The 72,089-nt window shown below is 32.6% G+C and overlaps 1 protein-coding gene and 1 long non-coding RNA gene across 2 annotated transcripts; one reads left to right on the top strand and one right to left on the bottom strand.

Moving 5' to 3' along the window:
* Window positions 1-19,421: 19,421 nt before the first annotated feature.
* Window positions 19,422-24,174, bottom strand: LOC127710614 (uncharacterized). Its single transcript, XM_052216567.1, has 4 exons — window positions 24,063-24,174; window positions 22,825-22,908; window positions 19,825-19,955; window positions 19,422-19,548 (listed from the first exon to the last, which is right to left on the bottom strand). Exons 1-4 carry the CDS (start codon window positions 24,154-24,156, stop codon window positions 19,522-19,524), a joined length of 336 nt encoding a protein of 111 aa, XP_052072527.1. The 5' UTR covers window positions 24,157-24,174; the 3' UTR covers window positions 19,422-19,521.
* Window positions 24,175-30,733: 6,559 nt separating this feature from the next.
* LOC127710627 (uncharacterized) lies at window positions 30,734-32,877 on the top strand. Its single transcript, XR_007986249.1, has 3 exons — window positions 30,734-31,304; window positions 31,685-31,806; window positions 32,792-32,877. It is a non-coding gene; the product is annotated as an uncharacterized LOC127710627 (long non-coding RNA).
* The last annotated feature ends 39,212 nt before the right edge of the window (window positions 32,878-72,089 follow it).

Here is a 72,089-nt window from a genome sequence, read left to right as displayed (position 1 = left end):
GCCGTACGGTTTCCCTTATTGTTTTAATCCACTTCATTCGTAATATGGTAGATAGTTATCTCATTGGCAATCATACCACAACTTATTGTTTTCATATATAAAAGAACAAGTGGGCAAGAAGAGAAAACAATACGTTTCAAAAGGTATGTCTTATGTATTTTAACAAAGCATGTCCCCTCAAATTTGTTCGTTCCTGTACCTTTTGTGGATATTATAAAATACAGCCCTTGTGTTGTGAGAGTTTCACAATCTCTGTACGCAATAACACCCTTGCACTTCTCTTTGAGTTGTATATATGTGGTCTGTTCATATGCAAGATTGATTTCTATCCAAGCACTTTTCTAAATTTACCTTCATCACAGAGCCTTAAATCAATGTATGTGAAATTAAATTGCACTCATACCACATCTTCTTATATCTATCTTGTATCATTCTGAAATCAAGCTTCATTTCAAAATGAAATGTAACATTCATGATGATACGAGTTTCAACGATAAAGTGCACAGGTAAATAAAAAAAAAAACTTGATAGAAAAGCAATTTCTCTATCTCATAGTAATTTTTTAAGATGAGTCATTCATGTCATTAGAATTTCCTATATTTCTAAAAGAATTAATAAGTAAACAATACATTATCAATAATCAAACAAATGTACCGATAAAATTCTTTCCTTCAACAGTAACCATGCAATGTCCTTGAAAGAAATATTTATTAAAATATATTTCTGACAATTACCTCGAACAGGTCAGAGATGAAACACTTATATCTGAATCCATCAAACTGTACTAGATTAAATTTTTATGCAAATAGATTTTTAGATATTTTCATTTTACATTGTTAAGTGTTTATATTGTATCCCAGTGAAAACGTTGGACGAAACTAATGATATTTGACGGTTATTACGACATAAAGACCTCATAAAAAGTCAGAGAAAAACATGATCTTGTGCAATGCCAAGATATAGGAGTCGACATATTGTAGATACACGAAATGGCTTATGTATATAACAATAATATTTAGTGTGCTTTTAATTTACTGATAACAAAATCAATAGTAATACCAATATATTTTAAAACAATATTCAAAGATATAATGACAGTGTTGAATTTGTAACCTTTTAGAAAAAATATCGTTGATATTGAAGCTAATTGTGGTCTTTTCAAACAAGCCGTTCGAATGATTAATTCTGTAATGTCTATTCCTTCAAAACATCAAAACAAGGAATATGTCATTGTCGTAATACCCGTCAAATGTCAATTATCGAAAGAAGTTGAAATAGGACTGGCTGATGATAACACATTTTCTACTTTAGAACAGTTTAGAAATTGTACTAATGTATACTATATATTTGTGTTATTTATCTAAATATATATAGCTAATTCTTTTATCAAATATTATATTTATCTATACAAAAGTGATGTATATCAAATTTATTGATAATTCATTGATTATGTCTTGATTTCTTGATTTTTCTTTTTTTTTCTTTCTTTCTTTTCATATGTTTAATTTTCATATCAATGTATTGGATCTTGTTATTTTGAGTAATTCTTTCAAACAAAATATTCTAGTATTTCATTGTTAGATTTCAGGATTATGTAATCGTGTTATTTAATCCCTTGATCTTACTGACTCATAATTTTCTTTTTCAGCACAGTACAGCCGGATTGTAAACCCTTAGGAACGACCGTAACTGCGTCTGTCTTAAGACAGCAATTGGACTGATATTAAAAAATGAATTGGCAGCAATTTGGAAAATTTTCGATTTTCTGTTTCTTCCTTGCCATTGGAATCAGAAATATATGTTTTTCTGTCTTATTATTAAAGAAAATAATACCTTAATTGTCCGGCTTTAACAAATACGTTCAACAGATAAACAGAGATCATTCTCATCTAATGGATTTTCGTGCTATTAAGAATGCATTGTGACTTCACAATTTCTATTAAATAAGCATGCATAGAACGAATCCATATGACGTACGAAAACATATGATCTGATCATAAATATATACCCTATAAAAAAGATAATACGTATCTCAAAGTTAAAAACATATTTCAAGTCGAACGTTCTGTCACCCCTTAAGAAACCCAGTTTGAACTAAATTCCGAAAGAAAGACATTTTTTGACATGGTAGTTTTTTGGTCTTACACATTGAAGTCAACATGCATCTGAACAAAATGTACATGTACACATTTTGTGTGTTTGTTTGAAAAAGCAATGGCGAGTTAAGATGTGAATTTGACTGGATTAATTATTCTCTTTAAGTGAAATGTTTGACGTTAAGGATGTTCGCTACTCTGTTTCAAAATAACAAGCTTTCAAAAAGAACAGCTTCCAATTGCTTTTGAGCATTTCCATATGCTCAAGTTAATATGTGTTTCGGATAAGCGAGATTTCTGAAATAAGAATGTTGGTAGGCAACACTTTTTTTTAAGATAAACTCAATACAATAAGGTATTTAGACATATTTCTTTCTTTTATAAAACAGTATGTGTTAAAATTGCAATAGTTATTTAATTATCTTAGTTTGGACAAGAAGAATAAATAATTGAATGGGGAGAAACTAATGTTATCCTAATTTAGATAGAATACATAATACACATTACCAAGGACTAATAACTGTTCTTATCCAAATTCGGATAAAAAGAATACATGACCTACATCACAGAGTTTAGTATGCAATGCCGATCCTTATCCAATTTCGGATAAGTATATCTATATTCAATATTAAGTCGTCTTGGTCGTTATCCGAATTCGGATAAAAAGGACAAATGAATTGTGCATAGGAGTACTTTTTATGATTTTCTTTTCCGAATTCGGATAAACGCAAATTAAAGGTACCAAAAAAAATATATCAAGCAGCCTTATTATGAAAAAGTATACATTAATTTTCTTATCTTAATTAGTTAATAATATGATTGATGATTTATTGTTGTTTGTTTTACGTCCAGTGGGAAATATCTCATGTACATGCAAATTTGAAAGCAAATTATTTACGGCACATTCGGTTCTATAAACAGCTTTCCTGGAAGAAATTGCGAGTATTTCGTTTGTCATTGGAAAATGCGAGTATGTTAGACTGCAGTAGAAAAAACCCTCCAACATGCCATCAAAAGGAACAATGAGGACCTCTACAAAGATTTTTGCTGTTTTTTTAATGCTTGGACAGTGCTATATTCTCACTAAACATCAGATTTTATCGTGACGCCAAACCGATGCGACTACTTAGGATATGGTTAGACACAGATGAAAGAAGTGAAGGAATGTTTTTTTTTCTTACAGATCGTTTGTCGTTTTATTTTTTTCGAGGTTTTACATGTCATCATAGTTTATGCTTTAAATTCATATAAAAATATAACAAAAAGAGAAACAAATATTCCGAAATACTGCATTTACACACATAAAAATTTCAAAAGAAAATAATATATCAATATGCAAGTTTTTGTTGTTTTTACTGATTCTCTTATAACTAATCAGTTGGAAGAATGTGTCTTATATATTTAGATAAAATTGTTTGTCTCCCTTCACTTTATCATTTTGGAGACCTTTTAACCATGAATCTGCATCGTTTGCCAGTTAATATTTTACCAGTAAACAAATTTTTGTTAAAGCTTGAATATGTTACCAAATATATAATATAGTTGCCCTCTACCTAGAAAAGTTTGGAGTTGAATAGGTAAAAAGTGTGGATTCAACAGTATATGTAGCATCTCAAGGTGGTGGCGGTGATGCTACCTCCCTTAAATCCGCCTCTGAGTGAAAAGAGTTCTTGAAATAGACATGAGTACGATTTATTCATTGAGTTTTGAATTTGCTTGTCTTTCTGCGTTTTTTCAAACATGACGATTCGACCGAATCTAGTATTGTAGTTAAGATACCCAGTACACACACGGTAAAGTGTCGACACTTTTTTATTGATTTTTATTTTTATGATTATATGTAAAAAGTGTCAAAATTTACCATGTCAAAAAATAATTCTGTAACTTGACTGTTTAAGCTATAATATGATAAATAGTGTCGTCAACTAATTGAAGCAGCTCGTTGTTGTATACATTTAACATCTGCCTCCTTTTATACCGTATTTCATTGTATGTTGTTACTCAAATCTTGTTTATATATATATAATTTACACTTTATATACTTGTATATAAAAAATATATATATAAACAAATACTTTACCTTTTGTAAACGAAAAAAAATATATATTAGTTTCCAAAAGTCAAGAACTAGTTAGACAAGAACAAGACTCGATCACAAACTTTTTCCTGATTCATATACGCGTGTACAGATTAAGTAATCTGACGTAGCTTTCCTTGTTTTTCGGTGACCAAAGGTTGAATGACTTGTTATCGTAACAGGCACACCTGTTTAGTATTCATGCTAATCGTTACTGACGCTGCACCTTTACTAGAGTGAAAAGCGGGAAAGGGTATACATCTGTACATAAAAATTATTCATATGGACAAATCCCTTTATTTAATTTAGTATTAGAACAAAAATCGAGAATCATTTTTACAAAAGATTTCAACAAAAGAAATCTGACTGTTTACGTAGCGGAGGGGTATTAAGTTTCACCCTTGTGTCCGTCTGTACGTCCGTACGTCCCAGAATTGGTTACCGTTCTCTAACTTAAATTTGCCTCAACCAAATGTTATGAAACTTATACACAATGTTTATTACCACAAATCAATAATCAAGTGTGAATTTGTGAGGCGTAACTTTTACCGTTCTAGAGTTATGCATAAACAGTTCAAAATCCAACAACGACTTCTGGATAAAATTTGTTGTGTTGCATCGTTTTAATGGCTTCAATATCTAAATACGCTGCAATGTCTTTATTGTGTTAGACATGATGAGCTAATTTTGTTAAGTTCGAGCTGACAAAAGTGCTAGCAGATCGCAAAATCATTACATCCGGATGTTGACTTAGAGTTAGATTATAATATATGATAATATATAATATAATATAATGTTATTATTCTCTGAAACTGACATTATCAGGATGATTGATTTCTAGATTAATAACATATTTGTTAAGTTTGGAGGACATTTTTGTCATAAATTGGCAGTACCATGGAAACCAACTGTGTGCTTTTCTTGACGACTTGTTTCTTCATTCATATGAGTCTGACGTCGTACACGACCTTCTTATGACGATAAAAAAAGCTAACATTATCCGTTAACTTCACTTTTCGCTTAACAGACGATGTCCTCTTACTAAATAATTCTAAGTTTGGTGGCTTTTTTGAAAACATCTATCCTATCGAGCTTGAAATAAGGGATACAACAGATACAGTTAAGTCTGCCTTATATCTTGACTTACATCTAGAGATTAAAATTGCGGGTGGGTTGAAAACAAAACTTTACGACAACAGAGATGATTTCAGGCTCCCAATTGTGGACTTTCCATTTCTAGGTAGCACATTCCAGCAGCGGATATGTTCCAGTCGTCGTAACCACAGGTCCGTTCTCCTGTTCCCCTGAATGTGACCTACCAATCTAGACTTATCACCGGTTTTGTAATTACATGAGCAACACGACTGGTGCCACATTGTAGCATGGTCTACTTACCCTTCCGGAGCACCTGAGATCACCCCTGTTTGTTTTTTTTTGGTAGGGTTCGTGTTGCTCAGTGTTTAGTTTTCTATGTCGTGTTCTGTATATTATAACTGTTGTTTGTCTTTTTCTTTTTTTGGCCAAGGCTTTGTCAAGGCCGAGAAAATCGAATTATTACAGAAGAGTGTCCACCATGCACTTGCACTGCACTATTATTAGAATAGTAGAATAGAATGATATACAAATGGATGAAAATTATATACACATGTAACTGTTATATACAAATATTCATATAATATATAACAACAAACCAGAGTATACTGATTTGTATTACTACAATATAATAGTTATTACGGTGAGGTTGAATTCCTTGTCATTTATTCATCATCCACGCAAGAACTTGTCTCAGAAAAAAATATATCTTTGTACCTTAACCTCAGTTTCAGGTATAGAGATTAGGTTCAGTACTTCAGTACTTCGATTTTTCACGTTATATAACGCAAACGTTTGCGTTGTGCGTTATAATATAAAAAAAAAGAATATGTGGTACGATTGCCAATTAGACAATTTTTCACAAGAGACCAAATGACTCAGAAAGATAAAGTTATAAGTCCGTACGGAATTCAAAAATTGAGCAAAGCCCATACCACATAGTCGACTATAAAAGGCCCCGAAATGACAAATGTAAAACAATTCAAACGACCGAAGGTTTGCGTTATATCGCAAAGGTTTGCGTAATAACGCAAACATAGGAAGAAATATAAAAAAGGGCGCTAATATGCTTCCGTACAAGCACATATTTATATACAAATATACGTTTAAAAAAAACTAAAAAAAAAAAACGATGAGATGTTGTATGATTGCCAATATTAATAGAGCTTTCTTACAGTTTGACGAAAGGTACGTATACGCTTGACGAATCATACGTTAGACTCGTTTTAGGGATCCTTTATTTTGACATATTTATGTAATCTTAATCGAAGCGTCATGGAACTTCGATGGTGTTTCATCTTAATGTTTGCCTATAAAGGACTACTACACTGCATGTAATGACACGTGTTAAACTTGATTTTTCGTACGATAAAGGAATTTATTGACGTACGAAAGGTAAAGATATAATACCACCAGGGGGAAGGAGATGTATCACTCTACACAATTTCCTATAATATAAAGGCTCGTCAGGAGAAAAAAAAATAGATGATTAAAACAAATTAACGACGTGTAAAAAATGTTCTGATCAACTGAAGATAATGAATATTATTATTAAAATCTGTGGAAAAAGCAACGACCATTAACTTTAAAGGGGGAGAGGGTTGGGGGGAGGGGGGGTGGAGGGGGGCTAAAGTTTTTGTTCCGTTTTACCTTTGTTTTCTGCGATCGCAAGAGTCTCATTACTTTTTTTCATATGTAATAGTAATATTAATAGAAAAAAAAACTTCATCGCAAAATCTTTTTTCCCCAGATTTAGTTCACATTACTTTTTCAAAACATTTCAGCATCCTTGTATTGCAAATCACGATGATCCGCGTTGACAATTTGATGATGGCATACTCATTAAAAATAAAAATAATTGTGAATCTTGTCGTTAAATTTAGAGTATCATACTTCAATAATTTCATTAAAATGTTAATTGTGAAACCCATGCTTGAACAATTCCCGCGCAAATGTGTGAAATCGTGGTTAAAAATAGTAACGTATCGGACATAATGGAACGACCATTTAACTTCTAGGAGGGGAGGGGGGAGGGGGAGAGTGTCATTGTTTTTTCTAATATTCTGATCCCCAATTTGATGGAAAAAAATATTGTGATAAATTAGATGACAAAAAAAAATATTCTGAATGCTAATCCCCCATACCTTATAGAGTTAAATTTTGAAAAAAATAATCTAATTTATCGAGTCGAAAAACTAAGACTAAGAAAAAAAAACATAACCCCCCTTCCCTTCGAAGTTAAGGGATTGCTCCCTAAGTCTATTTGAAACATTTTTTCTTTATTTTCAGATATCAAAAGCGTGTTTTATTTGCATTAATCTTAAATTAAAATTTTTTAAAGATACGTTTTATTTAGAAAAGAATGCTGTTTTATCGGATAAAACATGAACTCTCAGCATTATCGTAGCAATGTGTTATATACATGCTCCCTTTAAAATAGGTTCACACTGCCGATCAGATCAACTCGATCAAGCCCGATCAAAACAGATTAAGTGAGCGGGAGACTGGTCAGACTGGTCTGACTCAATCGACAAGAATGCTGGGGGTTGTCTACCTTGCTCGTCGTCGATCTGACTTTCTACCAGAGAATTTTTGACTTGTCATCGAGAAGCCAGTTACTCGACAAGAGATCGGGAATTCGTCGAGTAACGGTCAAATTGATCGGAGAAGGATCGTGAAGAGATCGAGTTTGGTCGGAATACAAATATTTTACCGATCAGTACTCGATCATCCCGACCTTTGCTTGACTAATATCCGATCATTTCCCGATCAACGCCAACCTGTTTGATCAGTGGTCCAGATTAACTCTTCGATCTCTACCAGGTCATATACGAGTACACATGACTGCTACACGATTCTCTAAAACGGTGTGCAGATCTGATTAACTCTCATAATTTTGCTTCCGCAAAAATATATTGTCACTGTTTATTTTTGCAAGGAGGGTTAAAATTCTAAAAGAGAAGCAAAAGATACCAAAGGAACAATCAAACGCAAAGGTCGAAAACATACCGACACAGCCATGGCGAAAAACCAAAAACCGACGAGAAGACAAATAGCACTCCACTAACACAACATAGAAAACTAAAAACTTAGCAACACGAAATCCAACAAATCACTGAGATGATCTCATGTGCTCCGGAAGGGAAGAAGATTCTGTATTTTGGCCCCTGAGGATTCATCAAATATGAAAGTAATATTAATTGTGCAATAAAATTATTAATTTTTAGAAAGCTGATGGCTAGTTATGCCTTCAAAGTGGGTTTATAAGAACATCAAGATTATTTTTACCAGTTGTATGGGCTATTTTCTGTTTGGCAGCCCGTATTTTCCGTAAGTCCAGAAACTTTAGTTGTATCAAAATAAGAAGATGTGGTATAAATGGCAAGGAGACCACTCTCCACAACAACCAAATGATACAGAAATTAACAACTACAGGTCACCGTACGGCCAAATGTTCACAAACACTTTTTTTTTCAAACGAAATTTTTGACGCAATTTTACAAACAAAATGAGAAAAAAAAAAAGATTTTTATTTGATCTCTTGATAGATATATGTAAACTGTTTCAGAAAAGGTATCACTCCAAGGGATTGAAATTCTTATTTTGGCCAAATTGTGGGGAAATATGTGACATCTGTACTCCTTTTTTTTGCAATATGTTTTAGCAAATACATGCAGGTTGTTGCCATGGATACACCAAAAAAGAAATTATCTTTAACCCTTCAACTAATGAAATCAAATCTGGAAAATACTGATTACATACATATGCACATATATGAAACAAACAGTAAACTTAATTTGTAAGAAAGCAAGGAAAGGGGGGGGGGGGGTAAAATTTATGTATATTGCTATCTAACATAAGTACCAACGCAGTGACAAATCTCATTTGGTGGTGTCATTTTCAAGAAAAAGAGCAGTGAAAACTCCCATAACATATCAGCGTCCACTCTGAGGATTATTTTGTAACCATTTGGGTCCTCTTTGTTGGGCTCCTGCAAGGCTCTTATTCTGCCCATACAGTTGTCATCGTGTCAGCCGTTGCCTCACCTAGATTTCTCGACGCCTTGTTCGTCTTCTACGCTCTCTTCAATCTCCGTCACAGTTATTAACCTGTCTCTCTGGAGCTCTAACTACCTTGCCCACAAATCCAACTGCTTTAAATCCATATAGATATCTTAAATGTATGATTTTACTCAGACTTCTGTGAACTACTGAATCTAACCAAATAAATGGAGAATGTGTCCATAGGACACAGATAATGCCCCCGCTGGCATATAATGTTATACAGGGTCATTACTCAAGAACAAGTAAAATATACGTCATCCAAACTCGCACTTGATCTGTGTTGTATGGTACATTGTCGTTGATGCAATATAAAGTTAGAGAACGGAAACTAATTATTGGGACGTACGTACGTACGAACGGACAAGGGTAACACTAAAATGCCCCCTCCGCTGTGGCGGGGCATAAAAAATTCAGACGTTTTCTTATACTGAAATTGTACATACCCGACTAATTCCCAATTATCCCTACGACCCCTATACGATCAAGTCTATCTGGTCTGGTCGAGATCGGGCTGAGATCGAATATAATTGATTTGGTCTAGGTAGTCGAGTAAAGATCGTGTAGAGATCGAATATTGGTCGGATTAATTGAATATGCATTCAATTAGTGGTCGGTTTGGAGTCATTAAGAAGTCGTGAATGGTCCAGTTAAGTTAAAGTCGTGTACAGTCGAATAGCGGTCGGGTAGAAGTCGTAAACAGGCCCGATCAAGAATTTGGTTACGCTTGGTCATGTAAAATTTGGACAGTCGGGATCATCGAGTTGATCTGATTGGAAGTGTGAACTTAGCTTAACGTTTGTTCGTACCTTTCGTCAAAATGTAAGAAAGCTCTTATGAGACAACTATCAACTAGAGTCGTAAGGATGTGGTCAACAGTGATAAGCAAAACCTATACATCTTGTCTGGTCTGAGCACGCAATACTTTCACGATCAAGAATAACACGTTGTCTGAAAATCCTTCTTTTAATCTTACTATGTAATGAGTGGTAGGGATGTGGAATAGGTCACTATTTCATACTCCATGATATATGAAAAGGGTGAGAAATTCAGATTAAATATATCAATAGGTTTATATTATCACCTGCTTGATTATATCATAAGTACCAATATCTGAAACTAATCAGATGTCCGTGTTTATTTGTGATGCGGTTAAACCACAGTCGTAAATGCATAAGCTATTTGTCAAACCAATTAAACTCTATGTATTCCAATGTGGTATTTACATTGATGCTTGTTATAGATGTTATAAATCTGATCATTTTGACATTTGCACCTAATTTACATTCAAAGATTTGTATACAGGAAACTTGATAACAATTATTAAAAAAAGAAATTCCATAGTGTCAGCGTCTTTTAAGAGGGAACGGCAATTTAACTTTTTATCAGTTTTTTATTAATATTAAACCCAGTGAAAGTGTTAATCTCTGGGATGTTACTACATTTATCTGACCAAACATCTTTTATTGTCTTTTGAAATTGAAATTTCTTCCTAATGAGAGACATAAAAGGGGCAAACAGCGGAAGGTATACAAGATGTGACGAATTTATTGGAAAAGCAAAGTGTGATTTTTGCGACTGCGTTGCTTCTAAACAAGACAAGATGATGGGCGGGACCCCAAAAAAAATTCTATATACTAATGTATCAAAAGATGAAAAATATCCAAATATATCTATAGGTCTGTTTTTTTTTGTTAATTGATATATGACAAGGTATATATTTTTGATAAACAAAATGTATGAAAAGGGAGGGGTACTTGATGTCTCAGTTGCTCAACCCTACCAAAAAAAAGATTGAAGTGGCCCCTCCGAGAGTTTTTCATCAATTTAGTGCACATTATTTTTGAAGAAGTTAAACCATTTTGACAGACATATTTCTTTTTTTCCTATTGTTTCCTTCTATTGATAATACAACGGATATTTTCTCAGAATTTGCCGTTAAATTGAATTTGATCGCCGTAATACTTGACCGCTGTTACTTAATCTTTCTAGATCATTTGTGTCGATATACCGACCAATATAAGGAGAGCCGCGAAACGTTTCTGCATATTCATAGATCCAAAATTTCCCAAATATACACAAGTGTAGTAGTTTGTGTAAATACATACTAAATTATAGATATCAAACTTCTAATACTTCCAGTTGATGCCTTTTGGATGAAGTAATTGAGTTCCTTTATTCCCCAAGCTTTCGCTGGTCAACACCCCAGTGAATATTTTGTTAAACCAAATAATAGCTAACTGAATCCATTTCTAAAAGGGAAAATGCATTCTTTTCCTCTTTGATACATGTCAACCATTATATGTACTAAGACAGAATTCAGTTTAAATACCAGATCGACATGTTTAACTGACTTGATTGCAAAGTTTTAATAATTTTGAACATTCTACTACCCATACGATTGATATATCACTAGCAGTGACATTGACATTTCCCCAAATTATTTTAATTATTTTTTGCTAAATTAAAAGAGTTTCGTCTAACAGAATTGGAATAATTTTTAAATCGGTGTATAAATATTTTGGCTATTGGACCAGAATATAAAAATATCCTGTTAGTTCTCACATGGATAAAACTGGCATGGCTTAATCCATGCATGAACCCATCATTTGAAAACAATACATCAAACTGTTATTTGTATTTACTTGCTTAAAACTGTTCATGCTCGAAGAAGTCTGGTCTTTAGACCAAAAACAGAAACACTTTGGACATTAGGCGTCAGTGCTAAGTTGTTGATATTTAATTAGTTTAAACGTAAAAATCATGCAGATGATAGGTACTGTTGTCCAACAGATTTTGGTCTATAGACCAACTAAACGAATGATATCAAATAAGATGTTATCAATCTTTTTTTTTCTGGTTCTTAGACCAAGAACAAAATTGAATGTGAAATGTAATGCGTAAAGCTCTATTTGGTTCTTAGACCAAGAACAAAGCGAAAACATTACTCTAATCACTCGTGTTCATAGATTAGAAAGGTACATACATGTATATATACATATAATCAACCGGTAACATGTTGTTAATATTGTCAAATATTCAATAAAAAGATGTGGTATGATTGCGAATTAGAAAACTCTCCACAAGAGACCACATGATAACGAAATCCGCATCTTTGTCCCAATGACTGCTGTAAATTCCTTATACGCAGAGTAAAGCTATATGATACTTTCTATGACAATAATTAACAACTACGCATTATCTACAACATTTATAATATTTGTTTACATGGTATACGGACAACAATGATAATTAAAAAAAAACATGTTCGTCAAATATTTCTCCTCTTTGGATAGCAGATGCGTCATAGTATTCCTCCAACGATGGTCATTCTCCAATATCTTTCAGTTTTGTTTCAGCATACTTTAAAGTTTAAACCAAATATGTCTATTATGTAAAATTCTTTTCTGCTCTTACATATTTTAAAGGGAGATCTTTGACAAATCCATCAAGATCATAATTTACTTCATAGCCTGTAAATAATCAATTTATTCTTAAAAGATATGAGTCTTAATGAATAATAAATTATGGACTGTTTTACCTTGAATGTTGAAATTATAATGATACTAGTAAAGAGTAACTGACTTCGATCAATAAGATGTATTTTTGTCCGTTCAAAGTAGTACCCCCTGTCATATAATTTACTGATAAATACAGGAGTATTTGTGATTATATAGCATGTTATGTTTTATCGGTATTTTTTCCGATAGATTTAGTGTCCTAAATCCTGGTTTTAGAATACATGACTGCCAGTATCTTCTGCTCTGGTCCTTGTAAAATTAAATATAGTACAATGTAGATTTGTGACGTCAAATATGCTTGACCCGACCTTATTAACTTTGACCCTGACTTAATGTGACTTAATGTTTGAATGAATGTTTGACCCTATCTGATCAACTGATTAACCGGTTTACTGGTGCTACCACTGTTTCTTTTATAAAAAAAATATGATTTTCATCATATTGAGTCTGTGGAATATTATCTTTTCGACCATTATAAAGCTGTTTTTGAAAACTCATTCGCAATGAGCTCATTTAAAATAGGACATTTTAAAACGTAAAAAAATGTGACTAGCTTAAAAAAGATCTATAAAATTACGTCCAGCTGGAAATAGTACAAGCATGTTCAGGACGATGTAACACTTAAAAGTAGTACTTTTGAAAAGTTCTGTATTACAGTAAATTTAACATTGGGCGTTCGGTTGGAAAATGGATTTAAAACAGTTCATAACTAAAAAAGTTTAAAATAAATATATACCAAAACGATAGTTTCGTACAAGTATTCTTCTGTAAAAATAAACGTCATAACTTGTTTTGTTGAATTGCTTAATCAGGATTGCTACCATGATTTGAAAACTTTTACTAAAATGATTTTTTTTCAACTTTCATGTGTTGATTGAGTACAGAACATTTCCGCTTTTATTTCTTTATACGACAGAATTATCTTTGTACCGTCTGATATCAAATCTGATAACATTTGTCATCTAAATTTTGTTTTATTAAAACAATACTTACCTTTTCCTGTCTTCATTAGTATTTTTGCAGTATACCAACACTTGTCTGGATACTAAAATGCTTCAACAGACGTACATTTTGTACCAACTTCAAACTCCTATAACATAAATGAAAAATAAGCATCTTACAACTGCACAAAACATATGAAAGCGTTTATACCACACAGTGTATTTCTTCGTGTCTAGGCCCAAAAGATTGACAGGGTTTAAAGACATGGCCGACTGGTCTCACTTGTCCAGCCGTAAAACTCCTCGATAAAAGTAGGTTAAAAAAGTGTACTATTGTCGTAATCTGTAACTTTTTGGCAAATCTTCTCTGAAATTACTTTGCCAGATTTATCTAAATTTGACAATACGCATTATTGGAATATTATGTTTTAAAAATGTGTCTTATGATCCCGCCTGCCAACTAATATGGCTCACATGGCTAAAAAAAAGTTTGAAGTAAAGCACAAGTTTTGAGAATTTTTTTTCAAAATTGCTCTGGATAGAAAAAATCTTTGAGAGGCAGAAATGTCAAGAATGTTCAAATTTGCCCACTGTCTATTCACGCCAGTACTGTCCAGATTATTCTGTAATCGGAGATATTGTTATAGTTATTTGTACACTTTTTTTGTTTTTTTATTTACCTTTGAACTCATCCTCCTTTTCTTCTTGTTCAAGTTGTCACTACAGTCAGTTGTTAGTTTTTGTTTTGGAGTCAATAATCCACCAGATACCTGTAAATATATAAAAAAATATTCTGTGTACAAAGTGATATTATTAAAAGTTTTCTAATGACAATGGCACGACACAGTAACAGTAATATGTAGTCATTAACAGCAAACAAACTTAATATAAAAATCTATATTGAAAAATTTTACGTACACTTGACATAGAATAATATATATAATAGTCAACAAACGTAACGATACACAAGTTAGAACTAAAATTTATAATAAAATATAATAAATAGGAAAAACTGTTAAATTATCGAATGAAAAACTGACATTCATTTGTAAAGCAAATGCATATGATTAAAAGAATCTGACCAAATAAGAAAGTGAAAAAATATGAACACAGGGGTCAAAATTATTTTGTCACTTACACTGAAAGAAGAATTCCGTACACAACTCCAGATTTTAAGTCAATTACGTACAATCAGATCAACAAAGTTAATATCAAGGGTTCAACAAATGAAAAATAACACTGTCTAAATATAAAAAGAATTAGTAATATGATTGCCAATGAGACCAAATGACAAAGAAATAAACAGCTATAGGTCACCGTGCGCCCTTCAACAATGAGCAAAGCCCATACCGCATAGTCAGCTATACAAAGCCCCGAAATGACAAATGTAAAACAATTAACAAAAAAATAAAGGACATTTTGCATTTTAAGGTTAATATACGTAGGTAATAAAACTTACAATAGAGTCTATTTTTCTTTGTTGTCTCTCGTATTTATTCTAAGCTGATAAAGATGTTTGACTAATTATGTAATGCAATATAAAGATCAACAGACTGAATGGTCAATTGACTTCATATAAAATACAACTCTTCATGCATCATTATTGTGATCTGATAACTATCAGAAGTCTGATGCAGAATATTATTCCACATATTATCAACAAAATAACAAGCGTTTTGTCTGAGGGCTATTACAGCCCTATAAAAACTAAGTATTCAACTTACCAATTTATTGTACAATTCTTCCAGTGTTTGATATTTTGTTTTTTCAACTTGTAGCAGATTACTAGATTTTTCATTTTTATCAATCTGCTTATCCAAGACAACTTTGAGTTCATTCTCTGATCTCCTCAGTTGCTGTAATTTAATTTCAAGTGCACTGCATTTTTTCCTTTCTTGATTCAACAATGTCTCAAAGTCCTTTTTTTTCTTTTGTTCTTCTGTCAACTTTGATTTTAATGTGGATAAAGTAGTTGCCAATTTTTCATTATCTGCAGTCATCAGTTGTTTAATTTTAGACTCACTAGATAAATATAATGAAATGCTCAATTATTTAATAGGTTATATAGAATTAGCAAAGACACATTTTAAATGCTTGTTATGAAAGAGGTGTGACTGATTCCCTGATTAAAGTTAAACCTGCTGGCAATAGAAATTTAAGAGACTGGTATGTAATGTTTAAAATTTCATCAATAAATTACAACCATAAAATTTTTAAATTATCTCTTAACAATAATTAACAAAAAGCAGTTTTAAAATAATATCGTAAACGAAAATAAATCAAAATGGCAGTAGTGTGTCATCAGTAGGGATTTATAATTTAGATGCACGTTCGGAAATGCACCAAAATGAAGTTCAAACAATAAAGTACGCACTCATATACATCAATGACATTTGGAATTCCCGTGAAATGATGAAATTGAGAAAAAAAATTGTCATCAATGGATACATGCAACTTATTCTGTATGTTCGTTTAAAGTGCCAACATACTTATCATTGATCTTTCTGTCAACATCTGACGGATCTGCTTTCGTTTTCCCAATTGTTTTCTTCCGACCTGAACTTACACTACAAAATAAATCCAGTGATATTATCTAAGTCGGTAACTCATTACTGATATAAGTACAGTGCGAGCTATTTTCTGTTTTATTTCAATATACCGGGTTTTTTTTTAAATGAAAGGCGGGCTAATTACCATAAATATCGATGAGATCTTTGAAATTGCACTTGTATCTCAATAATACATTAAAACAACACAAGTTTACAAAATTACAAGGCTGCAGTCTACATCAACCACCAAATACCCGACCTATCGAAAAAGGTTGACGAGATGACTTTGCGATTGACATTTCACAAATAAACCGGCATTTTTTTAGTGATTTCGATAAAACGGTGTACATGAAAGATATTTGGTAGTTTCTGTTTAACTTATTCACCATGTTCACAACATGTATAGAATGGACAATTAAGAGCTTGACAAATTACATGGAGACCGTCTATATTTTTAAGGCTATTTGGTGTCTCTAGATAAATTTTGTTTATTTGTGTCGTTTGGTTGCTGTCTCATTGACATTGGCTGCACATTTCCTTTATTCTTGTCTAAGCGTTTATTGGGTTTTTTTGTATGTTTTATTTTCGTGAACGATTTTATAGGTGATAAATCTTTGAAAATTGGTGTGTACATTCCTTTTTTCATTACTAATTTTTAATATCATAACATTACAAATGAGTTTCCTCAAGGCCGATGAAATGCTCCAATTTTTCCTTTAACTGTGAATGAAATTAAAAAAGTCACGGGTCTTTTTTTATAATATTCCCGATCTTCACGAACGTAAATGTATGCTGAATATATAAAACGAAGATGTGGTATGATTGCCAATGAGACAACTCTCCACAAGAGACCAAATGACACAGAAATTAACAACTATAGGTCACCGTACGGCCTTCAACAATGAGCAAAGCCCATACCGCACAGTCAGCTATAAAAGGCCCCGAAATGACAATGTAAAACAATTCAAACGAGAAAACTAGCGGCCTAATTTATGTAAAAAAAAAATGAACGAAAAACAAATATGTAACACATAAAGAAACGATAACCACTGAATTACAGGCTCTTGACTTGGGACAGGCACATACATACAGACTGTGGCGGGGTTAAAAATGTTAGCGGGATCCCAACCCTCCCCCTAACCTGGGACAGTGGTGTAACAGTACAACATAAGAACGAACTATAAAAATCAGTTGAATGCCTTTTTTATGAAGCATATTTTACAAACCAACAAATGAACAATTAATGATAAGGAAGTATCGTTCATTTACAAATATAAAATCAACATTTGAGAAAACCATGTAAGGCAGTGAAAACTTTTAACAGTGCACACGACATGATATGTATTTATTTACCTTTCTACTTCTCTCTTAAATACTCTCCAGTCTTTTGTCTTTTCCAAAATATGTATTTGGTTATCACTAGAAAGCATTGAAAAATCTCTCAACTGTGTAACCTTTAAGGAACCTCTTGGAGTATTTCTTATTTCATTCATTTCGAAAGCGGAACAGAAATCTAAGAATTTTCCCCATACTGAATCCTTTGATTTTGCAATTTTCAAAACAACCTTGTATTTGTTATGAAATTCTTCCGCCTTTCTGTACATCCCTAGAATGGTACATATTATATCTTTGAAATTCCATTGCTTTACTTCACTACTTTGCATGCAGTTAATATCTGTGTCTCCTACTATTTTTGCTGCTTCTTTTCGAAACACTTTTACTAAATCAACAAAACTTGTCGGATTTCCTAATGTATTAGATGCATCGTGTTCATATCCTAATTGTAGCGCCAACTCGTCTGGTAATTGGTTGTATAACCGACAGGTTACCATGCTAATAGGTTTTGTTTGGCTTGCGAATAAACATTGTAGCGCATGCCTTGTATGATTACCACCTAAAGTTTCAACTGCTACTTTGCCAGGTTCTTGAAGAAACTTTGACAATTTATCTTTATCAGTAGTAACCTCGCTGACAATGTTTCCAATGAGAATTGTATGACACATTTGTTGATTTTCATAAAACTGTTTTAGACACTGAGCATGTTTCGTGTCCAGATTTCGAAAACAGCGATCCTCGGTAGGTACACAAATGTATAACTAAATTCTGAATATGTACTTTTAATGCTTCTCCTAAAAGAAAACAAATGCTATCATTTTAGAATGGAAAATTAACAATTCAAAATATATAAAATATATGTTGTTCATTTAATGAGAGTGTTTGAACATTTGATTAAAAGTAATATTTCTGAACTTTGATATGGGTATAGTTCCAGTACCCGTATAAATACCTCCTAGGTGGTCTTGCTTGTGGAAGTGATCCTTGCAGTCGTGTGTTTGATCCCCAAGTTTGTTCAAAACTAAGACTTGAACATTTTTCGTAGCATCTTCTTCGCCAAACATGCAACATTTCGTAGTAAAAGAAAAGAAATGTGAAGTATTGGGTTAAAACACGATCCATCGTGCCTTTCTAGTACAACAGTGTATAAATTAAACATTGACACTCAATCATCCTTATATGCCTGTCATATTTGCCACTGGACATCACCATCATCGTCATCGTCGACTTGAAAATTGATATCTGCGGCTTCTCCGCTGAGAAACTAATAGTCTCGAAGTCAGAATAATGTGTCCTTGTATGATGACTCTTTTTCTGGACTATCACATAACGAATAAAGCCTTGGCTCAGCTTGTTGGATAGACACATAGCTTATAATAGTTTCCACTGGACATCTAACATTCAACACATTCAACACATTCACCTTTTTTTTTCTTAAATGGTCATTAAACAAAAACAGCGACCAGAGATAAAACATTGATATTTGGCGAAGTCATTTTGCGCGAATGTTCCCACGGCACATTATCTCAATCAATGAACACTGAAAAATAACAGACACATATAGAAAAGAAGATATGGTATGATTGCCAATGAGACAACTCTCCACAAGAGGCCAAATGACACAGAAATTAACAACTGTAGGTCATCGTACGGCCTTCAACAACGAAAAAGTTCCTATACTTCTCATACCATGAGTAGCTCCTTTTAAGAGAATGAAGATAATTAACTTAAAGGTATATCATACCTATTAAATAATCGTCCAAAATTGACCGCTCTACTGTAACTGGTGTGCTATCGGAAGCGTCTTCTGTATTTATATGCGCTTCAGTGCAAGAACTAACGCTACGTTCTAGAATATCTTCAACTGTCGATGCATCTGTTGCAAAAATAAAAAAATATATAAAATTTTCGCATCGTAATTATGGTTTTTATTCAAATAGTACAGAATTTTCATTAACATTTTTTAACTGGTTCGTGGTCTCTTCCAGCATGATTGTAAAAGCAAATCTATTTAAGTACAATTGATTTTATGTTCCTTGCATACATATTTTGTTTACTATTAATTTTTGTTTGCCAAATTCACATGACTATTAAGTGCTTGCTTTACTACGTAGCAGATTAATTGTGTGCTAGAAGGAGGATTAAAATATACCTTCAGAACTGTCCATTGGTGACAATAATTTCGTTTGGACTGGAGATATTGGCGTTGAAGATTTTCTTTGCACATTATCCAATGTTTTACGTTATCGTCAGTGCTGGTTGAATCGTCTCCTCCTGGTACATCTATTCACAGAAAAAAATGAATTATCTTAAATTAAATTTTACGTATTTGTCACATCACTAGAATGGAACTTTGCAAACAAAATAATGTTGATCTTTTAATCTATCTTTTGTAAAATTTTTTTATTAATTTCTTGCATCTTTTTTGACTGGATACTCGAACAAAATCGTGACGTCCGCGTCATGTTTCATGCTTTAGAACTAAGTTCAACGAATAAAATTGACCACATGCCGCTATATGTATATGTAAGAGAATGATAATCCCTTTCTTCATGATTAAGTACGAGCGTTAGCGAGTAATTATCATGAAGTAAGGGATTATCATTCTCTTACAAACTTAGAATATTGTAAAGTGCTCAAAGCTTAAATGATCTCTTGATTGGTTGCATTTAAGAATTAGCTTCATTATCAGTGCAATGTTTGTAATTAATGCATGACTTCCTTTTTAGGCATGATTTCATTTATGGATTAGTTTTAGTGATGTAAGGACCTTCTTATAATTTTGGAAAATATAATAAATTATGTTTTATACATTAGATGACACAACAGTACAATGAAATGGTAAGAAATGTTTCTTGATTGTGAGTATGAATGTAAATCATGTAATATTTTATAGAGGAATTATCTTTTTGTTTATTTCCATTTCAAATCAATAAATTCAAAATTTGAGTTACAAATAAATTTTATTTTACAGCCAATATTTTAGTCCAGTCCTTTACATCAAATACTACATCATTATGTCAGGGAAATGATCAAATACAATGCCTTTAAAATACAGTTAACTCTCGTTGTCTCGAACTCGGTTGACTCGAAATTTCGGATGAGTCGAAGTTTTCTCGTGGTCCCGAACTTTGTTCCATATAAATATATGTATTTAGACTTCTGATGAGTCGAAATTGGATGAGTCGAAATTTCGGTTGAGTCGAACTAAATTTACGGTCCTAAGGTAAACAAAGGCATTCAAAATTCATTATGTATCTCGAACTAATACACATATGTCAAAACATGACCTCCGGGATTTAAATGTTACTGCACCAGTAAACTTCATCTAATTTTGATTTTTTTGTTTTTGTTTCAAAATTCAACTTTTAGTCAGTTTTAATCACAAATTCTTTCAAGCTGATAAATGTGCTTCGGGGCATTTCTAACTCATTTATAGAAACTCTTTGATTTGAACTGTAAGTAGGCCTAAACAATAGGATAATCCCTTACTAAGAACATGATTTCATTCATTCTTCACAATTAAGAAACACCAAATCCTACAATTTCATAATGGGTCGAGAGCACTTTGCTATATTCTAATATGATTTAGAATATAGCAAAGTACTCTCGACCAATGAAATTGTAGGATTGGATGCCTCTTAATTGTGAAGAATGAATGTAAATCATGTTCTTAGTAAGGGATTATTCTATTATTTGGGTCTATTTACAGTTCAAAACAAAGAGTTTCTATAAATGAGTTACAACTGCCCCGAAGCACATTTATCAGATTGAAAGAATTTATCACACAGTGATTGAAACTGACTAAAAGTTGAATTGTGAAACAAACAAAAATCTCAAAATAAGTTAGTTTACTGGTGCAGTAAAATTGGTACCGTAAATGTTATTATGAAAATATTAATAACTTCAAATTACTATAAAACTAAACAATACCAATATGAAAAAAAAAGAAAAAAAATCTTTCAGATAAAAAATAACCTAAATCTTTAGCTTTCCAAAACTTTGATTACTAGATCAGCGGTTGGGGAAAATAGTTATTTCAAATACATGTATTCCGATAAACAAAACAGGAATTTAATTTTTAACATATTAAAAACTTTTAAGGGCACTATTTTTGAACATTTCCCTGACATAATGAAACAGTATTTGATGTAAAAAGCCGGACCAAAATATTGGCTGTAAAATAAAATTTAGTTGTAACTCAAATGTATTAATTGGTTTAAACTGTAAATAAAAAAAAGGATAATTCCTCACTAAAATATTACATGATTTACATTCAAACTCACAATCAGGAAACATACAATTCCTATCTTTTCTTTCTACTGTTGTGTCACCTAATATCTATAACGCATTTTTTTTTTAAATATTTCCCAAATGATAAGAAAGTCCTCACTTCACTAAAACTATCTATAAATGACATGCCGAAAAAGGAAGTCATGCATCAATTATAAACATTGCACTGGCAATGAAACTAATTTTTGAATAGACCATTTGAGCCTTGAGCACTTTACAATATTCTAAGTTTGTAAGAGAATGATAATCCCTTACTTCATGATAAGTACTCGCTAACGCTCGTACTTAATCATGAAGAAAGGGATTATCATTCTCTTACATATACTAAGTGAATAGTAAAAAAACTCTTAACTATAACAGAAACAAAACCAATCTCTGTTCAGCATGTATAGTTAAGACCAAATTTAATGATTGGCCTTTTGTCCGTATAGACGGCTTGTCAATAATTGTTGAAGATTGTACGGATACGGCGTTTCAAGTTTCAAGTTTACGCAGCTCATCATTCCCTAACTGCATCTTTTTTATTAAATTCCCGTAATCATATTGCTTTCCCCCCCGAACATTGTTTGGTATTTCAGTGGCGGATCTAAAAGGGGGTTTGTGCGGATAAGTGAAGATGCAATTTAAAAAAAAATATTCGTAAATGTAATACGGAGATAATAGGACCTCTAGAATCGTTATTTGTCATCTCATATACGTATAGTAGTATACCATAACTCCTTTTATTTATGAAATATGAATTAATCTTATTGATTAAGGTAAGAGTTCTTCAATCCGGTTTTTATTATACAAATGGATGAACTTGATTTCACGAAAGCGTGTGTAAATATTAAATATGTATCAAAAGAATCACATCTACCTGAAATATTCATGTTAACTTGGTTCTCCGACTGATCAATGTTATCTGTTGAAGATGTCTGTAGTTGATAATTGTCTACGTTTGCTGTAAAATTATAGAGTGAAAACTTGTTTGATACAGTCATATTCTTCAGTAAAAAAAAATAGTTCAATTGGACAAATAAACATAGGAAAGCACACTCTCACACGCTACTAATACATTGTAGTAGGCAAAGACCACCCCCCCCCCCCCCCCCAAATATCACCCCCCCCCCCCCCCACACACACACACACACACACACACACACCTTTTTTACTTTTTTTTCCTCCTATCACGAAACAAAACACACACAAATACAAACGCATAAGACTTAACAAAGATACGAATAAAATGCTTATTAATACTATCATGCCAAGAAATTGCCTCCGTTTAAATTTTGCAAACATCCCATATAGAACAATTACACGGATGATAAATATTGACCTTTGGTACATAGCCGTGTTCTAAGCGACACGTGCATGCAGGTCATAAATTAATTTTGAATGAAATCAAATCTTTAACTACATGTACTAATGGGTGCCGTAGGAGGTCCATCGGAGTTTTGAGCGAGGATTACTTGTCATGGAAATAAGGAATTATCAATGTTTGTTCATGGAAGTCACTTTTTTATAACAATATCAGCCACTTGACATCGCCAAAAAGTCCATCAAATAATAAACTACGTATCCATCTTATTGTATAATGATTTGTTTAAGTATTGGTCGCTCTTCAATGTTCAAATTATCGACGACAACAACTTTAAAGTTCGATTAAGGATGTTCTCTCCTCTTTTTAAAAATAACTAGCTTTTTAATCAACTGTTATAAATTGATAGTATATAAATAACTGCACCTAAAAAGCAGGAAAAAATTATAGGTCCGCGACTTTGTTTTTGAGATATAATCAATTGAAAATTTGGCGTGAAACAATTCTCTCTAGACTGTTCATACATTTAACATTGGTACCTTTTTCTTTCAAACACTATGAAAAAATAACAAGAATTGTATAAGACTTTCATAAATGACTAGTTAAACTATATGTAATAAAAATATGAATAGAAAAGTAAGGGTTAGTAGGATTTTTTTTCATTGGTACTACATGGATAAAACTAGAGGATTCCGAATATCTGACAAAAAGTCAAAAACAAGAGTAGCGAACATCCTTAAGTAGCTATATACACATGATACAAGAACAAAACACATTAAATTTACATTTCTCACCTTTCAATGAGTCCCATATTTTCATAAAACCTGAACGAGTCTTGACAGCTGGCCCAAAACCAAGACCTTCGCATAAGTTTTTCAAACTATGCATTTTCGCTTTTCCAGATTCATGTGTAAACTTAAATTATAAGAACAAATCATGTGTTTTGTGGACGTTAACAAACATAGAACATGAAGCCAACAAGTCATATTTCTGTATTGACGTAAACTAATATGCATGTATTGATTCATATTGTGTTAAGTCTAAAATAAAAACAAATGTGAATTGTATGACCGTTCCACAATAAAATGAACCGTTGTTACTTCAAACAGTGTAAATGTAATAAATAATATGCCTTTACATTTATAAAAGTAAACTTCATTCTGAAAACGAGAGTTGAGATATGTATGTAGAGAGATGTACAAGATCAATAAATGATTTTGTCTGAAACACTGAAATGATGTCAAGGAATTCAAAATCTAAATGTACTAGCCCTAACATTTGAAGATGTCATTTAATATAGAAGAAGAAAACAGTTTTACTATTTCAGTTTATAGTTTTAGAGTTTCCTATGTTTTCAACTCCAAAACAATGTATTAAGAAATAATAGTATAGAGCACTAACTTTGTTAGTGACGTCCTTAATATAAATTAAATGATAGAAAGTTATCTACTATACTTTAAAGTATCTCTTTACTTTCACGTATCTGATTGAAGATTTTTATTTGCTTTCAATACAAGTTTGTTGAGGTTATAGTTTTTTTCCCGATGGCTTTTCTTATCCACAATTGACCAAATAAAACTGTAAATTACTTTAAAATGTTTTAGATAGTCATCTTGATAATTCCAAATTCTCTTGTTGTTCCAACATTGTCGATGTTCCAAAATATCTACCATTTTCCTCTACACAAAGTCTTCCGTTTTCCATCATGATTTTCCATCTCTCTGAACCCGACATTATTGCGTAATTTGAACGTATGATCTCGATTAAGAAAAAAAATTAGTGGACTGCTACAATGTCTCACCACTAGTTATAATTAATTGCATTGCGAAGCCACGCCTGCTAGACACGTGCACATTTGTTACATGTATATTTTTAAAGAATATGTTTATTTCCAGTTAAAAGTGTGGAAGTGAACATAATGGACTTCTGTATTTTTTTGTCGGCTTTGTGTTTAAGCGTGTTGTTATATGTTCAGACTTTAAATGGTGTCAAGACGAATATAAGAGAGAACTGCAACCCAGTTTCAGAGGTAAGTCAAATATTCATATCTTTTAAAAAAACCTGATTAATTCAAAAATATAGAGATTCACATATATTATTATATTTAAAAGTTTTAAATATTCATGTTAGAAGACTTAAAGATACACGTGGGTAGTTATTGGCGTTTTTTTTTTTTTTAACCGAATATATACTCGGCAGAAAAGGGGGGTGTTAGGCGGCCGCTTATATGCTTGGTCCGACCACATTCTAAATGTGCCTTTCCCAATTCAGGAGCCTGTAATTCAGTGGTAACGTTGTCGTTTGTTGCTGTGTTACATTTTTTTTTTTTCGATCCTTATTTTGTACATAAATTACGCCGTTGGTTTTCTCATTTGAATTGCTTTACATTTGTCATTTCGGGGACTTTTATTGTTGACTATGCAGTATGGACTTTGCTCATTGTTGAAGGCCGTATGGTGACATATAGTGGTTAATGTCTGTGTCATTTGATCTCTTGTGGAGAGTTGTCTTATTTGTAATCGTACCGCATCTTCTTTTTTTACATTTATATTGTTGTGATTTTATCTTTCACTCCTTTGTAATGAATTTAACATAATCAATGCAAATCGATCATATATGACTTTTCTTTGGGTATGCAAAATAATTTCCTATAATATTTAGATAAGGGAAAATTGGTGGACTTTATTAACCTGATAAATGATAAAATCAGAGAAAGTTTAATCTGGTATTCTTGAGGATAAACATCGATTTGTTAATTACATGTGGGTAGCTAGACTAAAAATTTCCTTTGTTCTTTATATATACAAAATTTATGTCCTGGGAAATGCACATGTTTGTACCTTCCTATCCTATTTTCGACGTTTCATATAAAATTCCCTACGGCCATCGATATTAAAGTGTGTGACGGTAAAATTTCCTAGCACTGTATATTTTAATGTACGCTGAGCTTGTTTTTAGTAACGGCACTGATGTCAAATGATAAATGCTAAAAGAATGGACAGGAGCGGACATCTCATGAAAAACCACTTAGACAAGTTTATCAAGTTATGAATTTTCACAAAACAGACTTATAACCCTGTTAATAGTAACGTATTAATCCTCCTTAATGTTATAATTGGAGATCTAATCGCATTACATGTAAGTGTTTTCTTGCTTTGAGGATGTGATCGCGGGTGAGATTTTTCGTTATAGATCGGGATACTTAGTATAAATACATTACTTTTACGGCAATTTTCACCACGGGGTGCAGCTTCTGTATCATTTTATCTGGACATTGCATAACTTAAAAGCTACGGTCCACACATTCAGTGGGATAACGTCTGAAATCTATTTAACAAAGCACAGTGGTGATTGTTTAATAAGCCTCTCTAATATTGTATGAATAAAGCAAAACGGCAACTCTAAAACATAAAATTTAGGGAATTTATTTAGACCTACAGCTATTTTGTTTTTTGTTTTCTGTATCCCAGCACATGCGATAAGATACGTTTTTTTTTTATTGCGCTCGTATTGCTAACCCCCATTTCTATTTTCCAGGTAGTGTTGTAAATTAGTTGGTAGTTGTTTGTTCTTTCCGTTGTTCTTTCCGTTGTTCTTTTTTAATTTGTTTTGCTATGGTATAGTCGGTATTTCTTTAGACTTATGAACTATGATTAAAGTGTTGACTATCATCATGTAAATAATTAATATTATTAAATAAAGTGATTTCACTCGCCGTATACATGTGTATGTTAAACTAGACTGCAGTACACAAAGGCGCTGTCGGACAAATTCGTTTTTATACAAATAAGTGCCGAATGGTCAGTTTGTCGATTTTATCCAGTTTTTTAACACTATTTTTTTTTACATAACAGGAAGCAATTATAAAATTTTGTAATCCGAAGATAAATCAATTTGTAATTTCGATGGTTCACTGACTCTAATGTTAGTATATTAGACAGAAGATTTAATTTAGACCAACCTTTTTATTTCTCTTCAGTAATTATATCAATATATCATTAAATACTATGAACAAAGGAGATACTTGTTATTCATCAGTAAGACATTAAAATGATTAAACAACTAAAATAACAAAAAAGTAATCTCGAGAGCAACATGAAATCTTCAACAACAAAAATGTTTCTATACAATATGAATCAAGCTGTAAATCGTCCCGATTCTATAAAATTTGTCCCCTTAAATAATGCACTAGCAACTCAACATGTTGCACTGTAGTATAAAGCACGGTACATATGTATATATGAAACACTCAGAACGCGTCTATCCCTCCATCGAAACTTCTCCCATTTCACTCGAACGTGTCCATACAATGTCACTGATCTGCAAAATTTGTCTAGTTGATAAAGGGCGTCAAAACGTGTCCTTTTTAAGACCGCCCTATCGTGTCAACTTTTTTAAAGAGCGCCCAAACGTGTCAATATACAATTCTAATGTAACATCGTTTGCAACGTTCATTTTGATTGGATAACGTCACTAATTCTAATGGCATCAATTTGATGGTCGCATATACCCTTTTACTGGCTCCGCTAACGCGTCGCCAGTACACTTAATTTGCGACCATCAAATCACCAATTGATGCCGTCGGAGCTTAAAATACAATACAGTTATCTCCTAATTATTGACTTTTGATGAGGTTGATACAGTGATTTATCAACCCAGAGATGTGATATTCACCGAGGCCAACGGTATCAACTGAAATCAAAAGTCCACAATTGTTTTGTTATATGACTTTTTATACTTCTTTAATTTTCTAGTATTTGCTCAAGAGACTGTTAAAACTGCTGCCTCTTTTAATACTAAATATATCATGTGCTAATTTCCATAAGTTGAAATCTCAATAATGATTACTAAAAACAAATACATCAAAAACAAGAAAACCGAAAACAAGAAGAAAAAAGAAAAACGGGAATTTGTTTGACGTCAAAAACCTACGTCATTGCCGTTGCCTTGGAAAATCTATATTTGGGTACACGGACGCAATATCTAAGTTAGCTCTAAGGGAACGATCATTTAACTTCAAAGGGGAGGGGATCATGATTTTTTTCTTAAAAAAATATGCTGATCCCAAATTTGATGGAAACAAATTATTGTGGTCAAGCAGATGACAACAAAAAATAATTGGAATCATCTGATTTTCCCCATACTTTATAGTGTTAAATTTTGAAGAAAAAAAAATTTGATTGATACATTGTAGCGTCGAGGAACTAAATACCCCCCCCCCCCCCCGTTTTTTTCTTCCCCTCCTTTTTCTTCCCCTACACGCACTTACGTAAAGTAAGACGTAAAGAACCAAAACTATCAATAGTAAAACAGTCATGCAATACAGTTTCAAAAAGTTTACACTATATGTATACAGTATATAAATATATAAGTATCACTTAGTCTTTTCAATATTCATACGTTATAAGGCTTCATCAGCTTTCTGATTTTAACCCTATGCGTATGAGTAAAAGGAGATCTAGGGTAAACATGAAAATAGTAACACAAAAACATCCGGAGTTCAGTGAATAAATTATGGCCAAAAATATCCATTGTAACTTTTAGTTTATGTTCATAATAATCTATTGATTCATTTCAGAAACGGATATTGACATTCTCCATTCAGGTGCCGGAAATAGTCTTACCTGTTGATTCAATTTTGAACGATGTGAATGTTTTCGCTGATGAATCGAGCGCTACTGATGAATATACATTTGTAAATTAAAGTAATCTTGGTGGTTCTTATTTGTTAGAATCAGTGGAAAACTCAGTAGTTTGTTTGAATTGTACCGAAAAAGACAGGGTTAAATTAGGAGATTCATTGTTGGAGCCACATAATTTAGGGGATTCGTATAATCTTGGAGATTCTGATTTACATAATCTTGGACAGTCTGATTCATATTGTTTTGGGGACTTAAGCATCACTGCTGAATCCAACCTTTCATTGATTCTAGAAACAAAAACATTAGAGTCATTTGAAGAGTATGCAGTAAATTATGACACAACATTAAAAAATCGTGAAACAAAGCTTTAATGACTAGTACTACCAGAAAAATACCAGTGATTAGTGAGGTGGCAGATATTTCAGATGATAATTATGACTTCGGACTGTTTGATTATTCGGTAACTAGAACTTTAGTCGAGTCAGAACCAGCGTTCGGAATTTCCAGCAGTGAACATGAAAGTTCTTGTTATATGAGTTCAGAAATTAACACAAGACTGAGAAGCGATATTTGCACTTCGTCGCCTTATGAATTCAATGAAGATGATACGGAAACACTTCATCAAGCATCAACCGAAATACTGTCACTATCTCCTGGTTTTGAAGGAATGTCATATCTTGTTATTTCTCGCTCAGGAAGCAATATAAATGAAAATGTATCAGTGTATTCAGATGCATCAATTGGTATGGCAGAAATGTATCATGATGTTAGAGCTACATTTCCCCAAGAAGAAACAAAACCTTTGCTTGAATCGCAATCACGTAAGTGTTTTTTTTTATCATAATTTAGAAAGCAATAGAAAGAGAAATACAACTTGCCTTTGCTCGTCAAAAGATAATACACTTGTTTCCGTACATTAAATGGTTGTGAATTTCCTTAATAAAATTTGGTGTTTTCAAGCATAATTACAAACATATCATTACTAAATAAAAAGCCTCTTCAGAGATGAAGTTGTTGTAAGTACTAGTATTCAAATTTTAAAATTATTAAGAAACTAATTAGGGTTTCAACTACCTCAGGCAAAGTTGGCGTTTGAATAATTTGAAGGATTTGGCTATTATTATTATGTGAATTTTGATTAAATAGCTATTCAACTGTATCGTTTTTAACATTTTATACATTCTCGGGGCTTTGTGGGGTCTTGATGGAGGTAAATCTAGAAAAGTGCTTCGGACTCATTTAATTTATTGCGTATTGTTTTCGTGTTTAATATAAAGAGCAATGATTTGTACTATCCTATTAAAAATTAACATGATTTGAGAATCATTTTTCAATGAGTACTTAGTATGGCTAACGTTGATTGGTGTTCTTTAAGGTTTATACAGTTATTTTGTGAAGGTCAGTTGTTCTTTATCAGTATTCATATGTAACAGTTACATGTAATTCGTTAATCTTCTCTTTTGTCAGTTAATTAAATCACATGTGGTTGAAACACTAACGGTCAATTGCATGTTTCTTTTCAAATACATTAAGATTGATTTGATTACGTTTGGTGATCCAATTATCGTATAGCTGTAAGTAAAGGAAAAATAACAAAGAGAGCTTACTAGGATACCTATGGGTGATACTATAATCAATCTAATATAAAAAAAAATCACTTAATTCGTCTTTATGTAGCACATGTAGTATAAATAAATAAATAAAAAAAAAAAAAAAAAATAAATAAAAATAAATAAATAAATAAATAAATAAATAAATAAAATTAGTGTTTAAGTTTAATACCAAAACAATCATATCACATTTTTGTAGATCCAGTCGAGAGAAGTCGTCTGCTTACTCGTCATACAAAAGTAGCAAGTATTCAGAAGGATTTAAAGTCATGTAGCCGCTGTTGTAGTAAAGTATGTACGAAGAAATTCTCTCTTTTGGAGGTAAAAAACATGCGATTGGAATTCTGGTCAAAGACAATAAATGGTCGAAACCAGTGGATATTAAAAAAGTTCTCTGAAACTAATGTGGAGTAAACACCATACTTCCGTATACAGAACGGACATGTAGTTTGTCCAAAGGCATTGATGAGAATGCTTGGAATTCACAAAAATTTCTATTACTCTTATAGAAAAAAGTTCATAGAAGGAACACGTTTTTCTGTATCGGAGAGACACTACTGTGGCAGCATAAAATCACTGCAAGCTATAAACTGGCTGGAAGAATACGCTACATATTACGTTGACAGGATACTGAAATACACTCTTACTACCTTATCGGACACGACAGTGCATGATTTATATAAGATATAAAGAAGATATGAAGGAAAGATCAGAAAATTTTTTAATGCCATCAGCCTTCTGCGGAATATGGAAAAAATATTTACCCAATCTTAAAGTCAAAAAGGTAATTAAATCAAAACACAAATCTTTAATCAAGTTAAAACTTAATATATTCGAAAAAATAAGGTCTGAAACGTGTACGTTCCTTTGCGTGCAAAAACCTTGGTACCAATAATAGCGTTATTCCATTATATGGGGTCAATAGGAATCAAAGGTGGTGCTGTAAACCAGACATATTTTGGACAGTTTAATTTTCACCACTTTTCACTATATATGTGATTATTCGCAAAACGTTAACTGTGGATTTAACGAATAACTATAGACTTCTTACGTATACGAAGATGTGAAAATGCAACTAAGTTAGTTACAAATTAGTAATTGGAATGTAGCGCAAACATTTGCCAGTATGTACAATGTACATTGTTCTTGTATTAATATTTTCAGACCAATTCCTTTTCGAAGTGCACAGTATGTACAAGTTTGGAAAGACAGATAGAGATCACACATGATGCAGTGATAAGAGATAAATTGCAAGCTGAACGAAGAGAACACAATAGCAGACAGATGTATGTAAATCTGTCATTAACAAATATGACATCAAAGTAAAGTTATAATATTTACTACACATAAAATGATAAAAGAAATCAATATTATTTTACTAGCTACAGCCAATAATATTTATCGAACTTGGCCTTTCACTCGGTTGTTTCTCCTGTTAATTAATATAATTTCATACGGTTGAACGTAGTGAATTAGAGTGAAATTATTTTCTCTTGTCTTTCATGATGTATATAGGTGTCGTATCTATCGTGTGGTCAGTTTCCCGCCGAAACTGGATTTTCGGTCATTCAGCACGACAGCGCCAAAGCGAGCGGATCTCATTTAATCACTTGGTAAATTTTAATTTATTCAATAAGTCCCCCCTTTTTTATTATTTATAAGATAAGATTGATAGGACTGGAGGGTTGTTTTTTTCTTTTTGGTATTATGTTGTGTGAAGTATATAGTTGTGTATAATATATACATATGTGTTTTTGAATGTTCATGTGTAACATATTTAATAAACATAGCAGCGGCGTTGTCGTGTAGCTTTGCACTTTAATTATGAGTTTTTGTATTCTTCATACTTTCACAGTATGTTATTTCCTTTTAAATGGTTTTAAAGGCATACATTATCATGGGGTGACGTACATGAGACTAGTATTATGTAGTGAAGTTTTAATACAGAATGAAGGTTGTTACAAGAGAATTTAAGTTTGTGTACTACAGTGACGGGTGTATGCATATTTATTGTAAAATAATAGCTGCAGGTCACAGTCAATATGAAGTTTTTGTGGTCGAGTGAGCGCAGCAACCGAAATTCAAAATGCGTCATAACTTATCAACAAGAAATTGTATATTTAAATTTAAATAAACATTTCCTTGGTATCAAACAGCAGATATTTTACAATATCAATTTATCAGGTTGTATTTGTGGACGTTGCTTGATAGAAACAAGCTAAACAGTAAAGTAATAATTTAATATGTTTAATTTCCACTCCTCTTTTGCAGGTTAGAAAGAAAGTACTATTACACCAAGAAAAACGCTGCAAAGACATCCCCATCAAAATATTTAAGCTTGATTATAGATGGAATGGATCAGTGTAAGTTATGATGTTTCCCTATATATTCGGACTAGAGAGAAAATGAGATTTATGATCGGAGATTAAAATTGCGTCAGTTTTGTAAAAGTCGATATATTATTGAGTCAGTTTGTCGATTTCTCATTTCCTTTGACCATATAATATCAATAAAGGCAAAAAATAAGATCTGAAAGGAACAGAAAATCACTGAAGTTTTAATCTTTACTATTTCACTTAAACTAATGAAACGAATAAGGATTCATTTCTTCACATGTTTTTATTCAAATAGGAATATAACTGTGCTGTTATTTCATTAAAACAAACTTTGATGACTGAAATGTCAATTTAAATAGTTTATCAGATTGTCTATTTTTTAAATAATTTTTATTTAAGAATAAAGAATGCGTACATACATTAATATATCATGCATGTATCTAAATCGAATCCACAATAGTTATGAACAAAAACATACAATTCATCATCTGCTTATATCGTTTGAAGACGACAGAACTTAAACCCCTTCAAAGACCAAATATTTTGCAGTAGTCAACCAGACTTTAATCTTGCTACTATTCTCACCTGCTATGATACAAAAATACCAATGTCTTCATACTCAGATATTGAATCTCATTGGTACATGTACTGCCTGATTCATGAAAACATCTGTATTAATGTTGCGCAATTATAACTTCGCTAAGTTGGTGAATTACTTAAAGGTGAAAGAAGAAGCAATATCGTGCAGTACTACAAAAAAAAAAATAAAAAAAAATAGAAAAACATATCCTAAACAGATTAGCAAAACCCACGTACGGTATACATTGGCAGAGGTATAGTTGGTACTTGTGTTTGTTTAAAAGATGTGTGCAAAAAGGGGGTAATTAAAAACAACATGCTAGTAAAGTGACATGAGTGAGTCGTTTTGTGTATCATTATCTATATATTATAACATTGAGATATCAATGTTTAAATTTTGTTTTAATTGCAGCAAAAACGAATAATATTTCATACACTTTATACTGTAAAATCCATCCAGACCCTCAGAGCAGTTGCTGGGTGCTTATAATAGGTCCGCGTTTGAACAATATATATTACTGCGTCTCAGTTCAAAGTTTCCCGCCAAAAGAAATGAAAACTTAAAAGGAATTGCTACACTGTATTAAATTCGATGCGTTTTTCATACTATGATTACTGTTTAGAATGTGAAGAAAAACGCTGCAAATGCTGCCCACAGATGCATCACTCGTCAACTTTTCACAGTAAGGCAACCGAAAATAACTGTAAGATATTTTGCAATGTTACTTGCAAAAGTATGAATGTTATCTACATTCTAGAATGTTCGGTTTGTGGCCTCCAATATGTTGGTGAATCAAAGCAGCCTTTCCACAAACGCCTCAATGGCCATAGGAGTGATATCTCTAAGAAGCCACTTCTCCCAGTTTCTCAGCATTTTAGACAGTCGGGTCATAAACTTGATGACTTTAACCGCATGAAAATCCTAGTGATTGAACAGAACATTCACTGGACTGATGCCCAGCGACAGGTTCTGGAGAGCTTTTGGATAAAGGAACTAAATGTACATCAACCAAACGGCATCAATAAGAAATGCTAACAGTTTTATTTTACACTCATTATGGGGTATACATATAGACAGTCACGTATATTTGAGTATTGAGTTTTGTTGTAAATTATGATGTTCAAGATTTGGAATTAAATCAATAGACCAAAACTTATCTGTATTACTGAGCTATTTTTACACATACAATTAGTATTGTAAAAACTATTGACACTGACAAAGGCTATTTGTTAAGCCGAAATATTTGTCAACACGGTTTTATAACATCATCTTCGTATATTACCATCTTATATTAGTACCGTTGTGCAAATCTTTAGACTTATATATATATATATATATATAAACAAGTCTTAATTGAAAACAACGTTCAAACCTATGATTGCGTTGGATAAAAACCGCAATTTTTATACGTGTGCATGCAAAACAAATTTCTTGTTAGAGGGGTCTTAATACAGCACAAACAACATTTTTCAAAAGACCAAAAAAGTGAAAAAGTATATTTTAACAAAATGTATTTGACTAACAGGTCGACCAACAAATGTTCTTAAACCCTGCTGACTGCCATTGGCGATTGCCAAATAAACGGATCACCGATGTAATAAATGGATCTTAATTATTAATTTCATACCAAACAGAAAACGATAAACTTGCGGAAAAGATGGTATACCGCAAACATGAGGTGCAGAAATTTGTACACCATATCCGGATTTCGACATTTAATGTCTCTTCAGTGATGTTAGGAATCGAAACGGTATTTGGAAGGCCATATGATTTACCTCAAATTAGGATAGACTCTTGAATTTTAAAGAGTCGAAAAATGATGAACGGATAATATTAACTAGAAGGAAAATATAATACAGGCCCAAACGAAAAAATATAAACAAGTCAATATTGAAAACAACGTTCAAACCTACGATTGCGTTGGATAAAAACCGCAATTTTTATACGTGTGCATGCAAAACAAATTTCTTGGTAGAGGGGTCTAAATACATCACAAACAACATTAATATATATATATATATATATATTATATATATGGTATTAATTATTTTTGAAGTGTTAAAAATTCATTAGATTTTAGATAAAATACGTGCTTTTGATGGTCCTTTTAATTTTGTTGACAGTTATGATTTTTCTAGTCTCTACACTACACCTCCACACAATCTTAACAAGAAAAAGTTTACCTATTTAATTAAATGGTCTTTTGAAAAATCTAATTGCAAATCTGTTTGCTGTAACTCGATTTAAGCCTTTTTCTGTAACGAAAAAGGAAAGTATGCTAGATACACTTACTGGAAATGTGAAGATGTGAATGAAGCTTTAGTTTTCTCCTGGACAACATATATCTACCTTTCGGCGATAAAATATATCGACAGGTAGTATATATTCCTACGGGCACTAACTGCGCCCCTTTAATAGCAGATTTATTCCTGTATTGCTATGAATCTAAGTTTATGACCAAACTCAGTAAAGACACGTCATTGTTTCATTTGGTTGGTACATTCAAACTTTAAATAAATCTCACATAAACAGCAGTTTTTCTTTTCTAGATTTAGACATTTCAATTTTTAAAGGGAAAATCCATACTAAAATACGACAAAAGAGACGATTTTTCATTCCCTATTGTTAATTTTCCTTTTTTAGACGGCGATGTTCCTTTGGCTCCATCATACGGTATTTATATATCCCAACTCGTTCGTTATGCCCGTGTGTGTAGCGGTGTCATAGATTTGAAAGAACGTAATCAATGCATCACTGGTAAATGATTAAGTCAGAGATTTCGTTACCATAAGTTACGTTAAACTTTTACTAAATTCTTTCATAGATACAAAAGTTTGATTAGTAAATTTGGCTGTACCTGTAGAAAACTTATCAAAAACGGTATTTCAGATCCTAAATTTTACGGTAATATTGTACTAAAAGCGTGGAAATCACTATGTGATCCGAGTAAACTCATCGAACCTTTAAACAAACTTATCAGTAAAGGTTATCTTACCAATGTTGTAATAAGATCTTTGAATATAGTTTACATTGGCACAAATATCGATTTTGTCATCAGCAAATTAAAACCTAACTAAATTTGTATTCTTTTCAAACGGTTTTTTGGGATGTATAAATACACATCCACATTCATTTTCTATATAGAGATTATTATTACACCAGGGTTTTCGATAACACAAACTAGTCAAAACATTTACTAAATTTTATCATCGGTACAAAGACAATTTACATCATTCGTAAATATAAATCAATATGCAGACATCTTATACGTTCAGGTATTTCACATCCAATATTTTATGGTAATATTCTTTACAAAGCTCAAAAATGTGGGCATTCACCTCAAAAGTTAACCAAACCTTTAAACAGACTTATTCGGAAAGGATATAGTTATGATACTGTTGTCAAGTCATTAAGGATTGCATATTTTGGTATTAATATTGATTCACTCATAGGGTCTCTGCACCGGAAATAAACACATTTATTCTAAAACCAGTTGTTGGCATGATACGGGTTATGTTCTTCTCATATATCTCATGATGGTATGATACTAAATCCCTAACGGGAGGGATTGTACTTGATTTTCATATGATGAAGACATAATCTTTCAATCAGTTTAATTGAGGTCTGGAGCTGGCATATCAGTAACTGCTAGTAGTCCTTTGCTCATTTATGTATCATTGTCATTTTGCTTAGTTTCTTTTGTTACCTATTCTGACATCGGACTCGGACTTCTTTTGAACTGAAATTTTACTGTGCGAATTGCTATGAGTTTCTTTATTCTACATTGCCTACAGGTATAGGGGGAGGGTTGAGATCTCACAAAACATGTTTAACCCCGCCGCATTTTTGTGCCTGTCCCAAGTCAGGAGCCTCTGGCCTTTATTAGTCTTGTATGTTTTTCAATTTTAGTTCATTTATATGTTTTGGAGATTAGTGTGACGTCCATTTTCACTGAACTAGTAAACAATTTTATTTAGGGGCCAGCTGAGAACCACCTCCGAGTGTGGGATTTTCTCGCTGCGTTGAAGACCCATTGGTGGCCTTCGGCTGTTGTCTGCTCTTTGGTCGGGTTGTTGTCTCTTTGACATAATCCCCATTTCCATTCTCAATTTTTTTACTCTATCTATATATTACATTATACAAAATGGATCTGAATTAATAATTCAATACCAAACAGAAGATAATAAACTTGCAGAAAAGATGGTATACCGCAAACATGAGGTGCATGAAAATGTTGTTTGTGCTGTAGTTAGACCCCTCTACCAAGAAAGTTTTTTGCATGCACACGTAAAACATTGCGGTTTTTATCCAACGCAATCATAGGTTTGAACGTTGTTTTCAATTAAGACTTGTATATATATATATATATATAAAACGTCTGAATTATAGTCAACGATTTTTCCCACGAGGGCGCTGGATCGTTACGAGTAACGATACATGTACACAATAAATAAATTATATAAACGCCTTAAAAGTGTACACAACAACACCAATAACAAAAAAAGGAACTATAAATGTAATTATTTATAAATATTTCGGATAACAGATATCCGTCATCAGTAAATATGATTGTGATGTTGAATGAATCATATATCAGTCTACTTAGATTAAACTATAACAATTTTGAAATTTATACAATAAAAAAGTCCAACCGAACATCAGGTGAGACGCTTGCACAATTCTAAATATGTGTTAAACACGACATAGGTTATATGACTAGTTTCAACAGAGAGTTCAAATATATGCTTTAAATAAAAATAATAATGTGCGATATGAACTAGCACAATTCTAAAGCTTTAACGGTGACGACAGTTATGATGTTACAAGAACGATTGCGTCAATAAAAATTCCAAATAAACAGCACTGAACGATCTAAATTTGTAAATATTTCAAATTTGACAACGGTAGAGTAGTTACAACAGAGTCTGCGTATTTAAACATCGCAAACAAACGGCCGTTAAAATATATTTTTCCTCGTCTGAAAATACATTCTGTATGTATAGTTCGTCTAAACAACAGACCAACAATGTTAGATCTGTAAATTTGGGGAAGCACTTTTTTTTTGTTCTTCCCTGGCCGGGATTCGAACTCACGCTACTGAGATATCGTGGCACCAAATCGCCTTGTACTATGCCCGACGCGCTAGACCGCTCGACCAACTAGGCTCTATAATAATAAAGCTTTTGGTGGTATATATATATGAAATATATACTGTGGGGGAAAAATTGGCATGGGGGAAAAGTGGCTATATGTATAAGTATTGTCAAATTTTCGTGGGGTAAGAAAGGCAATGATCCAAAATTTCCCCGGGGAAAAAACTGGCATGGGGGAAGATTGGCTCTATAGCACCGGAAGTATCAGATAATGCAGTATTATTATTAGGTTTGCTTAATTCCAACCTAAAATATCACTAGAAGCACTTCTTTGCATTAAAGTTGAGATTAATTGATTTAACCAATGACATTTGAAACATTTTTCAAAGTTATGTTACATGTGTTATTTAAGCGAGAGAATAATTTATATAATTTCTGAATAATCAATATGGTACATGCATCGTAAACAAGCACAAAATAAATATTATTTTTTTCATCAATGTACATTTGGTATTGTACCAGAACCAGGATACTGCTTACAAGTATAGGCAACCCATACTTTAAAATGAACATATATTCATCAAAATACATTGAGTAATTTGATAATTACAAGGTGAGCAGGTAAGTACTGATTCGATAGGGAAATAAATCAATCCATGAAACACACTGAAAAAAAACCAGTACTGTTTCAGTACTGCAAAAATCAGTATTATTACAGTACTGAAAAACTGAGAACTGTTACAGTACTGAAAAAAACGGTACTGTTACAGTACTGAAAAACTCGGTACTGTTACAGTACTGACAAAAATCATTAACGGCACAGTACTGAAAATATCAGTACTGAAAATTAGATATATGTAACTATACAAATATAAGTATAAAATTCAGCAGTTCTGAATTTACCAAAAGAACAACATTACAATTTTATCATGTTGCCGTTCAGTACTGAATTACTAGAGGGTAGAAATGTACAATAAAAGTGTGATATAATTCTTGGTAGTGTAATTGTACATTTAAGAAAGGTTTTCTTAAATTTTGTTATTAGAAATATACATGCAAATACACTATGTTTTATGTTCAGTGTTTATCGAGAAAATTTCATTTAAAGCTTATGAAACTGAAATCTAAAAAATGTTATTCTTTGCTGCATATTGATAAAAAAAAAATCATGTACATACAAAATCTAAAGATCTTTGGGGTCACCAATTTTCGGAGTGTTTCACAAATTCCTTAGCATGTTGCAATTTCCCAATATATACTTATTTTTGACATCTAAGTTTTCGAGTACACCTGTCTGGTTTTTATCACATGTACATCCAATATAGCAATATTGTCTTTTCTTGAATATAACAATTTAAAAGTCTGTATGTGCAGGTTGAAAAATTAAAGATAACTATTCTTATACAGTAGGCATCTTTCTACTATTTTTTTTTACAATTTTAAGAAAAGGTCATCTCAGTTTTTGTACAAGTATTTGCGGTCATCTGTATCTATTCACATTTAATGCTTACATCAGGATAGGGTCCGTTTAAATTTGCTTAGTAACTTAATTTCAAAAGTGTTAATCTTTGCTGCATATCAATCGATTCATTTTGAATTTTTTTCTCTGACTATCTCTGATCCAGATTACACACAGACACACACACACATACACACACACTCACACACACACATACACACATATATGATAACATTAAATGGAAGTTTTTCTTTTTATTTCAACTTATTTCTAATATTTCTATCTACCAGAACGTTTTCCCGTGAATTCATAATTCATAGCGGCCTTGCTAAAATCGAACAAACATCGCAAAGATCTAGTTTTCAGTGTTTACAGGGGAGGTAGTATTTTGTGAGAAGATTTCCCACTGTATCCCTGATGACGTTAAGACAATATTTAGTTCATATAGATATGAAAATTATGAGTGATATTTTGTCTTCCAACATACTCGATAACAAAATCGATTATAAGGATGGAAATGTTTGTAAACTAAAGTAAATCATTGTTTTTTTTTATTTTACATCTCACTGTTGCTGTGCACAGATCAGGTGGTAAATCAAATACAAATCGTGTTAAGTCCATGCATATGGATCTTAAAGTTTTTGATTAATTAATAAAAATTCACAAAAAATCATTATCTGAACATAAGTTCAACGTCGAAACGAAAATGGGGAGGAAGCCACGAAGTTGCAAGTAAATAATGTGAAACCGACTACCAAATGTGTTTTCCTTTTGTCGTTTAAAGAGCCATACCATCAGATATTTCGAATTCCCCACCGTTTTTTCCACTGGTGCATTCCATAAATAATTGTACTACTATTTAAAAAACGACTATAAACACATTTAGAACGATCCGACCAATCACAGGGGAAAAATGTAATAGAACCAATCACTGGAATCTCCGAATCCTTAAATTGTTTTGTTAACAAGCTAGTACCACTTATTCTTTTACCTTTGTAGTACGAAAAAGTTGCAGTGTCAATGGTAGGTAAATATTTCTTAGTCAAAAATACACTTTTTTCAAATACCCTTTTTATTAAGGTACTGTGTTGCGTGGAAGCTATAACGGCAGTGCCTATTAATTTGCAGTGACCAACCATCAATAAATTGTTTGTTCGTGGTCTTTCACAGACTACAAATCCTGAATGAAACTGTTTTAATAAAGGTTGAACAGATCTGATAGCCATAACATCTGTGTCTAAATACAAGCCTCCGAATTCGTACGAAACTTTATAGCGTACTATATTAGAGATCCATGAGCTGACTGGTATTTTCTTTAGAAGGTCTGCTAATATCGGAAACTCATTTTTTATCTTATTGCCTGTCCACACAATAACTTCAAAATCTTCGTTTTTGATTTTCCATTCATTAATTATACTCGTAACATCTTCTGAAATCTTCTCGTTATCTTTAAGAAATGGTTCAACTGATATAAAATGGAATATCTTCGGCACAAACGATATATTTGCAAGTGGTTTCCAAACGTTTGTAGATTTACGGCTGATAGAGTTTAAATAGTAAACAAAAAATGTTAGTGTCATTAAAGACAAAACAATCAAGTACACACGTGTTGTCCAATACATGTTCCTATATACAAGAAGTGTTATGATTGCAAATTAAACAATAATATACGAAAAACTAAATGGCGTGGATGGATTCTTCGTTAGGCCCCAACAGTGTTTATAAGTGCTCTGTGATGTAATTTAAGTATGAAATGAATCAATACATATATTAATACAATCTGGTCACAAACACTTATACTATTCAATAAGACGTTTAGGAATCTATTGTATTCTGGGTAATATTATCAATAGCGTTCACCAACACGTTGTGATTAGTTAAAGACATCATAAACAATTGACTCTCAACCAAGTAAGTAATGATATTGAATACATTCTCATATGATTTGCTTTAGTACTTTGATAATAAAAAATACAGACATCTGTCTAGTAAGTGGAAAATTTACGTAAGCTATGAAAGTTTTATAAGATTTTACAGAGAAAGAAATTAATAGAAAACAGCATGTGTTGGTGTGACGTCTGAAGTATATAAACTCATTATATATGGATACAAGGATTGAGATTGTTAACGATTTGTCCCATGTATCTGTTTCTAAACAGCAAATAAAACCCCAGGAAAACATTTATAGATATATGTGTGTCGGTAAGAGAAATAACATTATCACCCTTAACGAATGCTTTATATATAAACATAAGAAGATGTGGTATATGTTCCAATAAAACAACTATATGCAGACGAACAAGGATGTAAACTGCCCGTCCCCGAAGATATCACCAGCCACGAAGCCAGTAGTTCTGTACCGACAGGATAAAAAAACTACTCATGTTTTATTCGTCGTTTTCAAATGCTGAAAATACTTTAAACTAAGGAATGTATCGCCCTCATGCGAGTCTCTATTCCTTGTCCAGGCTACATGTTTTCATGTTGATTTGCCTTTAAATTTTGACTTAAATTATGGATTTTCAAACATATGGGCACTTAGCAACACTTGGTAAACATTTGGTTTCGAAATCCGCATGTCGGTGCGATATAATTGACACCGTTAATGTTATAACTACTAATAGGTCTTTGGCTGTTAATCTCCAAGGGTTTCACCAGCAATAGTTACACAAACATAAACTCGATGCCTTCCTTATTCTTTACTTTAAACAGATAGAAATGGTTCCTTTGGTATTGTATTTTGTTAAGTTTTAGATTTACTCACAAGCGCTTGACAATTATGCTAAAAATAAATAACAAATGTCATTTGTTTTATTTCCTTTAACCAATTTGTACAAGTTTTCTTCTAATATCTTATTTCATAATTCTATCAATTATTTTTTTTCTAGTGAATTATAAAATACTATTAGAACACATCCGTGACATCGCGGATCCATGACTGAATTAAAGTACCAAAGCTTAATTTTAAGCCTGGATTTTAAGTACTCGTATTGTCATCTGAAAAGTCATACTGATTTCGAAATCTTTCTGTTTTAACCCGTCCTGTTTTTTTTTTTACTACAACTGGAAACTACATGTGACATATACTATTGGTATTGGTATCGGATTCGACCCGGAACTTGTTAATTATTGGTAAAATATTATTTTCAAAACAAAAGGGCCTGGAATGGTGTAATGTTTAATCAACACAATTGTCCTATATTAGTTATATATAAAGTTGAATTCTTTGATTAGTCGTTTTTACGTCATGCCGGCTACCAATTGGACCTCGTTATTTTAGTGGTATATATTCCATGTGTATACCTTTGAGAAATAAAAACATTTTACTTGGCCTGTAGCTAAAAGGCAAGGCGACCTCAATTTTTTAACTGGGTTTTCCGAAGGAAAAATTCAGTACTCGAATTGTTGAAGGACGGCTGGCTAATGTGCGGCAAGTGGGCAGCTGCCATTAATTTCTGCACAATAACTTATGAACTGTTCAACCAACGCTTTTATAAAATTTTGATATGTTGATAATAATGACTAAATGGACTATCGTTTCTGTTCAATATCATATGAACTCTTCTACCAATGATTTTTAAATTATAGGTTAGTTAATTTAATAACAAATTTTATTCAGACGACGGGGACCATTAATTTGTTTCTAAATTAACAATTTCCTGACCCTTTAGGGAACCCGTGTATTACGGTCTTTGGGATGGATGAACATTGGTCAGTTTCTTAATAATGTATCTTATTATCACATATTCTTGCTGATCAATAGATCGTTTATTTTGTAAACAAGATTTTTATTGTGGGATTTTTATAAAATTTCCCTCCTTCCATCCCCTCTCAACAACTTAAGCTTTTGATGCTACATGTTTGTTAAATGTTCATGTATATTTCTGGTCCATTACATATGTATTTTTGTAATCATATCAGTTTTAGTTTGTGAGCATCGTCATTTTTGAATGCTTATATTGCATGTGTTACACTAAGCATCTTAATATCTTTATATGGCTTAGTTGATACTTCCCTAGGCAAAGCTATTGTATTCTGTATTATTTTATTATCGTTTTATGTTTTGCATTCATTATTATCTTGTTGGACAAATGTATATATATATTGTATGAGAAACATTTTTACTCTGAAAAAGTAAACATTTCGAAATTCACCTGCTGTTTCTATTGTCATATTTGCAATATACAATAGAATGTAAACTACTTGAGCTTCTCGCTGATTCCTTCAGGTGAATGTTAAGCCTCTGGTGGTTTGTTAGTGTTGTAGGAGGAAAGCATAAAATATGACGATTTTCACTTTTATCGTTCAGCAGTTCTAACCATCGTTTCACCAAAGGTAGCAATATTGAGTTAGAAGTTTATTTTCGCATTTTGTTACTTGTGAAGTTTTCAAATATGAAAGTTATTGTGCAATACAATTAGTGTTTAGATAACTGAAGAATATTATAAACTTCAAAGTGAGTTCATATTGCTTTATAGGCCATTTTCTGTATGACAGTCCGTTTTATCACATCCATACCGGTCATATGCCCAGAAATTATTGTTGTTCTTTCCAACAATTATCTTACGCTCGATCTTTTCAATTCAATGTTATGAAAAAAGTGAGATGAAATGCATATGATTTTTATTTTGCCTCTTTATAGACAAATGACAATGGTTTCATCAATGGTATCACTGGAAATGGATTGAAATTCTACTTTAGTCTAACTTTTGGGGTCATTTGTGACATTTCCACCCCTTTTTGGCAATAAAACAGATTTTGCCATGGTTACATAAAAAAAGATTATTTGTCACTATTTCAACAATAAGAACACAAATATATACAAATGCTGCTTTCATTACATATGCAAATATATGCACCGATAAGCTGTAAAGCTTAAGGTAACGAGGTATATATAAATACACACAATAAGCCTTATTTGTTAAAGAAAGCAAGGGAAAGAATGTAGTTAGAATTATGAGTGTCAATCTTAAGATTTTTCCTAACTGTATATTGCTACCAAAGGTCGTAAATCGTTAAATAGGTCGTATGACCGTGATTACGATACGCGACTGTTTCACAAATATTTAAGATTTATGACTTACGTGAAAAATTAGCCGCAAATTTTCGACTGGGTCAATTCAGTCGTAAGTTTGAAATTTTGTCAATAGCGGACGATTATGTGTCATGTCTTATAGCAATAGCTACATTTTTAGCTTAAGGTGAAAATCTTATAGAAGAATAACTTCAAAAGATAAAGAAAACAGTTAAACACAAGTTTTTGAGATTAACATTTATTACATGAACGTACCAAGGGTTAATAACATTAACGGTAACAATTTTCTGCACCAGATGCGCATTTTGACAATAAATGTCCCTTCAGTGATGCTCGAGGTCTAAATATTTGAAAATCCAAAGCTTATTAAAAATATGAAGAGCTATAATTCAAAAAGGACAAAAAAAGTATAGCCAAAGCCGGGCAAGGAATCAGAGCTTTGCATGAGGGAGATATATTTGCTCATTTAGAATATTTGAAGTCGTAGACTTTTAAGAGGTTAAATTGCTCTTCTGCATTCTTAAATCCTTTTAGTTTTGAATATTTAAATTCCTACCATTATGTCCCAATATACAGTTTATCTCCCCTGAAAAATTCTAAAAAGGAGAAACTAAACTGTAAACCATGAGATAAGTATAATTGTTTTTATTAGAAAATAGCGATTATGAAGATAAATGTCCGTCCTGATAGAATCACCATCCAGGACAGCCATTTTTACAATCGTTTACTACATTCATTGTGTTGACTCCTTATTTTAATGAATTTCATACTGATTTGTTTATGTACAAGAGATATCTGTCAAAGACAAATTACGATAAAACAACACAAACATTTTATATAAGTATATGTAGGGTATACGTTAACAAGACACCAATCCAACCGAACTTTTTAACAAGTAAATACGCTGAAATGTCCCGTCTGCTGTACTAACAATTTCGACTTATTTCTCTTTGTTTCATTGATTCCAATTTCGTTTCTTTATGTTTCTTTATTGATTCCTTTCTTTTACTTGTTTTTTGTTTCATTTTTTTTTTATATTTTGCTTCGCACTTTATAGGCACCTATTGCTTAGTAGTGTCTAGTAAAGGGTCAAACCATGAAATCAGAACATTGTTCTGTGAACAAAGATGAAATGAGGGAGGTGTGGACAACACATCAATGAGACAGCAATCGCAAACTTAAAAAAAAATATATTCTGTATTTGTTTACCTAACAAGGTCAAAAACTGAAAGGTGTTGAAACCTACCGTGAAATTTGAAAATCTTGTATATACTTAGAATAAATTTCAACATTTTTCAAATGTCCATAAAATGACATGTAACAATGATATAACAGGCATACAATTTAGGAGTTTAGTTCATGGAATCTTCAACATATTAGTAAGTCTCACTTTTGAATACCACAGAATCAAGTAACTTTGCATTGATAAAAATCTCAGGCATATTATTCCATGCATATTTATTAGGCTGGAAAAGGCATAAAATAGTTCAACACCGGGTTTAGGGTGTAATTTGGCAATAAGAGACTTTTTGGCCAAACAAGAAAATTGAAATGTTGTTTCATGCCAAATAAAACCTGGCCTAATGTCTGTCGTTTAAATTTTGAACCTGTACACAATTGTTTGTAAATGATATATAACCATACTGAATGGGGATGCCTGTTTTTGTTTGTCACTTCTCCGTAAGGTCAATCAATATGGCTCTCTACACAAAACATAGTATGTACACTGTGCAACTATTTAATTGAGTTAGTTGGGAAGCGGAAAAAAGAAAGGATCTCTAGATGTACTTTTCCTCGTTACCATCGGTTACGAAATTTATGCACACTATTTCCGAGTAAGTTTACATTTTCAAAAACATTCCTTCTTGCAATTTTTAACGCAAAGTAGGTCTATCAATTCACTGCTAAATGCAATTTAAAAAGTATACGCGATAACCAACACAATTTGTTGAGCGCAAATATGTAGAATTTTTGACGGGGTTACAAAAAAAAAATACAAAGCTTTTAGAGTCAATAAAACATAACGATACAACATTAGATTTAGCAAACTATTTAAACCGATTATGTGGATTCATTTAAATTCGTACTCTAATTAATAGTCAGACTCATCAAATTTGAGTAGGAAGGTACCAAGACACACGAATAAATTGAAGCCAAGTTTGGTATAAATACATATTATTCAAAATTGAAAATCGTCCAATTACATGAGAAACAGTCTTTCAAGGGGAGGAGTAATTGTATATAGGTGACGGCTAATGAACATTTCGATTGCGTTTTAACCTTCCTGTTTCCAATTCTGCGATTAAATAAACATGGTATTTGTTTTGCTCATGGTTAAAGGCCGGACCTTGACCAACAACTTAAGATAAAGAAGGTTCTCCAGAAAGAGGTGATATTTGTTCAACTTTTATACCCGCCAAGCAGCTCACGATAAACGTCTTATAATAAGAAACTATGTAAGAAATTAGGTACGGTTTTAGACAGAAAGCTGTTGAAAGCAGAGATAACTGTCTGCTTAATTCACTGCGTGATTCCATCAGATTACAAAAATTAAAAAAAAAAGAAGAAAAAGACTAACTAATTCAATTCAATCACAGATCTGAAAGGTAAAGTTGAACACGTTGAAATGCGATAAACACTTAAAAAAAACTTAAATCCAAAGATCATGCGACTAAAAATACTCAAATACTTCAAATGGCACTACTCGGCATTTATTTGATTTGCTATAAAATATTAAAAACATGGGTGTGAAGATGTAACATGTTTCCCCAAATGTGGTTCAAAATAGAATTTAATCCTTTTGACTGAAACCATACACATTCATATGGTCAAATGCAATCATGTTTGTCACCTCATTTTTTGTAAAACTGCATCGATCAGTTTGTGTAAAAGAAAGCGCTTATAACATGATTCTAATTACCCAATTTATGTCGGGGAGGGATATGAAATATGAACCCTCAAACAAAAATAGCACATAAAATATAAATAAAATAATCTTGATGTTCATAAAAACCCAGTTTGAAAAAAAATGATATTGCATCTATCTAAACATAATTGCACAATAACTTTTATATGTAGCTAAAATTCACCGAGGCCAACATTCGAAACCACCCTGCTTACTATGTACTGCTACCTATAAAAGATACACCAATTATTATACCTGGCTTACATGTGAAACGGTAGTAGTTATATTCTCCAGGTTGTATGTTGCTCTTTATTATACTTGTCTGGACACTTTTATTGGACATTAATGCAGCATCTATATTGAACACATTTTTTCAAGCTGAGGGATGGTCATCGTGCATATTCAGTTACCTATATCTCAAATTTGTAAAAAAAGATAGTATCAACCATTTAGGGGCATTATGGATATAATACTTTTAACAGAACATCTTTATTTTTTTTCATTCCAATTAATTATTAAAAAGATAAAGAGATTTGATATGATTACCAATGTGATAACTATCAACCAGAGACCAAATGACGTATATGTACATGTTAGCAACTTTAGGTCACCGTATGGCTTCTACAATGAGTAAATCCATATCGTCTAGTAAATTTTAAATGACACCGATATGACAAAGTTAAAACAACTCAAACTAGAAAAACAACTACCGGAGTTATGTAAAAAACAATAAACGAAAAACAAATATTACAGGCAGCAACTGCCGACATCGTCTGAATGACAGGCCACTTACTTGTGGGACAAGCACATACATAATGTGACAAGGAAAACATGTTTGCGAGTCTAAGAATACTCGCACTTACTGCAAAATTGTTCAAAGCAAATAACAACTAATAATTAAACCCTGATTCACAGAATAAAACATCAATTAGTTAAAGGATTGAGTGTAACAACCTTTAACAAAATGAATTAATTGTTAATAATGTGAAACTAAAGATTGGAATTTATTTTAAATGGCTCTGATGAGAAATAAACACAAGGGGTGATAGAACTATATCTTTATCACATACAAGAAGAAATAGCAAAATGTTTTTTATTTTATTTTTAACTTACAAATTCATAGCATCATTATGTACGTTAAAAAGCTAACACAACAACGTCTTATCGCCAAACATTTATCCTTAAGTAAAATGCCAACGGCTTTGCATATTTGAGTAGTTGTTGAAGAGTAAAGATGTTTAAAATGAAATCCAAAAGCGTCTTTCGGAGTAAAACATGCAGGTTTGTATAATCTTTTGGAAAAATTATTTTTTGTTGGTTTTGAATGATCGGACATCACAATGATTGTGTAATGATGTTGTACTAGATATTTTCAGACTTATACCAAGCAACAAATTTTGCTATACCATCTTTTAGAGCAACTTTAGGATAGTATCCCAGTAGTCCGTGTGCTTTATTGACATCAGCATATGTTTTAAATACGTCACCTTTAGACATTTCCTTGAAGTTTATTTTTGCTTTCTTACCTACTTCTTTTTCTATAGCACGAACAAATGTCATCAAATGCTGTGGCTGGCCACGTCCTAAATTTAAAATTTCGCAATTAAATGGAATATCTAACGTTTTTACGACTCCATCAACTATGTCATCAATGTAAGTAAAATCACGTGACAAATCGCCATTATTAAAAACAGATATAGGATTGCCTTCAGATATATTTTTGGTAAATGAGTAATAAGCCATATCCGGTCTTCCCAAAGGTCCATAAACAGTAAATAAACGTAATCCTATTGATCTTAATTTGTATATATTCCAATACACATGCGCTAATAGTTCGTTCTCGCGTTTTGTTGCTGCATAAAGTGATGCTGGTAGATCAACACGATCACTCTCTGAAAAAGGAACTTTTGTGTTTTGCCCATACACAGAGGATGATGAAGCATAAATTAAAGGAATGGTTCGTGTTTTTAATATCTCTAGCAATTCTACAAAACATTCTACATTTGATTTTACGTATGCCTGAGGGTGCAATCGAGAATATCGAACGCCAGCCTGAGCTGCCATGTGCACTGCATGTGTGATAGCATAGTCTTTGATGATTTCTAGCAGTTTGACTCTATCACAGACGTCTACATGACGAACTAATCTAGACAAATTTGAACGTTTGTATTTCAATTCTACGTCATAATAGTGGTTGAAGTTATCTATTCCTATGACACTTACGTTATATCGTCGTAGCCTTGTTATGATATGATGTCCTATAAACCCTGCGCCACCAGTTACTAAAACAGACTTTCTGGCCCTTGATAAAGACACCTTTGTATAAGATCTGTCGCTAGATATATCTTTCAATATACAGGTACCAAATAAGATCAAAAACAAAATTATTCCAATAACTGCTTTTATATGGCTTTGTTTGTGCAGTTTCATAACTAAAGAAAACCTATGATGTCTTTTTGATAATATTAAACATGCATCGTAAGAATTAATGCTTTACAACACGTGGTATATTAAAGTTATCAGAGCTTTGTAACTTATAACATTTTCTGGGTCAAACTTCATGTAGAGTTAGAAAATACCTGGTTGATACAATGTTTTTGTATGTGAATAAATCTCATCATAGATCTGTTTGCTTCATTACTTCATTTCATTAAAATATAAGCGATTATATTATGGTTAATATTATAGTTAGAAATGACCTTGTGGATAAGTTTGTTTTTCTCTGAACAAACTCTGTTGAGTCAATTTAAATTCATTACCTTTAAAAAAAGTAAAATAACAAAAGTACCAATGAACTGTCCAAGGAAAATTCAAAACAGAAAGTCCCTTATCAAATGGCAAAATCAAAAGCTCAAACATCAGACTCAAGCTAGCAGCCACTTTTAAGATAAATCTAAAACCCAAAATATGCATAAGATTCAAACTCAACAGAACTGTTTTTAAAATATATCAAACTATGCAATTTTAAAATTAAGAAGAAGAAGATGTTAAATGAAGAATTATATATTTTAATTCCCTTTTCAAAAGTGAAAACACATTTATGCATGTGCCTCATTGATGTATAATTATAACTACGGGATAATCGAATCATCCATTTGTAAGGGTCAAAAATAGTATTTAGTATTGCCGTGGCGAATTTTTGACAGACTTAAACAGATGGGGGTGGAGTGAAGGGTAGGCATTGAAGACTCTTTAGACCTAAGTTTGGTCCTCTAGTGAAGACAAACCATGAGTTGTCATACTTGGGCACTTTGGTCCATTGGACCTTGGACCTTTAACTATCATTGCACCTAGTGTGTAAAAAAGACTCTTTAGACCTAAATTAGGACCTATGGTGAAGACAAACCATGAGTTGTCCAACCTGGGCCTTTTGGCTGCTAGCGTAGTGGCTGCTAGCGAGTGGCTGCTACCTTGAGTCTAGTAGCTTAAACACATCAAACAAATGGAAAACAACTATCATATTCCTGACTTTGGTACATGCATTTCCTTATGTAGAAAATGATGGATAACATCTGATTTTATAGCTAGCTATATCTCTCACTTGTATTACAGTCGCATAAAATTCATTATGTTGACAACAATGTGTGAACAAAACAAACAGACATAATAGGATCATATAAGATCAAGGACAAAATTATTCCAGCAAATGCTTTTATAGGTATTGAACTCATGATTTTCGTTGAAATTAGATTCAGTCAGATTTTAACTATACATTTTGATGGCTTTACTTGTGTTGAAATACTGATATAACTGAAAATAAACAAATCATGTTTTATTGATATTATTACACATGCATCGTAAAGAATTAACCACACGTGTTATATTAAAGTTACTGGAGATTTGAAACTTTTAATATTATTTTCTTTACCTTAATGTAGAGTAAGAAAGACCTGGTCGATACGATGATTATGTAAGTGAATAAAACTAATCATCATATTTATAAAATTATTATGCTTCAACACTTCATTTCATTTAAGTATCAACGATTTTTAATATGGTTAATATTATAGTTTCATTTACGTTGTGGATAAGTTTTTTCTCTGAACAAACCCTATTGAGTCAGTTGAAATTTGTTTACTTTTATTTGATTTAACAAATATTTTAGTGTATCTAGAAACATATCTTACTTGGTACGACTTTCGATTTATTTAACAATTATACAGGTAAAGAGTGAAACTGTACTATAAAATACAATGACAATAGCAAAAAGGAATCATGTGACTTTGAAAAAGACAAAGTATTCCTTGATGACGAAACCGTTTTTATCGTAACATTTCGTACCGTATGTCTTTTTGGGAATTTTTGGTTCCGATTCCCTTTAACTTTGAGTTTGTTTTTTGATTCCAGAGCCAATGATAAGTCTAATGCCGACTGTCGTACTTTATCATAATTTTGTGAACTTTTACATTTTCTTTCAAGATAATTTTAAGAAAAACTATTTTATTCGTGGTATACCAATTTTCGTGGGTTTTGTGGGTCACAGCAAACCACTATTTTATGAATTCAACGAAGAATAATCCCGAGAAATGTGTATTCAGTCGGATGGTTTTTTTCCGGTTATGTTGTGCAATTGTAATATAGTGTTGACCTACGATAAACATGGTAACATGAAACGTGTTCTTAAAATAAAATATATAAGTATTTTGATATAATAAATAATGAAATCTGAAGAATATCAGTGAGAATTTACGTTTTTAAAATGGTTAAAATAGTTCATTGGAAATTACAGAAATTTGTTAATTACCGTGTCATGATTTGGTTTAAAGGTGATTAAAATCAATAGGATTAAGTACGGGACATTGACCTTAGGTAATATTTTTTTTTGACAGGAACATAAAATTTCACACCTTTATTCTGGACAGAAACGACATTTGATTAAAATAATAAGTGACTTGTACTTAAACACATTGTGATGTACACTTGTTACCCATTTATTATAATCCTAAAAGACATTTATCCGTACAAATCATACATTTTACAAATAAAACTTTAAAAAATCAAAATTCAAAATCGTTCATAAAAATTAAATGAATAATTATTTCCGACATAAAACTTAAAATTTAGAAAAAAAGTAGCCTTCAATATGTTCAACAGAGTTTATATAACATAAACTCGCGATGAGTAATTATAGCATGCTTAATTTTATAACCTTGGGCTGCAAAACATCGTAAGTGTGTTTCTTGCTTTTGATCATTTTGTAATGACTGCTTATTATGTCTTAATTAGGAAAAATAAATTTCAATCGGTTGTACATCAAAGGGCTTTGAAAAGCTTTCGTCAAGAAATTACAAATTATTAAACAAACAAATAATTAGTTGCCTTTGTCCACGCGCTTGCAATCGAAGTTTTAAATGAATATTATAACCTGGAATGACCAAGCGAGGATTTTGACAATTCAAAATATTTTCAATGAATTTTGAACTTTTATTTTTTTTATTATTCAAACAGATTTCTACGAATTTACGTATCGAAAACTTCTTTTTTTTTATTTTTGAAACAGCGATCCACGAATTTACGTATCCCACGAAATGTCTATTTTTCTCTATCCACGAAAATTGATACCCACGAACATAAATGAATCCACAGTATAATGGAATCGTCAATATGCATTACTCGATTGATTGCTGTTTAACGCCACTTTCAGCAGTTTTTGGCTATTTCGTGGCTTTCAGTTTTTGTTGACAGAGAAAACCTCGAGAAGAGGACCATTGACCTTTGGCAGGATAACTGACAATCATTGTCAACTGAGATTGGAGTCGAACGTACGAGCCACGTGCCTGTGATACATTAATTGAGCTACTAAAATAACTTGGCCATCGAGGCCCTCACTTTGCATTGACATACTAAGCATCTGAGTTAACAAATCTTTCTTGGAGGTACATCGTTGTGACATTTAAATACCATCATTGACTTAACGAATAGCAGATGGTAGTGTCGCAATACCCTTTCGTGAGGCTGGAAAGGCCAATCAAATTAACGCATTTTTCGTATCACTTTTCGTATCACACTCTGTGCTGTGTGATACGAGAACTATTTGTTCATGTGAGAAATAGGTAACAGGCGACGACCATAAGGAATCCTATCTTTATATTGACAACAAAATACCTAAATGCATATAAACTAAAACTTCAAAGCACAAAATGAAGTATTAAATGATTCACATTAGGAAAATCAATGTATCCTTCCAATACTGCTCCGCAAACTTTGAGCTGGACCTGTTCCATGTGACAGCTGAAGCCCTTTTATCAGTTGTCATACATTTCGTCAGATATACACTTTTTTTCAGATACCCTTTTCATTAAGGTACAGTGTTGCGTGGAAGCTATAACAGCATTGCCTATTATCCTGCAGGGACCAGCTACTATTAAATTGGTTGTTCTTGGTTTTGCACAGACTACAAATCCTGAATAGAATTGTGTTGATAAAGGCTGAACAGATCTGATAGCCATGCCATCTGTGTCAAAATGCAAGCCGCCGTATTCGTACAAAACTTTATAGCGTACTATATTAGCGATCCATGCGCTGACTTGTATTTTCTTTAGAAGGTCTGCTAACATCGGAATCTCGTTTTTTATCTTATTGCATGTCCACACAATAACTTCAAAATCTATGCTTTTAATTTTCCAATCATTAATTATACTTGCAACATCTTCTGAAATCTTCTCGTTATCTTTCAAAAATAGTTCAACTGATATGAAATGAAATATCAGAGGGACAAACGATATATTTGCAAGTGGTTTCTAAACGTAAGTGGATTTACGGCGGAAAGAGTTTAAATAGTAAGCAAAAATTGTTAGAGTTATTATAGACAAAATAATCCAGCACATATATAGTTTCCTATACATATTATGATTAGTGATGTGCAAAAGTGTTATAATGGTGGATAAGTCTGCAAGTACTTAACATAACAACACGAACATCCAACTGAAATCAATTTTCATTTTGATCCTTTTATGTTCGTGTGATTTGGATAATACAAAATACATACACCTGTCTATAAATATGAGTGGAAAAGAGCTTTTAAATATGAAAGTTACATAAGATTATACAAAGAAAGAAATTGACAGAAAACAGTATGTGTTAGTGTGACATCCCAAATATAAGTCCATTCGTACGCAGGAAGTTTATTTTAAACATATCTTCAGCGTTAACCACGTTATGCTTGTAATGGGCAACCATTTCTAAGTCAAATTCCAAGGTTTTGGTCAATAATTACAAAATAACAATCTGTAAAGTTGTTGTTATTTATTTGCCGCATATATTTGTCTTTAAACAACTGTTTTATTTGTCGTTTTCAAATGTTGAAAATAATTTAAACTCAGAAATATATGTCCCTCTTACGAGTCTCTGATTTTTTGCCCAGATTATGCTTTTCTTTTTGATCCTTTTTAAGTCACCGGGTCCGAAAGACCAAGTGATCTTTTTTCATCACTTGGCGTCCGCCGTCCGTCATCGTCCGTCGTCGTCCGTTCACTTATACACAAATATTCTCCTCTGAAACTACTGGTCCAAATTTAACCAAACTTGGCCACAATCATTATGGGGTATCTAGTTTATAAAATGTGTCCGATGATCCCGCTTGCCAACCAACATGGCCGCCATGGCTAAAAATAGAACATAGGGGTAAAATGTAGATTTGGCTTATATCTCCGAAACCAAAGCATTTAGAGAAAATTTGACATGGGGGTAAAAATTGCTCATCAGGTCAAGATCTATATGTCCTGAAAGTTTCAGACAAATCGGACAATCCGTTGTTGGGTTGCTGCCCCTGAATTGGTAATTTTAAGAAAATTTAGCAGTTTTTGGTGATTTTTTTGAATATTATTATAGATAGAGATAAACTGTAAACAGCAATAATGTTCAGCAAAGTAAAATCTACAAATAAGTCAACATGACCAAAATTGTCAATTGACTCTAAAGGAGTTTTTGCCCTTTATAGTAATTTTTTAACAATTTTTCTTAAAATTTTGTTATCTTTTACAAATGTGTCCGATGACCCCGCCTGCCAACCAACATGGCCGACATGGCTAAAAAAAGAACACAGTGGTAATATGCAGTTTTTGGCTTACATCTCTGAAACTAAAGCATTTAGAGCAAATCGTTGTTTTTGGTTTTTATCTTAAAGATTATTATAGATAGAGATGAACTGTAAACAGCAATAATGTTCAGTACATTACGATCTACAAAAAGACAATATGACCAAAATTGTCAATTGACCCCTTAAGGAGTAATAGCCCTTTTTAGTCAATTTGTAATGATTTTTCTTAAATTTTGTAATCTTTTACAAAAAACTTCTCCACTTATTCTACTGGGCCAAATAGAATTAAACTTAAGCACAATTTTTAATAGAGTATCTTGATTGAAAACTGTATCCGATGACCCTGCCTTTTAACCAACATGGCCGCCATGGCTAAAAATAGAACATAGGGTTTACTATAGAAGTCTATGGGAAAATTGTAAAAAAACAATTTCAAATGGTCACAACTTGAAAACTAATTTAAATAATGATAAGGGGTCTTCAGTAACTATTGTAAGACTACAATGGGATGACCTGCTTTTAATTTAACTACTGGACCAAATTAAACCAAACTTGGCCTCAATCATTATAAGGGTATCTAATATTATTTATTATGATTTTAACCTTATTTTACATGATTTCCAAAACCACACTAGATACAGGTGAACAACACAGTCTCTTGAGAGCCTCTAGTTTGTATTGATCTGCCCTTTAACGTTTGACATGAGTTGTGAAATTTTCAAACACATGGGCCCTAAGCAACACTTTATAGACATTTATTTTCGAAATGCACATTTGGTGCCGTTAATTTGGTACCGTTAATGTAATTACTACTAAATTGCCAATACCTCGGGTCTTTGACTGTTAGTCTGCAACGGTAACACCTGCAACAGACAAACAAACATCAGTTCGGTTCCTTATGCGTGAATTTCATAACACAAACATTGTTTCTTTGGTTTTGTATTGCTTTAATTAAGGAGGTTAAAATTTACTCACAAATGCTTGACAATTATGCTCAAAGTAAATTGCATACAAGAAAAATGTAATCCTTTTTATTTTTTCTTAAAACAATTTGAACAAGCTAATTTCTGATGCTTATTTCAAAATATTACCATTTAGTTTTCTTTCTAGTGAACTTGGGGCCTTGGTGGTGAGTGGTCTTAGTAGTCGAACTACTATATTACTAACCTGTCAAGACTTAGGATGTGAGTTCCAATCCCGCACATGGTAGGTGTACTCGACTCCTAACTCAATTGACTATGATTTTAGTTTTCCTACATATCGGGTATTCTCTACGAGTTTCCTCCATCAATAAAATTTGACTGCCACGAAATATCACAATAGTGATGATAGTGGTGTTAAACACAAATCAATCAATCATTTCTAGTGAACCAAAACATTCTGTTTTGTGTGTATATTTTATGGAAACATGAACATTTTACTTGACCTGTATCTAAAAACTAGAGACTTTTATCTTTATAACTGTGTTGCCTAAGGAAAAAATCAGTCTGGCTGGCATTAGTTTCCGTACATTAACGTATGAAGTGTTCAACCAATGCTTTTCACAAATTTAAATATGTTGACTTGTGACAAAATGGAGATCTAAGTCATTATTGACGATTGTCACTTTTACAGTTCAGACGTTATGGTCTTATTCTATTTATGACACATTGACTAAATTGAACAGTCCTGCATATGGTCTGCATAACTCATTTGTAAATAGTATATAATTATGATTTATGAGGATACCTGTTTTTGGGTGTCGCTTTTCTGTATGCGACACGCAAAAACAGGTATCCCCATAAATTATAATTACATACTATTTACAAATGATTTATGCAGACCATATGTATGATCAAATCAATCAATATGGCACTCTACTCTAAAATGTTATTCAAATTGTAGCTATATAACTTTGAGTTAGTTTGGGAATATTTCGAAACAACAAAGTGATTTCTTGATGTCCATTTCCTCTTTACCATCGGTTTCGGATTTTATACCTACTATTTCCGGGTAGGTTTCCATTTTCACAAACATCCTTAGATTTTCAATGTTTAACGCCAAATAGGTCTATCAATTCACTGCTTAATGCAACTTAAAAAGTATACGTGATAACCTACAAAATTTGTCGAGCGCAAATATGTAGAATTTATGACGGGTTGAACAAATAATAGAAAAAGCTTTAGAGTCAATGAAATATAACGATATAGCACTAAAATTTAACAAGCTTTTTAAATCGATTAGATTTTGTTGATTCAATTTAAGGCTCGTCAAAATTGAGTCGGAAGGTACCAATTCACACACTTAACCAAACAAAGTCAACATATGGCAGCCAAGTTTGGTAAATACATATTTCCAAACAGAAATTCGGCCCACAGTACAATTATATGGGGGAAACAGTCTTTCATGAGGAGGAGCAATAGCAAATAGGTGACGGCCGACGTATATTTTGATTAGTTTTTAACCTTCCTATTTCCAAAGGTGTTATTAAATGAAGAAGGTATTGGTTATGCTCATGGCGGTAGGCTGGATCTTGACCGACCTTTAGGAGCTAACATTTACGTCTTGTGGCAAGTTGTTTCATTGGATATCACACAAAATCCTCTCATTGTTCTGTGAAATAATCAATATGGACTGACACACTCATTATAATATCGCTGTACTTCTTTAGAAACTAAGGGTATTACAAGTTGCAAACACGCAGCCTAAAAAACTTGAGGCAAAACAAGGTTCTTCAGACGTAAATATAAACTGTCAAACAGAAAAAAGCACATAAAAGGTATAATAAAACAATCTTGATGTTCATATAAACCCAGTTTGAGTATTATATTTCAGCCATGTAAATATAATTTTATTGCACAACTTTTATTTGTGACAAAATTTAGCAGGGCCAACATTCGGAACCACCCTGCTTACTGTGTACTGCTACCTATACGAGAAACACCAATTATTATACTTGACTTAAATGTGAAACGGTAGTAGTTATTCTCTCCGGGTTCTATGTTGCTCTTTATTGTACTTGTCTGGACACTTTTATTGGCCATTAATGCAGCATCTATACCGAACACATTTTTTTTCAAACTGAGGGATGTTCATCATGCATATTTTCATGTATTTCCGAATAATATAAATGAAAGTACTTCATATTACTACGTGTGTCTGTGTGCAAGTGTGCAGGTGTTTGTTAAGTGTTAGAAAGAAGTGAAAATTCGAAAAGGTTACGATTTTTCCAAATGGCACAAAAAAGAACTACGGTTACCTATATTTAAAATATGTAAGAAAGATAGTATCAACCATTTAAAGGTATTATATATATTATACTTTAAACAGACCAATCTTGTATTTTTACATGGATATTTTCTCAATCAAATTACTTATTAAAAAGATAAAGAGATTTGGTATGATAACTATCAACCAGAGACTAAATGACGTATATGTAAGCAACTTTAGGTCACTGTATGACTTCAACAATGAGTAAATTCATACCGTCTAGTAAATTTCAAATGACACCGATATGACAAAATTCAAACAACTCAAACTAGAAAACCAACGACCGGAGTTATGTACAAAACAATAAACGAAAAACAAATATTACAGGCTGCAACCGACTTCATCATCTAAATTAGAGGCCTCTGACATGGGACAGGCACATACAGAATGTGGCAAGGAAAACATTTTTGCATGTCTTAGAACACTTGCCTTACTGAAAGCTTGTTCAATGCAAATAACAACTAATTAATAAATCCTGATTCACAAAGTAAAATATCATCCAGTTAATGTATTGAGTGTAACACCATTTAACAAAAATGAATTGATTGGTAATTATGTGAAACTAAAGATTGGAATTTAGTTCAAATCGCTCTGATGTGAAATAAACGCAAGGGGAATTAGATAAAGAAAGGCAACAGTAGTATACCGCTGTTCAATAGTCACAAATCGACTGAACGAAAACAAATCCGGGTCACAAACTTAAAACGAGGGAAACACATCAAATAGAAGAGGAAAACAACGGAACAACAGAAACACTGAACTGCCTCATAAACAAACACACATAGAAACGGACAACTGCCATATTCTTGACTTGGTACAGGATATTTTAAGAAAAAATGGTGGGTTGAACCTGGTTTTATGGCTATCCAAACCTCCCGCTTATGTGGCAATGTTAAAAATACCGCTTAAATGACAGCACTACGTGACAGGAACACAGTACAAATAAACGCAAGAACACTCAGGACAGAGAAATGTATAAACAAACAATATAATAGTTCAATACAACATGTAAACCACAAAAAAACAACGGGCAAACTTCCATTAACTTACGACAGTACACTAGTACACCACAATAGAATTATGAATGTATGAACGCCACAAAAAGTGACGACACAGGTAATTTTTTAAAAATAGAATATAAAATTGGGATTAAGTTTGTAATGGTGCTATTTTATGTATTTTCTAACCATTACAAGAATATTGATATAGAATGATTAGTGTTAGTAATGGTGTAACCATGTCGGTTTTTCCTCCAATTCAAAATTGTGTAGAACTATACCTTTATTACATACAAGAGGAAATAGCAAAATGTTTTTTAATTTATTTTTTTATAATTACTAGTTCATAGCATCATGTATGTACGCTGAAAAGGTAACAGACTAATGTTGTATAGCTGAACATTTATTCCAAAGGAACATGGCAACGATTTTGTATATTTGGGTAGTTGTTGTAGAGTAAGAACATTCAAAATCAATACTTAAATCGTCTTTCGGAAGCAAACATGTAGCTTTGTACGATCTGTCAGGACATTACTTGATTATTTTGGTTCCGAATGACCGGACTATGATTGTGTAATGATGTTGTACTAGATATTTGCAGTTTGTACCAAGCAACAATTTTTTCTATATCATACTTTAGGGCAACTTTAGGATAGTACCCCATCAGTCCTCGTGCTTTATTTACATCAGCATATGTTTTAAATACGTCACCTTTAGACATTTCTTTGAAGTTTATTTTTGCTTCCTTACTAACGTTTTTTTTCTATAACACTGTGTTTACCATTGGAAAAGATAATGACGCCTTAAAACTGGTATCAAGGGTGCGTTCAATAGCATAGGTGTTATGTAGGGCTACGCAGATTTCGACCACTGAACGCATAGCTAGCCTATCCTCTTAATAAATCAAGATAGCATAAAAAGTTCATGTTATCTAGAGAATCCAAAATTGCGTCGGATAGGTTATTAATAATGACGTCAATTGGATAGCCTAGCTACGTAGCATATCGTTCAACACAGATAGATATCTAAAACATAGTGGCAGTACTAGCTGCAACGATATTGAACGCAACCCAGTACTTTCTAGGAAATTACAACATACTCATCAAGATCATCCGCATTAATATGGCAAGTTTTACTCTTTCTTATACAAGTGGTAACGTTGAAATCATCCCTTCGTAAATTTTACAGACGCCATAACGACTTGGTTAAACGTTATGGAATATCTATTTCATAGATCGACGTATATGTTCAAATTGTCTTAACCGCAATCCCATGTTTTTTTCGTCGAACGTGACTTATCACCGGGTTTGTACTTGCATGAGAGACACCACGTGTACCACAAGTCTAGCAGGATCTTCTTACCCTTCCGGAGCACATGAGATTACCCCCGATTTTTTGTTGGGTTTGTGTTGCTCAGTCTTTAGTTTTATATGTTGCATATGTTGTGTTTTGTAAGCTGTTGTTTGTATTTCAGTCTTTTTTTGCATCTTGCCATGGCGATGTCAGTTTATTTTCAACATATGAGTTTGAATGTCCCTTTGGTGTCTTTCGCCTCTCTTTAACTTATTTGAATACACTTACACTTGAACAGAACTCGGCAAAAGTGATCACATCGTCATTGATACCTCTAAAACAACATTTAAATAGTGTATGGGGTTGTATCTCTATGAAGACAATTTTATAAGCTGAAAAAGTTTTATAGAACATGATTAAAATTAAGAAAGTCTTGCCGTAATTCGTCCTTTTAACTTCTGCCCAAAAATCTTACAACTGCACGTTTTCCATATGATAGTAGAACTTTTCTCATTTGTGAAACTTCTCGGCTAAAAATGTATGACTATTTTACGTTTATCGATAATACATCCTTTCAGTAAAACATCATCAAATATGTTGTACAGCTGCATTGTAGTCTGATATCATTACTGAAAAAAGGTCGGAATACAACAACATTCGAAACAATCAACGCCACCGTTTTAATATTGGCTAAAACAAGTCCATTTAAAATTTACGAATTCGCAGTCTCATATTGATTTTAACATTGATGAAGAAATCACACGCAATGACATCGACACCTTTTATATACTGTAGCACATGTATAATCATATTAAAAACATGATTAGAATTAAAATGATCTTAAAAAAAAACTCAAACTTGCAATATGTGACACAGCGAAAACATATAAAAAAAATATGTTCCAGAAAACGAAAGAAAAGAATAAATCTATACAAAACCCATTGAAAGGTAGGGATAATCTGATCTTCAGTTACATAAAGGATGAATTATATCATGTTATAAATACATTATTGTTTCAGTGCAAGATGCATCAAACATTTATTTTGTAAATGGTGCCCAATAAAAACTTTGTTACACGGAATAATAAGTAAATAGTAGCTATGAACTTTGTCAGGTAGTGGCAGGGATTAAGGTGTCATGAATTCATACGGTTTGTCTTTATCTAATAAATGTTTTGTCTCGCGCTGTGTTATATAAACATGATGGAAAGACTTATGCTTATGCTTTAGATAATTTCTGTCATACTTTTACATTTTGAGTTATCTATGACGAATCATCCCTTGAGAACGAAATGTGCTATGGTATGGTTGCCAAGAGACGACTGTCCATGAAAGACTAAGTAAAATGAGAACAATGCGAAAAACTTATACATATGCGTTTTTTTCTCGATCCCGTCTCCTTTTCCCCGAATGTGACCTACCGAATTAGACTTTTTTGTTTGTACTCACAGATCAACACGACAGGTGCCACATGTCGAGCAAGATCTGCTTACTCTTTCGGAGCACCTGAGATCATCCCAAGTTTTTGTTTGGGTTCGTATTGATCAGTTTTAGTTTTCTATGTTGTTTGTCCGTTGGTCTTTTTCTTTTTAGCCATGGCGTTGTCAGTTTACTTTCGACTTATGAGTTTGGATGTCCCTTTGGTATTTTTCGCTTCTCTTGAACATGCTCGGGTTAAAATGGCAGTCAAATTGGTTTTATTGGAACTAATTAGGCGTAAATGTCGCTTCAAAGGTGTTATTGCTTAGTTAAAACATGTATATACTGATCTGGAAACCGACAGAGCAGCTTGGTCAGAAACCACATTTGGATGCTATATAGGATATAAATTTGTGTGTAGATGTCCTCTAAATCAATACCACCGCAATAAAAATTGAATGTGCGCATCAGAGAAAATTAAAAATTTTACGGACGGAATCAGGAGTTCATCGATTGTAACGGTTATGGAATATCTGTTTCACAGATGACCAGGCATATACAAAGCTAAAGTTGAGGGCAGGAACTCAAAAACAAAATCATATAAACAATGGACTGTTTGCATTGAAGAATAAAATCACATTATCGGTGGATAGCATAAAATAAATAACCCATAACTCATTGGTACTGTAAATCTAAGGCACGAGTAGTAGTTTTTCTAAGATTTACAGGCATCAACGTTGCTTGTAATGGAGAACAAACGTAGTTTTCCTTTTGTAAGTTGCGACAAAAGCTGAAGTCAATATTAAGGACTGTAATAGTGAGCGCCGAAGACGTAGGAACTGTGCAGCTGAGCGCTGAAACTAATATTAGTGAATGTAAGAGATGAGTTCTTAAAAACCACAAACGCTGCCAAGGTATATATATATATATAACAGCAACAAAATTGGTGCTATTTTAGTAAATTACTCACTAATATTTTTTCTAGTATTGATGCTTTGTTGTGACATACAAATACATTTTATAAAAGTATAACAAACATACCGAACTTCTTCTTTAACAGTTAACATTGGACTTTGTCTTTATATGTATGTCAAACACGGTAAAGTTTTGTTTTTTTGCTTCCATAAAAAGCATACCACTGCATATAAGAAGATTGGTGCACAGAGCTTCCCACCGTTCATGTAAGAATGGAAGAAACTCCAATGAGGTCACAGGAACTATGTTGTTTTTGTCCTATTTTCAGCTCACCTGGCCCGAAGGGCCAACTGACCTTTTCTCATCACTTGGCGTCCGTCGTCTGTCGTCGTCGTTCGTTGTCGTAGTCGTCGTTAACTTTTTACATTTTGAACTTCTTCTAGAGACCCACTAAATGGAATGAACCAAACATGACAAGAATGTTCCTTATGAGGTGCTGACTAAGTTTTGTTACTTTGAAGCCGATCGATCATCCAAGATGGCCGCCAGAGTGGGACTTCGTTTAACATAGGACCCTATGGACAATACATACAAATGTCTTCTTTTATAGAACCACTGAATGGAATAAAACCAAACATGGCATGAATGTTTCTTATGAGGTGCTGACCAAGTGTTGTTACTTTGAAGCCGATCCATCATCCAAGATGGCCGCCAGCGGGGGATTTCGTTCAACATCGGACCCTATGGACAATACATACGAATGCCTTCTTTTAGAGAACCACTGAATGGAATGAAACCAAACATGGCAAGAATGTTCCTTATGAGGTGCTGACCAAGTTTTGTTACTTTGTAGCAAATCCATCAACCAAGATTGCTGCCAACGGGGAACTTAATTTAACAAAGGACCCTACGGGAAATATATATACAAATGTCTTATTTTGAAGAACCACTGAATGGAATGAAACCAAACATGGCAAGAATGTTCCTTATGAGGTGCTGACCAAGTGTTGTTACTTTGTAGCAAATCCATCAACCAAGATGGCTGCCAACAGGGGACTTAATTAAACAAAGAACCCTATGGGAAATATATACAAATATTTTCTTCTAGAAAACCGCTGAATGGATTGAAACCAAACATGGTATGAATGTTCCTTTTGCGGTGCTGACCAAGTGTTGTTTTGTAGCTGATTTGTCATCCAAGATGGCTGCCAGCAGGGGGGAGTAAGTTAAACATAGGACCCTGTGGGAAATACATACAAATGTTTTCTTTTCGATTTATTGTTCAAGATGGCCACCAGGATTTTTTTATATCTTAGTAGATCCAGCTCCACATGTGTTGCTCATGCAAGTACAAACTCGGTGAAAAGTCTAAGTTTGGATGTAAGTCAAGATATGAAAGAGACTTAACTGCATCTGTCGTATCCTATAGTTCATGTTCGACTGGATTGATACGTTCAACATAGTCACCAAACTTGTGAATTTTTTAGTAACATTACATTATCTATGCAGCGGAACTGGAAGTTAGGAATAAAGTTAGTTTCATTTCCTTTTTTCTAAGAAGCTACTGTATGAAGTCTGCCTTATATGAATAAAACAATAAGTCAACAAAAGAAGGAGCACAGCTGGTTCCAATGAGAATGCCGATTGTTTGTTGAAAAACATGTCCTCCAAACATAACAAATGTGTTGTCAATCATGAAATCAAGCATCTTGGTAATGTTAGTTTAAGAGTATATTTTGTTTGAATAAGATTGGTTTTTTTTAAGTATGCCTTTTCCTCTTAAAACAAGATATGTGTATCTTCGTTGGTCATTCTTTTTTTTTAATGAGACAATGAAAGATCATTTGTTTGAGTTTGTCTTAGTTTGGAATGGGTGAAAAGGGTAGAAAAGTCAAATGCAAGAGGAAAGACACTTATTTTGTATGAACTCTATCAGATATTTGGACTTTTTAATACCCACATCTGAGTAATGCAAAATGTTCAACGTCAATGAACCATGAACGAAGGAAGGTACAAAGCAAAACTTTCCCCATTTAAATGAGATATGCTAATGCTAATACAACTGCATACCAGAATATCATTGAATAACCACTAATGGATCCCCATAATCACAAACTAATTACAAGTCAACTAAGCAAAAGTTTCAAAGTCAATAGACCATGACTGAGGGGTGGGGCCAAATAATCTCCATGGAAATGAAATGCTCCAATGCTAATACAACTGCATACCAAATGTCATTGGTCTACCACTAGTGCTTCCCCATAAACTGACCTAATCACAAACTAATACATTGTTGACGACGCCGCCGACGCCGATAAAAACATACCTATGTCTCGCTTTTTGACTCCGTAAAGGGATAGACAAAAAGCTGATAATGTTTAATATTATTAATACCCAGAAACAGTGTTCAATTTTTAACCTATAATTACAAAACAAACCAACTTATAAAAATTTTGTTATTGCGCCAAAAATGTTGAAACGGACGTACTTGACAAGAAAAGGTCACCAAACATAATATTGTGGGTAAAAACCAAAATGACAAAACAAATTTAATAAGCCGACATGCGCAACACTTTGGAAAAAACGAAAAACGACAAAAAGATATACAACAGTCTACTAAACAATACAGATTGTTATCAGCCAAGGCCTGACCCAAGAAGATATTTTACCTAAATTAACATTTTTGTACGAAGCATCGTATAGCAAACTATATTGCGGGTAAAGCCTTATAGCAAATATATATCTACATGCTAACCCAGATAAATGTTACTTTAATAGTGACATCAATAGATATCTACCTGATGTCCCAGATAAATGCCCCCAAGGGTGACTGGGAATAGAAATAAAGTCATCACAGGTCTTTTTCGGACAGGCAGTAAAACCCTTGCCAAAGTAGGGCGTCCGTTTGTTTGTACGGGATGTATCAAGTACGCAGTCACGTCCGGTCAGAATGGGGACGTTAAATCCGATGCCTCGTGTAAACAGAGTGCCACGCTCTCTGTACGTTAAGAACCCTTGCAACAACTCTTTGAGGGGACCATAGCTGGCCTGTTGCAAGGCCAAATTTCTGTCCCTATCCATTATACCCTCATTTTTACAGTGGCAGTCGAAATTTCTCCGACCTTTATACCGGACGACAACTATTACAAGATATACCTATTGTATTTATTGTTAATTTGTTCTCGTCCCATTGTTAATTTGTTCTCGTCCTAAACATGCATGAAATATTTGCCAATGGACTTTAAGCAACCTATAATCAATCAGTCAATCAATCCCAGATAAATGTAGTCTAATAAGCGTTATCAATATCTAAATGATTTCAATGCTAAAGAAATCTTCATTAAGGCAACCACTATATTCCTTCTTGTTTGTTGAGATATAATTATCCTCACCTGGAGTAGATACGTGTATTATAACATAGATAAAAATAGCATTAATATGTAAAAATAAAACTTTCAATTAACATATGATACTCTTACCTGATTTCACAGATAAACATAAATGAGTATGTGCATCAAAATCAGCCCATACCATAATTTCTGAATCTAAATAGACACATCTGCTTTGACTGGATGGTTCAGACTGCCAGTTGCTATTCATATAAGTTGTATTACCTGAAGGGCATAAATAATCTGTCCAATTATATTGTAATCCTGTCCATGGCGTATCTATGAATCAAACACGGTAGCTAATTATTATGTCCATATCTTCAGTATTTCTTTTTATTTTCAATGCAGCATCAAGTGGCCAACTAAGAACATGATTTACACTTCACGTCAATTATAGGTCATAGGTAAATATGATAAGATTCTTTAGAACTGATCTAAAAAAAAACAAAAACTCGTTCATGACCTTGTTTGTGTCAGATGACGTTTGATACTATGATCGTGATCAATCATGATTAGTATGCCAAGTTATCTAACAAAATATTGATGTGCCCCGTGATTCTCCAATGTTTGTATTAATTCTGTATTTTACATTGATGTTGTTGTGCTATTATGGCAGCATTTGATAAGTTGTTGATATCACCTCGCATCCATGTATTTTTTTTTCAATTCACAAATGTGGTGTAACCACCATCTAGAAAACTGATGAAGGCCTCAATTTGACTTTTAGATGAAGAACAGCAAACAAGTTGTTCCTTTCCTTTGTTTTTCTGCATGTACATGTATTGATTTTTTGTCATGGATTGATACACTATGTCTTTTCTGTTCCTTCAAATCATACTTTGCTTACCATAAATTAGTCTTCTTAAATATCTTGAATTTGTTAATAGATTCCTTCAAAGTGTTTGCTTCCACTAATGATCCACAAACCCGGGAAAAAGCGTGGAAAAGAATAAGAAAAAGGTGTGCATCAGGCACGAACGTGGTTACCATAACAAGTTATTTAGTTCAAAGATGTGATATAAAATATAAAGGTTACACTATCACAATTGATAGGATTTATTTTTTTAATAGAAGCAACTTATGGTGGTACCAAACACCTTGACTAAAATTAATTTGGCTAGTTTAAATTTCATAAAATCTTGACAAAATATTTACTTTGAAGCTTTGACAACAATATAAAAATTTCAGAAACTTGAAACACACACTTTATCGGAAAAATTTCATTGGATATATCACAGTTTGAGACACACTAATTTTGATCATTGAGAACTTTAATACTTCCTTAACAATAGAACGTGATTAAAACGTTCAGCTTATTTTTAAAGAGATATCTCCCTGAAGTGTTATGTACCACATTATGATTGCAAACATTCCCAGAAGTTAAATAGGTTGCTAGATTTATCTGTTTTGACAAGGTGTCTATACAATTAATTATTAGGGTAGCAAGAAGAGCTGCTTTACTGGTGGATGTGTCTTCGCCGATGGTATCACCAGCCCAGTATGCGACACTTTTGTGCTATCATCAAATAAAGTCATTACATATTAAAGGATCAATCTTTTCGAATGTTTTTCTACCTTAAGGATGTTCGCTAGTCTGTTTCAAAAAAGACTGTTATAAAATGATAGTATATAAATGAAGAAACTAAAAAAGCAGAAAAACGAAGGGTCCGTATGCTTGTTTTCGAGATATAAGCCACTGAAAATTTTATTCTCTCTAAATTTTTTTAACATTGTCTGCTTTTCTCTTTTAAAAACTATGAAAAAATAACAAGGATTTTGTAAGATTTTCAAATATGGTTTTTAAAACTATATGTAATAAAATTATGAAAAGAAAAGTAGGGGTTAGTGGACAAAATTTTTTAATGGCAAAAAATGGATAAAACCAGAGGATTCCGAAAATCTGTCAAAAATTCAAAACCAAGAGGAGCGAACATCCTTAAACCATAGTCAGATTTGGCACAAATATTCAAAATTTTCAGTTAAAAAACTAAATTATTGATTTGGCCTTACTTACAACTGATTTGATTCAAGCGCCACTTAGGAAGAGGGAAGATACGAGTGTCAGACGTACTAAATTATAAGTCCTGTGTCTTTGTTAAGATTTTACAAAATAGCTTTCTTTTATAAATATAAGGTATTTATACGAAACTCATTTCCTATTCAGGTGAAACTAAAACAGAAAGTGAAAATTATGCCGAACATTAAACAGATAGTAAACAAGTGCCTTCTAACTTTTCTAACTTCAGAAGCGTAAAGAAAAAACTAAACCTAAATATTTCATTTTCTGTTATAGATAATGCATATCTAAAGGTTTTTCTTGTCGTATAACACACCGAAATGAAAGACCGACCGTTGATATTTTTTTTTAAAAACACATTTATCGTGATTTTACCGCTTAAGATTCAAATTAATCCAATCTTAAGTTATCGCACTAACAATTGAAAAAGACAACTACTTTCCAATAACCCAATCTATATTGTATTTCAAGAGTTGTAACTATACTTTTGTGTTTAAACTGACTTTATATTTGAGCCTAGAGTAAATATACGTGATGACGAAAATGCATATTGTAATCCAGAATATCAGTGTGTATGTTTTCTATTTACTATGTCTTGCGCAAGAAAACAATATGCATGAAAAATATTTTGTTTTTACTCGCGGAATGTGAATTTTTGCGTTTCTTATCTAAATTTAGATCAAAGTAGTAAGAGCTTGATGTGTGACTTGGAAGTATGATCATCATTAAGGTATTCTGACCTCTAGCTGTTTCTCTTTTCATTTTTTTTTTTGTGACTGTCCTATTATTAAACTCTACAATTTTCGAATTACTAAGGATTTTCTACCCCAGGAATACATAAGGCTCAGCTGTATTTGGCAAAACGTTTCGAAATTTCGGGTCCTAAATGCTTTTCAACTTCATACTTTATTTGGCCTTTTTAATTTTTATGATTCGAGCGGCACTGATGGGTCTGTTGTAGACGTGCGACTGGCGTGCACAATTTTAAACTGGTATCTTTGATAAGGTTATTTACTTTGACTAAACATATCTTTCTATAGAAATTTATTCAAGTGAGAGCATATTCTGGTCTTCATAAAAATTCTGAATCAAGATATTCTTTAAAAATAAGTTTTCCTGTAGAAAATTTAGATTGATTAAAGTAAAAATTGTATGAAACCAAATTAATTGTCAGTATATAAGAGGACATAATGAAGCTGGTGCGTTACTCTCAAGAACCAAAAAAAAAAAAACATAACTTTTTTCGATGTTACATGCCACAGAGTCACATTTCTCTATACCATCTCTACTATAAGTACAAACAGCTGTCAAGGGTTCACGTTTTGCTTTTCTTTTTTTTTTAGAGAAAGCAAGGTGGTTTTATTATAATTGAATTTTGGTTGCTGTCTTATTGACATGAATCCAACTCTCATTTTATTCATACTGGTAATACCAAGCGTTTTTCTTTGTGTACACTGATTTTGAACGTGTAGAAAGACATACTAATTTGATTTTTGTAGCATCCGGTGACATGGCGGCCCCTCATGTCTTAAACGTGCCAGAAGACAAAAAAAAGGCTTAAATAATGAGAAATATGACTAAAAACACATAGATAGTTAACCCAATGAACTAACACAAACACGTTTTTATATGTTATATATTTATTCTCAACTCTAGTCGTGACAATGGCCTCAAATTCACCGGAAGCACCGAGGTCTAGTAGAAGCCCAATACATCAAACAGTAAGGGGGAAAACACAAGCAACTTTAAAGCTCAATAAGGACACTATACTACGTTGGCGCAGAGCCTTGCTTATCCGATACTTTGAAAATATTGGGCGATGATCTAAATTACGAAGTAAAATGGAACGATTTTGAGATTAAATCAAAAATGAACAAAAGCCATTCCAGTGGAAAACACCAACAGATTTGCTGTACAAATCAGCAGTTGATATATCATTAAATAATGAACAGTTGTTAGTAGTAACCCTCTTTTACACAACAAATGCATTGATACAAGGTAAAACCATAGAAACATGGTTAGAAAATTAATATAAAGAAATTTGGTTGGTGATTGACAACTTGGTTCGACAACGGACAAAGGGAGGTAACTCGAATGTTGACGAGCTATTAACACAAATAAAACTTTATGAACCTTTCAACAAAGCAAGTTTAAATACTGATGAAATAGATGATGTAATCTATAAATGAAGAACAAAATAATTCCCCAAACAAGGTGTCAGTAAATGTTGATCTTAGCAAGTCATGTGATGAACAACATGAACAAACAAGTTCTCCAGAAACAACGTCTGATAACCAAGAAAAAATAAATGTTTAAGTTCAACATGAATCTAAAGAAAATGAACTTAATGATATAAAACAAGTTTTGCACTCAATTGAACGTAAATTGAAAGAGAATGATGCTAAAACATATGAGGTCCTTAAAGTGTGTAATGAAATGAATGAGAAATTCTCAGAAATTACAAAACTTAAATCTAAAATAGAAAGATTAGAAAAAGTGGTTAAGAATTTAGATACGAACATAAATAGTGAAATGATGTCAACAGCAGTTAAGAACTACGATCTTAGTTTCGTAGCAGGAACTAAGATCATCCTAACAGGAACTAAGATCATCCTAGCAGAAACTAAGATTATCCTAGCAGAAACTAAGATCATCCTATCAGAAACTAAGATCCTTCTAACAGGAACTAAGATCATCCTACCAGAAACTAAGATCATCCTACAAGAAACAAAGATCATCCTAACAGGAACTAAGATCATCCTACCAGGAATTAGATCATCTTACTAGGAACTAAGATCATCGGAACTTAGATCATCCTACCTGAAACTAAGATCATCCTAGCAG

The sequence above is a fragment of the Mytilus californianus genome, unplaced genomic scaffold (genome assembly GCF_021869535.1).
Source record: "Mytilus californianus isolate M0D057914Y unplaced genomic scaffold, xbMytCali1.0.p SCAF_8, whole genome shotgun sequence".
In the NCBI taxonomy this organism is placed as follows: Eukaryota; Metazoa; Mollusca; class Bivalvia; order Mytilida; family Mytilidae; genus Mytilus; species Mytilus californianus.
The sequence above is the reverse complement of the archived record's forward strand: the minus strand, read 5'-3'. Positions and strand labels throughout refer to the sequence as shown.

Excerpts from the sequence above, each read along its gene's own strand:
- LOC127710614 (XM_052216567.1), bottom strand. The coding sequence starts at position 24,156 with ATGCATAGTTTGAAAAACTTATGCGAAGGTCTTGGTTTTGGGCCAGCT. Across the intron at positions 22,909-24,062 it reads AATATGGGACTCATTGAAAG|CAAACGTAGACAATTATCAA; the intron begins GTGAGAAATGTA and ends ATAATTTTACAG. Across the intron at positions 19,549-19,824 it reads ACCAATGGACAGTTCTGAAG|ATGCATCGACAGTTGAAGAT; the intron begins GTATATTTTAAT and ends TTTTTGCAACAG.